At 44.9% G+C, this 72089-nt stretch overlaps 1 protein-coding gene across 1 annotated transcript; it reads right to left on the bottom strand.

Moving 5' to 3' along the window:
- Window positions 1-21902: 21902 nt before the first annotated feature.
- Window positions 21903-71172, bottom strand: LOC136578537 (zinc finger protein 271-like). The gene is made up of 9 exons (XM_066578673.1): window positions 71148-71172; window positions 59426-59585; window positions 55636-55809; window positions 55436-55559; window positions 48950-49047; window positions 48788-48860; window positions 48604-48701; window positions 48361-48469; window positions 21903-24145 (listed from the first exon to the last, which is right to left on the bottom strand). The coding sequence occupies exons 2-9, from the start codon at window positions 59501-59503 to the stop codon at window positions 22497-22499; spliced, it is 2403 nt and encodes an 800-aa protein (XP_066434770.1). The 5' UTR covers window positions 59504-59585; window positions 71148-71172; the 3' UTR covers window positions 21903-22496.
- Between the last annotated feature and the right edge of the window lie 917 nt (window positions 71173-72089).

The raw sequence follows: 72089 nt of genomic DNA, 5'->3' as shown, positions 1-72089 counted from the left end.
TTGATATTTGATTACGAGTGACATGATAAGACTCCTGTACTAGTGTCAGGCTTTATTCAATCTTGATCTAACCTAATATTTGTGAATTTTTTACATCTATAAAATCATTAAAGTTGGAAATGTTCAATTGGAGGGGGGTCAGGTTTAGGGAGCGCACACTGGCCCTTTAAGAGAGAGGGTGAGAGCATACATGAGCCTTATGGGCAGACACCAGAAACCCAGCAGAGGACTAAGTAAAGAGCAGCATGTGGATGACGGCAACACCCGATTGTGGCCTCAGCATTAGATAAGTCAGATGGCTAGTGGTGGTCCACCGTGACAATAGAGACTAGCCAGGCAGACCGACCAGAGGAATAGTGTGCCATCTTCGAAAATCAATCCACAATTACCTAGATGACTGGGTATGCTGCCAAAGGGGGTAGAAATAGATAAAACCTTTTAGGTAAATTGACAAAATTCAATTTACCAAACACAGAATACATGAAAAAAGTTTTCAGAGAGAAAAAAAAGGCACTTTATTAAAAGAAATTGAACATGATAAGAAGGTTACACATAATGTTCAGAGCAGAATAATAGGAAATCATTGCATAGCTGTAATCGGACATGTCGTTTACATAAAAGCCCCGTTCTGTGAATGGTAACACAACGATAACATTTTTTCATATGTGACGTAAAACATCAATGTCTTTAGGGTTTACTTACAATCATTCTTCCACCCTTCCACACTACACATCTATGGAGCCTGCAGTGTCTATGTCTCCGACTACAGGCACGGAAAATCATACGGACACTCAATGTAAACTTTTTTCATTCTTTCACATACGTGAACATATCAATATCTGATATTTATTCATAGAGTATATAAAGATAAATATGATGGAACAAAAAACACCAACAAACCGGCTCTAATCTATGAAAAGAAAAACTCACCAATCTCTTTTTCTGCCGAAGGAAATGCCCAAAGCATATTTATCACTACTACATAAAGACATAAACTCAGAATCGAGCGCTCCAGATTTGGTACAAATGGTTAGAAGACTCTTAGAAAATATTCTCACAATGCAGATTTGTAGCAGAAATTTCTGCAACTCCATACGCTGGATGGTGTTGTATCTGCAGTACGCATGTGGATTCTACAAGCCTCATTCAGAAGGTTAGGACACATGTAGACATTTCTGCCATGTGGGAAAATGCCCTTCGTGAGGATCTAGGAGGAAGACAACTTATTTACCCCTGAGATGTTTGGTTTACTCCTTGTTGTTGAAGTGTGTGGTATCACCATGACTAGATTAAGACCTTCAGAAAGCTTAAGGATGCCTAGGAGTCTGAAAGAGAAGATAGCCAAGTAATTGGACATCAGTCATTCCACCATCCAGAAAACCATCTACAAGTGGAGATTTCAGACAACTGGCCATTGGCCCAGAGCAGTAACACTTGCATATACTGGTCAGTACAGGGGCGTAACTATAGAGGATGCAGGGGATGCAATTGCACCCAGGCCCAGGAGCCTTAGGGGGCCCATAAGGCCTCTCTTCTCCATATAGGGAGCCCAGTACTATGAATAAAGCATTATAGTTGGGGGCCCCGTTCCAGGTTTTGCATTGGGGTCCAGGAGCTTCAAGTTACGCCTCTGGGTCAGTATCTTACACCAGTAACCCAAAACTGGGAGTGGAACATCAACAGAGAAAAGTATATAATGGACAGATTTGTGACTAATTATTCAAATTCTCGCTAGATTGATAGTCGATCAGTGTAAATGCTACCGGTGACTGAACATTAAAATCAAACGATGATCAACCTGTGTAAACAGGCAGCGACTCATCTATGAACGACTGCCTGTTTACTGTAAATGAATCGACCACCCGCTCCGCCTCATTCACTGAGCGATCCTTGCTCTTGTGTGAAAGCATAGGAGCGATTATTGTTGGGATGACCTGTTGGGAGTGTCTGACAGTCATACTGTGTAAAAGGGCCCTAATAAATACAAAAATACACAAATGTGAAGATTAAATAGTATGGACACATATGCTAAAGTTTTTATGGGATGTCCTTACTTTTTCTCTTTCACTCTGTATGCTCCGGCAGTGTGGGTGGAGTTATGAATACAGTATTATAAAGCGAGGTTCATGGTGACAATTCAGCATTACTGCTATGATAAAAAAGGTTTTGCTTTTCTTCCTTCTATACACAATAATTTTCCTCAAAGGATCCTGCTCAGTTGACCTCAGGGAAATTCACCACATGGGATCCCTGTTGACCAGCTGATCCTATGACCCACTGTCAGTGCAGTGGGGCTGGACATCGTCATCAAGTTGAAGCTGAAAGTGTAATTAACAGCTTCACTCCCACTGAAATCAATGGCAACAAAGCCGTCTATTACACCACCTCCAGCACTGACCAGCAAGGCTTGACGTTGACATTGATTCCCGCCAATCTGTTATTGACAACCAATCCTGAAGAGAGGTTCTCAATAATAAAAAGTTAAAAATCCATTTTAATGTCTGAAAAGAACCTGATGGGTGATTTCTTTTACTCTTAGTTAACTCTTAATTTCCCATATTCCAGACAAGCTTATTTCTCAACATGAATTCTCTGCATTTCAAAATTTGATTTCCTTGCAAAACATTTTTCACATACAAAACTTCAGAATAGTCTTGATATGATTAACCTGTAGAGCCTTTCCTACATTATGAACATGAAAACGACTTCTCTCCTGTATGAACTCTCATATGTTTACTAAGGCTTGATCTTTCTGTAAAGCATTTCCCACATTCTAAACAGGAGTATGGTTTCTCCCCTGTGTGAATTCTTTCATGAGCAAAAACACTTGATTTATTTGTAAAGCGTTTCCCACAAAGTGAACATGAATACGGCTTCTCTCCTGTGTGACTTCTCTTATGTGTAACAAGATTTGATTTAACTGTAAAACATTTCCCACATTCTGGACATGAATACGGCTTCTCTCCTGTGTGACTTCTCTCATGTCTCATGAGATGTGATTTTCCTGTAAAACCTTTCCCACATTGTGAACAGTAATATAGCTTCTCTCCTGTGTGGCATCTCTTATGTTTTGCAAGATCTGATTTACCTGTAAAGCATTTTCCACATTCTGAGCATGCATATGGCTTCTCTCCTGTGTGAACTCTCTCATGTATAATAAGATGGGCTTTTGCTGTAAAGCATTTTCCACACTCCGAGCAGGCATACGGCTTCTCTCCTGTGTGTCTTCTCTGATGTGTAATAAGATTTGATTTCTGACTAAAGCATTTCCCACATTCTGAACAAGAGTACGGCTTTTCTCCTGTATGAATTCTTTTATGTGTGAAAAGATGTAAACTTTTTGTAAACTGCTTCCCACATTCACCACATTGAAACCTTTTCCCCCCTTCCTGACCCACACTTGTGGTAACAATCTGTGATTGGTCAGGAGAAGGTTCTTCATGATTAGGGGGATTATATGAGAAGTCTGTACTGTGAAGTCCTGTCGAATGCTGTGGAATATCTTCAACTTCTACTTTATAACTCTGTGATAACATGAAGTTCCCATCAGAGTTCTTACTGGGATTCTCTGTTGGGATAAAAAAAAATTCAAGTTTACGATTTTTGTTTTTCAAACCACAAAGACAAATTTTTACTTTCTTATTAGGACATGTTCACTCATGTTTGCTACAAATTTGCAGCCATAAATCCGCACCAAAAAGTGGATTTTGGCAAGAATTTTGTCTGGATGCACTGCAAAATTCACCCCAAATTAAATCTGTGGCAGCACTATTAGGTGTGGATTTGATGCTTTGGATTTGCTGCAGAGACTCTGCACCAAATTCATCACATTTGAACATATCCTTAGGCTGGAAACATGGATTCACAAGGAATGCGAAACACTGAGATTAGAAAAACAGTTTTTTCTTTTTTTTTTGCATGAGTCCATGACAGCACCAGAAAGAGGGACCACCCCCATCTGGACAGGAAATAAATCTCTAAGATGTATTTTAAAACGGGGCACTTGAGGCATGTCCAAGACAGTGGAGAATGCAGCCATGTGAGTTCTATGCCCCAAGCCCACATTGCAAACATATAGGTCTGCTTAACCCTACCACCACTCTAGAGGGCAAAAAAGAAGCAAACAAAGACCACCCAGGGTGCCCCTATCACCTGATTCCTCTATCCATGGCACAATGGAAGACTTTCTACTCTGGCTGCCACACTTCACTGGTGGATCCCCGCCGCCTCAAGCCCACATCCCATCCCGGGTTCCACATCCACATTTCAGCAATGCGGCAATGTGACGCTATTTAAGATGCAGGAATGCAGATGCAGTTGTTCTCATGGGTCCCATTCAAGCTCCCCTGCTACCAAGGGAGCATTCTCCTCTAAGCAGAGGAACCTTGATGTAATGGTAGACTCAGATCATCCAATATATGGTGCCTATGTCTATATGGGAGAACACTATCATGGATGAGACTCCCACCACCCACCAACAGAGGTTAGTGTGAACAGAGCAGAGGGAGCCTAAATGACATCCAAGGCTTCTCACTCACCTTGCTCTCAGACCTCACCAGCTGTAACAAATAACAGAGAACCTGATCCGGAAATCATGCCACAGGTTCAGCCAAAGCAAGACCTTGTCGCTACCTCTCAATTCCACAGAACATCTGCTTAAGTAACCCCTGGGATTCATCATTAGGAGGATACTGATTCAGCGTTTCACCCTCAACCAACTCCAGATTGGAATCAATATTTTTACCTCTTCCCCGTTAAAAATGATTTCAAGGCACCCATTTCCGAATACAGATTTCCGCTGTAAGGTATGATCTCCAGAATATTGCATCACGAGTCATAACTTTAGAAGACCATGAAATGGTTTACTGCTGGGGCTTTGGCTTCTTTATTATAGCTCGTAAAGATGGACCCTCAGTTACACTCTGATCTTTGTTGTTGCTGTAAGGCTCTGGATATTCAGGTCCCAGACCTGCCTGATTGGAAAATGGATCTACCTCCTCCATCGCCTCCAACAACTTGGTAAGCTACATAACCCAAAGAAGACACCCATCTTCTCCACAATCTATTCCTTCACATTTTCGCCTAACGGTTCCTCCCCCATGACTCTACTTGTGATATATTCCCCTTATCGTGGGTGTACTTACCGTATATACCGGCGTATAAGGCGACGGGGCGTATAAGACGACCCCCCAACTGTCACCTTATACGCCGGTATACAGTGGAGAAAAAAAAAAAATTCATTACTCACCTCCCACGGCGTTCTGTCGCGCTCCGGCAGGATGTCGCTCGCTCCGGCAGGCTGTCACTCGCTCCTCGTCCCCGTCGCAGCATAGCTTTCTGAATGCGGGGCTTGAAATCCCCGCTTCCAGAAAGCTAATACACACGCCGGCAGCCATGACATCATTGAATGGCTGTGATTGGCTAAAGCACACGTGGCTTCAGCCAATCACACTATTCAATGACATCATTGAATGGGTGTGATTGCTAACACGTGCGCCTTCAGCCAATCACAGCCATTCAATGATGTCATTGAATAGTGTGATTGGCTGAAGCCACGTGTGCTTTAGCCAATCACAGCCATTCAATGCTGTCATGGCTGCCGGCGTGTGTATTAGCTTTCTGGAAGCGGGGATTTCAAGCCCGCATTCAGAAAGCTATGCTGCGCCGGGGACGAGGAGCGAGCGACAGCCTGCCGGGGCGAGCGACATCCTGCCGGAGCGCGACAGAACGCCGTGGGAGGTGAGTAAGAAATTTTTTTTTTTTACACTTTTTTTTTTTTTGTATTACCGGCGCATAAGACGACCCCCGACTGCAGAGCAGATTTTTCGGGGTTCAAAAGTCGTCTTATACGCCGGTATATACGGTATGTACATTGACCTGTAGGGACAGTTTACTATTTACTTGCTTAATAGGCTTTCTACTTGGCTGCTATTTGTACTTTTATTCTTGTTTGCTATGTGGGTGATAATGTCCAGAAATATACATATCATCTAGCTCTCTCCCACGCTTCCTAACATTATTAGCTCCTGGTCTCCCTCAAGACTTCAGGGGTTCTACCAGTTATGTTCCTCGTCAGGGAGTTTCAGTGGTTGTAAGCCTTCCCATCTACCTAGTATGTGTTGGCTTCCACTCAGTAGGTTCTTGTAACCTGCATTCTGACCGTTCTTTCTAAGGCCGCCTGCACATGAGTGGAAATTCCGCGGCGGGATTTCCCGTGGAATTTCCGCTGCTGGAAGCCTGCATAGGATTGCGTTAACAATATCGCGCGGCAAACAAATCGCGGCATGCTCTATTTAAATGTCACTCACCTGCCGCCGGCTCCGGTCTGCGCATGCGCCGGCTGCGTGGCAAGCCGGCACATCAAACAGACGGAGCCGGCGGGCGTGGGTGAGTATGCGCTGGTCCCTGCAGGCGGTCTGGTCCCGCGGCGAGAATCCTTGCTGCCGGATCCGACCCGCCCGTCTGCAGGCGGCCTAACTTATTTGTTTATTCATCAGAATTAATGTGTTGTTTTTGTTTCCTTTCCTTCCCTTTTTTGTTTCCCTCCCCCTTTTCAATCACAGGTGTACAACTTCAATATTGGCACAGTTCAGTAGACTCTGATCTCGTACATGCCTTTTAACAGTTCCCCTCCATTCTGTGAGCCTAGGACTTTGTGAGTATAATGTTAGCTAAAACTTCATTTGTATCCCCATGGTTAAATGCATCAAATCTAAATGTTAAAGGCCTTAACGCTAACACAAAACGACAACTTGCACTACGAGAACTTAAAACACACCTAAGTTTTCAACAAGTTTTCTAAAATACACCAAGTTCTCCTTACTTCCTCATTTGCTTCTGTTTGCACTCTGTTCCATGTCTGTAAATTCTGATTTTTAGGTGGTCTTCCCCATTATTCTCTTGCTCTGCTGTCTGCCTTCCACTTTCAGGGAATGGACGTGTAGCAAGCCTAGCGTTTTGCCAGTAGTTCATGTCCTGACTTCCTTACCCTTGCTTCCCATGCTCTGTTCCAATCAGCAGGATGGCATTATCTGAATGCCCAGCCCTCTGCTTTCCCATAATGATTCAGGCATTCAGAGATATTCTGGCCAAACAGTCAGTAAACCTATTAGAATGTATGTAATGTATGCACAAACCCACATGCTGTAACAGCGGGAGAGGCAGAGACTGTGCAGATCGTTATCAAAGTGTCTGCTGATTTGTCAGCTTGTGAGTGCTCGGAAATCGCCTGTGAAGATAGCCTCTCCCACTGTTACTATGCAAACATTCCTATATCTTGCTACTAAGGAAACACTGTACCTAACAACAGAGAGTGGATTGCAAAGAAGATGAAGGGAGACCCCCTAGTGGCTGCCACTTGAAATGTGTTTTAATGGTAAAACAACAATATTAATGCAAGTATATTACAGAAATTATGAGATTAACATAAACTAGTAGATGAGCAGAAGTTGTTTGAAAAGTTAGTGCCTGTTGCGTCCCACTGGGAGTGCAACCTCCAAAACAAAGAAAAAGGCACAACTGCGCAAAGGAACATAAAACTAAGGGGAGTTCTCTCCCTGTAAACCCCTAACGCGGGAGGGGGCCCTGCCTACTCGGCGGGCCAATCGCTCCGATAGGTGCGAGCCCGCACTCGTGCCTGGGCCACTGACAAGTCCCTACCCGGGAGCCCTAGCACCAAAGAAAGGGAAAAGAAATAACCAAATAAAGCAGAAAAGGACTTAGCTAGAATAGAGGAGCTCCAGCCAGGATGTGTTCCTCCGTCGCTGCCCAGCGGCAACTGAAGCATTGACTAGCACAGGGGTCAATGCAAGCACAGTTTAAATAGGAGCTGAGCTAGTCAGCACCAGGTGCTGACTGACGTCACTCCTGCAACTACCACACCCCTGAGCTCCAGGAGAAGCAAGGGCACACCCAAAACCTGGTCTGGCTTGCAAGCAAGGTGCAGGCCTCAGAACAGCTGCAACAGTGCCCCTTTAACCCCTTGAGTGGCGGGTTTCCTACCACCCTGTCAGACCCACCAGGGCAGGTTTTTTAAAATGGTCTAATCATTGAATTTCAACAAATTTTGCAGTTGCGTCTTAAGAGCCATAACTTTTTCATTTTTCCATTGACATGGCCATATAAGGGCTTGTTTTTTGCGGGACAAGTAGTGATTTTTTAAACAGGGGGGAGGAAAAAAAGTAATGGGGAAAAAAGAAAAAAAGGGGCCATGTCATTAAGGGGTTAAATAATGTATTAACTTCCTTCTCTGGGTCATTACGACGCAGGGATACCACATGTGTGATTTTATTTTTGATTTTTTACAAAGTAAAGGAAGGACAAGTGTTTTTATTATTTTTTTTTAATTTTTTTTACTTTTGTTTTTTTTTGTGTCCCTTTAGGGGACTTCCACAGGGACCCATCAGGACCCCCTGATCACATTCCGGGAGTCCGATGGTGACAGCCCTTTACATGCTGCAGTCACAGCCCTTTACATGCTGCAGTCACATAGACTGCAGCATGTAAAGGGTTAACACAGCAGAGATCGGAGGTTTTCTCTGATCTCTGCTGTAAGAGCTGGTACCTAGCTGTTCTCTGACAGCCAAGCACCAGCTCTCCCTGCCACAGAGACCCTTGGCTTGCTTCTGACAAGCCGATGGTCTCAATGGCAACCTGTAAACAAAGCAGGAGACTTAGAAGCAGGAGATTGCCGGCAGATCGACAATATCTTCTGCTGGTTTTTCAAAGCCCTTGCTTTGTTCTCTGTGGGTCTGTGCAGGCAGAGCACACTGTCACAGCTTGTGGCATTGTGCTCTGCAGCTCCCATAGTGATACATAGCCTGGAAATCTTCCGGGCTATATCACTATCGGCAGTGGAGCTCCTCCCGGAAAAGTTCTGGGCGTGCCACTCAAGGGGTTAAAACCCTTAGAGCTAAGGTAGCTTTTTGTTTTTTCTTTTTTTTTTGCAGGAGACCCACTTTGATCAGTCTGGTACTTTTAGTTTTCTTTTTTAACCCAACACTACTTGCCAATTATTCACACATGACCACCGTGAATCAGGAATAGATATTTTGCTATCTTTTATCTGCCCTATTGTAGTCTCTTCCTCTCAAATTTATCATCCAGAAGATACTATCCACGGTTGGCCCACTGTTTATGTAATATTCATGCGCCTAATACTTCTCAAATCTCCTTCCTTCGTCTACTAGCTCTTTCACAAGCAGCTTTGATAATTGGGAGCGACTTTAATATTATGTCCTTCATTACTTTATGCTGCCTACAGTTAGGGCAGCATAAAGACTATAACATGTTCACTTTAATAATGACTTTGCTATCTAAGATATTAGTATAAGGAAAGGGGGCAGAAATGCTGTAATTTTCTACACCCTCTTGACTAAAGTGACAACAATTATACAGGCAGTCTTACAGGATAAGATTTTAATCGAAATATCTTCTAGTGGCCCAAAGTGGAGTTCTTGAAGTCTATACAGGACCAGGTAACTCTAAGACAGGCCTCAACCTCCCTGATGCTTTGATAAACCACCCGACTCAGGTTTGTTCAAACCTTTAAAAATCAAAAAGGGCACTAAGTGCTGGAAGTAACAGTACTAGGCCTTAGGTTTTTGTTTAAATCTTCTGGAAGAAAGTCTAGGATTATTGAAAAGACTGTCCCCTTTGATATATCAACTAATTCCCCAATTTTTAATACTGTAAGGTGAACGCTATAAAAACAAAACTCAAAAACAATAGTTACATTTCTTCTATCCCCCCCACCCTACCAAAAATATATATATGTAACCCAAAATGATACAATTAAAAAAATTATAATTTCTCTTGCAAAAAAAACAAAACAACAAGGCCTCATCCGGCTTTATTGACGAAAAAATAGAAAAAAATGATGGCTCTTGGAATGTGACAAGAAAAAAAACACTGGAAAATAAGCTAGTTATTAAGGGGTTAATAAACCTCTGTGTTCGCATTTACCATTTATTATTACATACCTGGGGTAACATCTGGAATCTCTTCCTTCACGTCTCTCATAAATGTGTGATTGTCAATCATCCAATCCTCTTCTACCTCCACTTTAATAATGGTCAGATCTTCACCCTGATTTGTGATATGTAATAATTTAGTAAATTACAGCAGACAGGAGGAAAATCCAACAGATCACAAGAAAAGACCCAAAAATCTATGACTGCAAGGCACCCTCATATATAGATCTGGTATAGGGCTCGGTGTCATCTACCTGATGGTTCTCTTGGAAAATGGGAACTTCCTGTGGACAGTCCTGGAAATACAGAGAATGGGGACATCTCTCCGGAGGATTTCTCCTACCGGCTCCATCTGTGGAGACACAAGCACACAGTGATGACTACATGAGCTCCTGTATATCTATATATCACACACTGATCTCATCGCCTCCGCTTCTAGGTTCATCCAACAGGATTAAATAACAATATTCTGTTCCTCAACAATGTTCTGCTAAAATACCAAGTGAATACTGTATAAGTTGCCCTCATGCACTGAGCCGTCAAGGCCTGGACTCCACAAGAGCTGGTATCTGCATAAGATATTAGCAGAACCTATAGGTTCTGTAAGTTGCTCTGTGCAGCCTCCGTAGATCAAGCTTGGGCTGAGCATCCTTTGGTAACCTTGACTTCCACCTTTTGAGGTTCTTTGGGCATTTTTTGCAATGGACTTACTTATTCTTTAGAAGGACAGAATCACCAGCATGGAGGTTGGGTTTCGACATCTGCTATTTGTGACCACTTTGAAATATGTGCAAGGACGTTGTATTGCAGTGGTGCTAGAATGCATTAGAGAAGTGTGGGACATACTTGCATTGATGTATTTATTGCTATAGTCAAAGATCTTCGAACAGATTGCTACAGTCCCGATCTTCTGGAATCAGGATCCACCAGCTCTTAGGTGGTGTTGATAGGGGATAAACAGGACTCTGCAGTACCTTATGGACCTTGAGAATGTCTCTACTAAGCAGAAATAGGATCTCTGCATTCCTGTCAAGGGCTGGCCATTAGGCAACAGTGACGAAGAACAGTTTCTTGCATAGAAATCTCCTCTCTATTGGATGGTATCTGGTTACACTCAACAAGTGTGTGTAATGGTATCTCCAGATTGCCCTCTAGAGAAACTACTATGAGACTATTGGCTCTTCTTCCAGAGACTTCTGTAATGCCAGTACAAGTACCCAAGATGTTAGAGTAAGCATCCCTTTTTAGGTTAAACAGTTCTGATCTTGCAAATGACCTGTTGATCTGAACATCTAGAATGGTGTACAGCTTTAGAGTTATACATTGACTAAGCATATATTTGCTCAGGACTTATGGCAGAGGTCTACTGTGCAAACTTCCATGCATGAGGAAAGTATTATGGTAGGACTTGCTGCTTGATCTGCATTGTCTCCAGCATGATTTGTCACAGGAGGGGAATGTGTTGGCTGTGCAAGACTAAGTTAAGATGGATGGAGCACCCACACCACATTTTGTGCATTTAATAGCAGTTTTTCAGTCCTTAGCAAAGTGTTCAGTTGAAGCACAAAATTTAAACCATACTCCACATTTCTTTAGAAGTTCTTAGGAACTCCTGGAGTGGTTTCTTACTGAGGCCGATCCACTTTTAAGGGGATGTGGCTTCTTATAAATTGAACATAGTTTTCAATCTTTTGACCTTAATTGCTTTTCTCTGGAGCTGATATTGATGTAGGCAAGATGTCAGTCTGTTTCACTGATGGATGGACCTTTGTGGTTTCTGTAGTTAGAATGTGGGCTGTCATATTTAGGAGGAGGTGAATCGGAGCCACTAGACTCACCGCAGGAAAAGCTTGGGTAATTCTTGGACTCTGCAATGAAAATACAAGAAAGCAGACTTCATATTGTCTTTTGTATCCTGACCTCAGTGTAGTCCACATTTCTTGAATACTGTATGGCAGCTTGGAAACTATTGGGTTTACTCTACAAGCAATGTCTAGGTAATTGAGGCCTTAGCCAGCTGAAGTCTTAAGAGTAGGTCACTGAGCTCCTGAAATTCCATATTGTTCTTGCCTGATGTTTTTGGAAAACTTTGCAGACATTTGAAAAGAGCTTTCTCCATGGCTTCAGGACTGCCAAAACTTTGTTCAAGCCTCTCACAAACTGCAATGAGGTCTGCTGCTGCATTTACAATGCAGACAGATCTAAGTCTGCTGAAATGTTTTGTAGACTGTGGCTCGAGCCACCTGATTAGCAGATCTAGCTCCTCAGCAGCAGTGATGCCAAGGTCACTAATTGGAGTTCTAAAGGCATATTTCCAACCTCTGTAGTTCTCAACCTGGTTATCAAACCTTGTGAAGTCAGTCTTGGTAAGTTCCTGGTGAAACATGCACTTTGCAAACTCTGACATGTCTGTTTTCTCTTGTTTTGGACAGGGAATTGTTGGTTGAGCAGTGCTGATCATGTTGCTTACTATGTTCTGGCTAAAAGATGTAAGGAAATATGGTGCTGCACAGGTAGTCAACCCTGGAGCCAGTTTAAAGTTCATAAGCCTTAGCACTCATCGATCTTGAACTAAGGCGTAGCTGGGGGTTTGGTAACCTGATGACATATTAGTTTGAACTCGGACATCCATAAATTGAACTTGCTGAGGTGCAATGCTTTGGAACCCAGTGGTATGTGAAGAAAGATCAAGATGAGAAATAGGTAGGTTGTTGTACTGACCTTGGATGCAGGGTGCTAGAGAGGAATCTGCCCTGTTGCACTGGAGAAATGCCTGCACTTCCAGGAACAATTTTGGTAATCATAGGTCCAATGTTTGAACTCAACACACAGTCTGTATTGTGCTTCGGAGGATCCTCTGCATTGGCTTCACTTTTAAACTTATGCTGTCTTTCTCACTTCTAGTGGCAGCTATTTTTAAGTCCATTAATCTTGCTATGGCCATAGCATGCTCACATTGTTTGTCTAGTGATTTAAGTTCTGCTTTTTCATGTCCCCCTTCTGCTCCTTCGGCTGCTGCACTCCGTTACATCTCTGCTTTCTTTTGTGCCAGGGTGGCCTGTATTTTACTGGCCTCTACTTCTCATGTGCTCTTAAAAGCTGTTCACTAAATGTAGAGTATTTTGAAGATTGTGACTTAGATGAGTGTTTGGAACACATTGTGGACCTGGAAATGTGAGAAGTTTAAAGTACTTGAACGATTCTTGCTTCTCTTTCTAACTAAATTCTGCATACTAAGCTATCTTGTTCTGAATTAAGATGTTGGAAGCTTAGCAGTTCTTCAAACAAATCTTGAGTATTAGGTTTCTGCAAAATGCCAATGCATTACTAGTTTTTCATAGTATAGAGTCTATATACTCTATAAAGCTTTCCTAAGGACTCTTCTAGTGATGACCCATTAGAAGCAGTCTGAGACATGGTGGAGATATGAGGCAGAAATTTTTGCTTTAAGTTTGAAACATTAGAAGAGAGTTCATGTTTTAGATTTTCTCTAAACCTCCAAGTAGGCTTAGCAGAGCTTTCTCCTTCTCACTAGACTGTGGATTGTGAACCAGATCTTCACCTTGAAAAGACTGTGCTGTGTTCTCTTCAGACACTACACAGACAGAGTGGATGGGAGTGATACTGAAGTGGACTGCTAGCTTGCTATAAGGATCTATGCTGTGGTAGTCTGAGCTCTAGCTATTGATACCCAGATCGGATGACAGCCACGGCGAAGGAGTAGGCATCCTCCTGTCGCCGAACTATACCTTCCAGGTCATTCCCTTGGCTCCCTCGCTCTCCTTCCAGGCATTCAAAGTCCACACTCTACGATTCTTCCACCCACTGTCCCTGCGTGTCGCAGTTATTTACCGCCCCCCAGGTCCCGCCCGCCTGTTCCTAGACCACTTTGCTGCCTGGCTCCCCCACTTCCTATCCTGTGAAATCCCAACCCTCATCCTTGGCAATTTCAATATCCCTACTAACGACCCCAGCTGCTCATCTGCCTCCCGGCTTTTAACGCTTACCTCCTCCCTCAGCCTATCACAAATCCAGACTCCCCCACGCACAAAGACGGCAACACTCTCGATTTAATCTTCCTCCGTCTCTGCTCTGTATCTCACTTTACTAACTCCCCCCTTCCACTCTCAGATCACAACCTCCTCCCTTTCTCCATCAGGCACCCTAGCATCTCCCGTGACCCTCCTATCTATCGCACCTTTAGGAACTCCAGTCTGTCCGCAACCAACAGTTCGCCGAGACCATTCAGTCCTCCCTGCCCCCTTTCTCTCTCCTTCCCTGCCCTAACCTGGCAGCCAAACACTACCACACCACCCTCAGACATGTCCTGGACAAAGCAGCACCACCCGTGACCCAAGCCTTCAACCGCAGACCACGGCAACCTTGGCTCACGTCCCAGAGGCGCTTCATTTGGTGGTGCTATAGGTGCACCAAGCGGCTGTGGAAAAAATCAAAGCTGCCTGCAGATTTGCTGCACTTCAAATTCATGCTGAAAACTTATAATCTAGCCCTTCACCACAGTTCATTTCACCTCCCTTGTATCCTCACTATCCCACAACCCCAAATGACTCTTTGACACCTTCCACTCCCTCCTCAGAACCAAAGAACAGGCCCCTGTGACGGATCTCAGTACTGGAGAACTAGCCGCCTATTTCAAAGAAAAAAATCGGCAACATCCGAAAAGAAATCTCCAAAAACTGCACGGCTAGCCCCGATCCCAGTCTCCTCAGGACTGCATCCAGCACCCACTCACTTTCTATGTTAGAACCAGTGACAGAGGAAGAAGTCTCCAGGCTACTTTCCGCTGCTTGCCCCACCACCTGAGCTAGCGACCCTCTCCACCCCTCCGGTCCCTTTCCCCAGCTCTCATTACTCACCTCATCACCATCTGCAACCTCTACCTAACCTCTGGCACCTTCCCCTCCACATTTAAACACTCTATCATATCCCCTCTGCTGAAAAAAACAACCCTTCACCCAATTGATGCCACCAACTACCGACTCGTCTCAAACCTCCCCTTCATCTCCAAATTACTAGAACACCTCGTCTACTCCCGCTTCACACGCTTTCTCTCTGACAATTCTCCTCGACATCCTCCAGTCTGGTTTCCGCTCTCTATACTCGACCGAAACCGCCCTCACAAAAGTATCAAATAACCTGATGATGGCAAAGTCGAGAGGCAACTACTGCCTACTAATCCTTGTTGACCTCTCTGCTGCATTTGACACTGTTGACCATGACCTCCTTCTCACTATGCTCCGCTCTATCGGCTTGGTTCTTCTCCTACCTTTCTTTCGGCATCTCCTTCACTGGCTCTATCTCCTCTCCACTTCCTCTCGGGGTACCGCAGGGCTCGGTCCTTGGTCCCCTTCTCTATCTACACAGCCCCAATTGGACAAACCATCCTCATATTCGGACTCCAATACCATCTCCGCACTGACAACACCCAACTATACACTTCTTCCTGTGAGATCTCTGAACCTTTTCTCCAAAATATCACCGACTGTCTGTCCGCTGTCTCTAATACTATGTCCTCCCTTTTTCTCAAACTTAACCTCCCTAAAACTGACCTTTTCATCTTTCCGCCTTCCAACCGACCTCCCCTCAACATCTCCATTCCAGTGTCTGACACCATTATAACCCCAATACAGCATGCCTGCTGGCTTGTGGTCACACTGGACTCTGACCTCTCCTTTAACCCCCACATTCAATCTCTGACCCAAAGGTGCCACATGCACCTCAGAAATATTGCTAAAATCCTGCCGTTCCTCACCACGGACACGCTAAAGACACTCATTGTTGCCCTCATCCACTCCCGACTCGACTACTGCAACGCGCTATTCATTGCCCTTCTCCGCAGCAGACTCGCTCCAATCCAATATATACTAAATACGGCAGCTAGGCGCATTTTTCTATCCAGCCGTTACTCAGACGCCTCTGAACTATGCCAATCACTGCATTGGCTGCCCATCCACTGCAGAACTAAATTTAAACTCCTCACCCTCACCCACAAAGCTCTTCATGGCGCTACACCACCGTACAACGCCTCCCTCCTGTCAGTACATCACCCAGCCTGCACACTCCGATCCGCTAACACACTCAGACTAAACACCCCTGTAATACGAACCTCACACACTCGCCTACAGGACTTCACCAGAGCAGCACCCGCCCTCTGGAACGCTCTACCCCAAGGCATCCAGACAATTCCCAATGCACGAAATTTCAGATGCACCTTAAAAACTCAACTCTTCAGGGAGGCATACCAATTCTCCTGACCTAGTCCACCTGCCTCTTCCTATGGCACCCCACACCTTATCGCATTCCACACCATTTACTTTCTAATAACCGATTTCCACATGTAATTCCCATACTGCCTGTGTTCCCCCCATGCCTCACCCCGTACCTCCTGTACCACCCCTACCCGGTTTGTTTCAAACTGATTGTATATCACATGTAATTGTTGTATTGTCTGTGTTTCTCCTATGCCTGAAAGCGCTGTGGAATAAGTTGGCGCTTTACAAATAAAGATTATTATTATATACGCACACTGATGATTTCTTCAGGCAGGAAAACAAACTATATTTTTTGTGATTTTATCGCTGTAGAAGCTATAAATTGGCTTTAAAGCTTTATCTTGCAGCTCGTCGTCATCTTTTCACTATGCTGACTCAATGACTTGGGGCCCTTTTACACGGGCTGAGGGGGTGGTTTCACATCTGTGCTGGAACCTGTAGTTGGAGGTTCCGTTGCAGATCCGGCAGAAGATAGCAGAAGAAAAAGCACTGCATGCAGCATTTTTTCTTATGGCTAAAATCCAGGCAGCTGAGCAGAAAGCAAAAGGACTCCTAATAGTTAATGGGGTCCCATCGGTGCTGTTCAGGTAAGTCCTAAGACGGAGCCATTCAGCCATGGGAATTCCCCTTTCCTGCTCTCCAAACAGAGAAGGAACGCAGAACCCCGAGTGCAGATGCGAAACCATCCTGACAAATCGTTCAGATTCCCGCAATCAGATTAACGGTCAAAACAATTCATTGAACAATTTGAATTTGAACTATCGCTCAGTGTAAACATGGCCAACGAATGAACGATGAACAAGCATAAAAATCATTATTGGCTCATTCCCTAATCATTCAGATTAAACACGAATTGTTCAGTTGTTCTCATTGACTGGTATAGTGGATGATTATCGCTCCTGTGTTTTCACACAGAAAGAAAAATTGCTCAGTGAATGCAGTCAGAGCGCACCGGAGGTCTCTTCCGGCCACCCACCTCCATTCAGAGTATGAACGACTACCCATATACTCTAAATGGAGGTAGGTGGCCAGAGGAGACCTCTGATGCTCTCTGCCTCCATTCAGTCAGCAATTATCCTTCCCGCGTGAAAGCACAGGAGCAATAATTATTTGGACAACTGTTGGGTACTCGACAGTCATCCCGTGTAAAAATACCCTAGGATCTTCCAATTAGCTTAGTTTTTCTTCTTAATATATTTTTTCTGACCTTAAGATTATTTCTATGAACTGGTGCCTAGAGGGGAGCGGCGTATTTCGCATGACGCCGCACTAATCTTTATGCCTGTCTAAACCGGTTGATAGTACTTTGGTTTTTAGGTGAGCTAAAAACTAAGCAACTCCAACAAGTGAGCAGCTCTTACTCACTGGCCCTGTTGGGTCCCGTGTTTACAAGGCACAAGTCTAGTTGCTCTTTTGGCCCATGTAAAAGTACCCTTAATTATGAGGAAAAAGTAAAAGAATTTATTTAGTCTTGAGATGAGATATCCCTTATCAGGAATATATCAGGTTAATCACGGCGACATGGTGGAGCTGTATAAGTGTCCCATACAAAAAATATGGTAAAACACTGATCCATCCAAACCTCCCTCAGAAGACTAGGAGCTCCCTGCAATCTGCAGGAAAAAGGTCCATTCTCTAGAGGCAACAAGGCTTCTTTACCATAAGCTGTTAATCAGGAAAAGTCACCTAAGGTGCTGGTTCTTCACAGCAAGAGCTGTGAATCTATAGAGCAGTCACCTCAAGAGCTGGCTCCATGTAATAAGAGCTGAGAATTTCAAGAGTAGTTACCACAGGAGCTTGGTCTTTATAGGGGTTCTGTCAGCAAAATTAAAAAATTTATACTCACCTGCATCCCTGAACAGTCTAACTTGTGGAAAGTAAAGAGTTAAAAAAACAAAGTAAACTTACCTAATCGCGCTGTACTTATTCCCTCTGTTGTTTACCTGGCGCATGAGGGCTCATCTCCCAGTGGCTCCTGCACGTTCTCATCGACCTGGCCGCATCTAACCTCCGACGTCCTTGGAGAGTCGACGGCAAATGTGCAAGCGCGCCTGGAAGGGAGACGCATGCCCACTCGCCATCAACTCTTCAAGGATGTCAGAGGTTAGATGCGCCAGGTCAATCAGTAGGTGACGCGTTGACCACTGACTCGGGCGGCAGTGCTTGCTGTCCGGCATGGTCGAAGCAGGGGCGGAAGCTGGAACTTTTCCAGCTTCTGCCCTAAGATGGAAAGGCTGCCGGAGGGACAGGAGAAGACCAGCAGCTTCCTGGTGAACCGCTCCGTAAGGCACAGGTGAGTATAATTTTTTTTATTTTCCTGATAGAACCCCTTTAAAGTAACAGTTATTAATTTGCAGAATAGTCACCTCAATAGCTGGTTCTTTACAGTAAGACCTCAAAATTTGTAGAACAGTCATTTTAGGGTGTGATCATCAGTAACATATAGGCAGTTCAAAAAATTTTTTAGCAACAAAATAACATTAATTTACAGATTCCTTCTTTTAAAGGGCACTCCAGCAAAAACACATTTTCCCATGCCTGCCACCCTCACCTGATTGCCTGTCACACTCTGAAGGTCTCCTGTGTGTATTGCAGTCACTTCCATGCAGGACAGCCTCCCGTCTGATGCTTATCAGTCACCATCTTTAGGCTAAGATTTTTTATCTTCAAATCTATCCTATGATGCATTAGCTAGAGGCTGTACTATTTCTGCTGGGCTGCGGGGGGAGGGGGACCGCTTAATTTCACCGGACAACAAAAATGCACTTTAAAAATGTTTACTTTCTCAAAACAGTTAAACTACCTTAATTGTGGGTCGAGAAACATGAGTATGTTTATTAGCTCTGGTTTTTAAGATATACTAATCTCAAATCAAAATATTAAAAATAAGCTTTGAAGTTCTTTCTTTTCTCAAAATAACGAAACTAACCTAATTTTGGGTCAAGGAAAATTAATGTGACATTCTATTTTGTTTAGTAGGTCTAACTCTGGTTTTATAGATACATTAAAGGGGTTGTCCCGCGAAAGCAAGTGGGGGTATACACTTCTGTATGGCCATATTAATGCACTTTGTAATATACATTGTGCATTAATTATGAGCCATACAGAAGTTATTCACTTACCTGTTCCGTTGCTAGCGTCCTCGTCTTCATGGTACCGTCTAATTTCAGCGTCTAATCTCCCGATTAGACGCGCTTGCGCAGTCCGGTCTTCTCCCTTCTGAATGGGGCCGCTCGTGCTGGAGAGCTGCTCCTCGTAGCTCCGCCCCGTCACGTGTGCCGATTTCAGCCAATCAGGAGGCTGGATTCGGCAATGGAACGCACAGAGCCCACGGTGCACCATGGGAGAAGACCTGCGGTCCACCGTGGGTGAAGATCCCGGCGGCCATCTTCGCAAGGTAAGTAAGAAGTCACCGGAGCGCGGGGATTCAGGTAAGTACTATCCGTTTTTTTTTTTAACCCCTGCATCGGGTTTGTCTCGCGCCGGCTATTGAAAAAAAAAAAAACCCGTTTCGGCGCGGGACAACCCCTTTAACTTAAAAAAAGGGGAGTCATCATGTGAACAGATTGTTTTTGCTAGTCGCTTGCACTCCTTTCCTGGGGCGTCTCTTGTCACTCTCCAGCAGTAGTCCGCAAGCAGAGAAGCTTCCATCTTCCCAGATACCTTTCTTCCATTTTCGATATACCCTGATGGAATCGCTCTCCGTGTTCGTTACTCGCGGCACCGCAGTTGTCAGTGAAGAAATCCAGGTGAGAATGTAGGAAATGGATTTTGAGTAAAGATGAGCGAGTATACTCGCTAAAGGCAATTGCTCGAGCGAGCATTGCCTTTAGCGAGTATCTCCCCCGCTCGAGACTGCAAGTTCGGGTGCCGGCAGCGGGCATGGAGCTGCGGGGGAGAGCGGGGCGGAACGGAGGGGAGATCGCGCTCTCCCTCTCTCCCCCCTGCTCCCTCCTGCTTACAGCTGCTACTCACCGCTCCCCCGCGCCGGCAGCCGAACCTGCAGTCTCGAGCGGGGAGATACTCGCTAAAAGCAATGCTCGCTCGAGTATACTCGCTCATCTCTAATTTTGAGTGACGTGTTGCAACCTAATCAATGGTGCTTTTCTAGTTTATTCACAAACTCAACATAGTAGCCATGCACATCTTTAACCCTTTGCAATCCAATTTTGGATTCAGGGTTTCCTAGGGGGTTCACTCTTTCTGCCATTATACAATGACATTATCTGCTGGCTAGAGCCAGTACTGTGGTATCTGACATGTTGGAGAGGCCCCCGACAACAGAGCCACCAGTAATATACAGTAACAATACCCTGCCGGACGTCTTCCGACATCGGAGCTACACAAGCTTCAATCAGAATGTCTTTAGACATCAGACAGTGGATTGGAAAGGGTTAAATGCATCCCATGCTGCTTTCTCATGACCCTGAAGTAGTTAAACACTTAATTGCATTTTTTTATTGTAATATATACATATCAATTCTAAGATTTAAGCATTGCGGTATCTGCTTTACTTTTTAGTTAGTCAACTATTTTACTATATGTACACTTTTGTTTATTTAATGATTTCACTTATGTAACCCTGTGGATCTGAATAAAGGTACATATATTTAATTTAAATGGGCAAGAGTCAATCTCAAAGTTTTCAATCTCATTTTCGTTTCTTCCATGATGAAATGACTAAGAAATACCTATTTTTAAGTCGGAAAATGTTTCACTGTTGACCAGTGTTATCATTACCTTTTATATTCACCTGAATAAGCTACAGCCCAAAAGTATTCAAGGAGGATGAGCTGTGATCTCCTTTATTATAACAGGAGCAGTGTGATGATTATCAGTAACTGTCACAGGAGTGTCTGTGTTATGGTGTTATATGGACCTTACCATATTACCTGCCTAGACAGCAACACGGACTGTGAAACTAACTAGCTTCAGACAACATAACCCCAAGTAGATCTGAGCTGGTCAGAATTCAGATCCAATGACCATCTGAGGAGGAGGAGGCCAGGAGTTTCAGATAGAAGAGAATAAATAACCAAGGTAATATGAGCTCACATGTATATACTGAGGGAATAGCTACATAATGAATTAATTAAAAAATCACCAGAACAGCCCTTACGACTTATGTGGGAACAAATTTTAAATGCTGGTCTTATTATTTCCGTCGGTGCATAGTTCTCCTAATATCTGAAGAGGTGCATGAGCTCTTCGTGTATTAGGCACATCTTAGCTCCTCCATGCACCTAAGCAGAAGAGTACACCAGATCCAGTCTGGCATTCATCCCTGGTATAATTTACGGCAGTTTCTGGTATAAATTATGTATAAATGTGTGGATCCAGAGTGCTTACACCCCCCTTTTTAAAACAGTGGCAGAGGGTAGGCGCAGACAACAAAAAGTAACACTTTTTTTTACACAAATCCCCACTCGCACTAAAAATTATGACTTTTACACCAGAAACTGGCATAAAATGTTTTATGAATGTATCCCCCGTGTCTTGTGAGCAAAGCTGCCACTCTCCTCCAAGTGATATGACCTTATAAGAAAAAAGCTGAAAAATAAAGTCTTTTAGGTAACTCGACAGAACTCTATTCATGAAACGGCAAGTATATGAAAAAAAAGGATTTACATAGAGAAAGCCCAAAATAAAGCACTTTATTAAAAAAAAAAATTCTAACATCACAACAGTGTTATATGTAATGTTCAGAGCAGGATGATGGGAGATCGTTGAACAGCTCTGTCAGGAAAGGTAGTCCGTGTACCAACCCTATTCTGAGGATGATACCACAACGATAAAGTGATGTGTGTAAAGTAAAACATCAGTCATTTTAGGTTTATGTACAGTCACTCTACCACCTATCAATATTACATGTTTGTGCAGCCTGTAGTATCTAAGGCTCCAACTACAGTCAAAGAAAAATATTGGGCACTCCATGTAAACTTACATAGCCATATAAGACAGTTACATTTGCATATTTTGGTCTACATCTTGTTCCTCAATGGTTGTAAGTCACAATTGGGAGCACACAGAGAAAAGTATAATGCAAAGATTTGCACATCTTCCATGTTTTGGCCCTACTTCTAGTTGTGGCTTACAAATACTGGTACAGAAAACTGACCACAACATGCATGTGAATGAGGCCTTATAATGAACATGTGCTGGGGGTTGGTTTCCTCTGAACATGAAATCTCAAAAGTTGATTTCATTGTCAAAGATTTTCTATATATACACATCAAAAAGGCTTCTCTCCTGTGTGACTTCTCTCATGTTTAATGGCACTTGATTTATCTGTAAAACACTTCCCACATTCTGAACAAGAGTACGGTTTCTCCCCTGTGTGAATTCTCTCATGTGCAAAAACACTTGATTTATTTGTAAAGCACTTCCCACAAAGTGAACATGAATACGGCTTCTCCCCTGTGTGACTTCTCTTATGTCTGATAAGATCTGATTTAGTTGTACAACATTTCCCGCATTCTGAACAAGAATATGGCTTCTCTCCTGTGTGACTTCTTTCATGTATAACAAGCGTCGATTTATCTATAAAGCATTTTCCACATTCTGAACATGAATATGGCTTCTCTCCTGTATGAATTCTCTCATGTCTAATAAGTTGTGATTTTTGTGAGAAATTTTTCCCACATTCTGAACACGGATATCGATAATCTCTTGTGTGAATTCTCTCGTGTATCATAAGTTTTGATTTATCTGTAAAGCATTTCCCACATTCTGGACATGAATATGGTTTTTCTCCTGTGTGACTTCTCTCATGTGTTAAAAGCTGTGATTTTTGATGAAAATATTTCCCACATTTTGAACAGGAGTACGGCTTATTCCCTGTGTGAATTCTCTCATGTCGATCAAGGCCTGATTTATGTGTATAGCTTTTCCCACAAAGTGAGCATAAGTACAACTTCTCTCCTGTATGAATTTTCTTATGTCTAATAATATCTGATTTATTTGTAAAACATCTCCCGCATTCTGCACATGAAAAAGGTTTCTCTCCTGTGTGAATTCGCTTATGCCTATTAAGATGTGATTTATTTGTAAAGCATTTCCCACATTCGGAACATGAAAATGGCTTCTCCCCTGTGTGAATTCTCTTATGTATAACAAGACTTAATCTACTTTTCAAGCATTTTCCACACTCTGAACATGAATATGGTTTCTCTCCTGTGTGAATTCTCTCATGTATACCTAGTTTTGATTTTTCTGTAAAACATTTGCCACATTCTGAACATGAATATGGCTTTTCCCCTGTGTGAATTTTCTGATGTCTTATAAGTTGTGATTTTTCCGGAAAACATTTCTCACATTCTGAACAGTTATGCGGCTTCTTTCCTGTGTGACTTTTCTCATGTGTAAGAAGATTTGATTTACCTGTAAAACATTTCCCACATTCTAGACATGCAAATGGCTTCTCCCCTGTGTGAATTCTCTCATGTTGATCAAGACCTGATTTATGTGTAAAGCATTTCCCACAAAGTGAGCATGAATATGGCTTCTCCCCTGTGTGAATTCTTTCATGTGTATCTAGGATTGATTTACGGGTAAAACACTTCCCACAACATGAGCAGGAATAGCGCTTCTTCCCTTTGCGAATTCTTTGACGTTTAAAAAGACCTAAACTATTTGTAAATTGCTCACTACAGTGAGACTTTTTCTTTGCTTTCGGACCTGCCCTTTTGGTAACAATCTGTGATTGGTCAGGAGAAGATTCCTCATGATTTGGAGGATTATATGATAAATCTGTGCTGTGAAGTCCTGGATGTACATTAGGAGGAATGAGGTTTTCTCCTGAAGAGTGCTGCGGGATATCTTCATCTTCTACTTTATAACTTAGTGATAATAAGTTTCCCTCAGAGTTCTTACTGGGATTTTCTGTTGGGATTAAAATGGATTTTGTGATTTTTTTTTTCTATTTTATTATTAACCAAAAGCAAAATTTATAACATTCCTATTAAGCCAAAGGCACATGGCTGTACTGCAAATTGTACCAGAGAAAGTCAGCACTCTGTGTGCCGTTTAGTCTACACAGACACTGCACATTGCATGCCTTATTCTCGTCTGTGAAAAAAGCAACGAGAATAGAACATGGCAATTTTTTTCACATAGACCACTGATCTATGCAAAAAATTGTGCAAGTGAATAAACTTATAGACTATAATTGGGCTGTGTGCCATCTGTGGAATCAAAAACCGTAGTCACATGCCTTTGGCCTTAAGTTGAAAAACACATTTTTTTAAGTAGAAATCTGTCACCTCCGAACACCCAACTACACTACAGTAAGCAGCTTAAGAGGTGTTGAATCCAAATCCATAATTTTTGTTTCTTCTCCCTTCCTTTTCTCTGGTGTGAGCCCCCAAAAATGGGCCATGCATTGCATGCCGAATAAGGAGCCCTAGAGGTCTGCACTACTATCTTGTTTACCTTATGAGTCCAGGGGACACATCAGTATACAGCAAGTGGCCCGTGTGTGGGCTTTATGAGCACAGTCTGTGGACGACTGTGTCTCTTACCTCCTCTTGCCGTCAGCCATGACCAGCGTCATCCCAGTTGTCACCTCTGCCTGAAGGGTGCACATGCTTGCTTGGTCTGCCTCTTAAACAGGCAATGCGAGCACCCAGCTTTCCAGATGGCCTCCAGTCTATTTAAGGAACCTTCCCCCACTGAGCAATTAGTCTTCTACTGTGCAAAGCTGCTAAAATGTTTATGTCAGCCCTCCTGGTTTGGACCCGTGCCTTTCCTCCTTTGGTTTCTTGGTCTCTCCTCCTATGACTTTGGCTAGTTTTTGCTTTTTTAACCACGGTTCCTCTGTCTACTCCCTGCCCTAACTCACTTCTCAACTTTGTAATAAATCTGCTAGTCCTGACCTTGGTTCTATTTCTTGACTATTGTTGTTGCACTCTCTGCTACCATGCTTCTAAAAAACCTCAGTCAGTTTTGAACTTTGTTTTGTGCTTTGACTACAACTGACTACTCAGTCAGAAATACAATAACGCAGTAATGTAGGGTGTAAAATCAGCTGTTTCTTAACCAAGATTATTTCTGGGTAGCAGTCTGGAATTCCCTGCAGTGAAGACTACATCCTGATTTTGGTAAAGGGTGAAAACTGAGGTTTCTCAGGTGTTGTCTTCAGATCTAGTCCAAGTCAAATCACTATAGAGGCACAGTGGGCTCTATGCCTGCTGCTCAACAATTTGCTCAGGCCATGAATCCTTCTGATTCCCAGACAAAGCATGAGTCAGAGAAGCTGCATGTTAACATGAGCAACAAGCCAAAATGTTTCAGATCATACAACAGATCTCAAATCTTTTGGAGTCTTTAGATCCTGCTATTACAACCCAAAGCTGCGGCGCAAGGCATAGCTCAAACTATAGCTCAAAGTCTTTGCCCACATCTTAGCACAGCCAATTCCTTTACCAGGTCTAAAATTGTCATCAGGTTGGAACTGGTCCAGGTCTACCACGATTGCTACTTTATAAAGACAAGCCGAAGATTTGCCAGTGATCTGTGAATCAATGGTTGATACGCCTTGAATTACGAACCAAACAGGTTCCTACAGACAAGGCTAAGGTGGCCTTCTTTGTGTCACTCATATCTAAAGAGGCTTTGGGAACCAAGAGATCCAGTTACTGGAAATCTTCAACTCTTCCTGACTACAGTCGTCAAAGAGCCTGGAGAAGCCTCCTCTTCAGCATGCTCACTTCTGTGGATACGCCAGGATTCCATGTCAGTTGGTCAGTATGCTATCCAGTTTCAGACACTGGTATCTAAGCTGAAACAGAATAGCAAGGCCCTCAGGGTTAATTCTTGGGAAGATCCTTCATGCCAGATCAAGGAAGAATTAGCTAGCAGAGATCTACCTTCCAACTTGGACGATCTTTTCTCTCTCACCACCCGCATTAACAATCAGGAAGAGAGCATTCTTTCTCCTTGCACCAGTTTTCCAGGAAGCCACTTCAACCTCTTGCTTTAGGATTATCTGAGAAGCCCACAGAGCTAGAGAGAATAAGACTTGCTCCTGAAGAGCGAAAGGAGGTGTTCCCAGAAACTTGTGTATGTATTGTGGTGCCCATGGGCCTCACGTGCATGATGGTCCAGCGAAACAGGGAAAGGCCAATGCCTATGGTCAGTTGTAGAGGCTGCCGCGGGCAAAGAAGATTCCTTTTCAAGGTACTTTCTCCCATTAATGTGTCTTTCGGTGGCATCCAGTTCTTGGGCTAAGGTCCTGTAGGGAATTTCATTCTCCAGGCCTTAGTAGCAAAACACAAAATTCCTACTGTTAAATTGAAGCAGCCCTTGTCAATCACCTCAGTCAATGGAGAACTTTTTTCTGATGTGATCTACATTACAGACCCTCCAAATGGGTCTTTTACATACACACATTTTCTTTTTATGTACTGTTCAGGTCAATTAACCCTTTACTACTTGGTCTCCCTTCACTTCCTCTACACTCTCCAATGATCAACTGAGACACAAGTCAAATTGCTCACTGGGGTTTGTATTGTCCTACCCATTACGTAACTTCTGTTTCTGCTCAGTAGGTCCAGGTACTCCAGGAGTTACCCAGCCAGTCGGCACTGGGTGCCTTACACAGATGTGTTCAGCAAGATAGACAAATGTTGCCTTCTCTTCGACCACAAGATTGCCCCATCGATCTGCTTCCAGGGACAGTTCCACCTATGGGCTGGCTGTACCCCTTTGTTCTTACCAGCGACAAAGGCCATGTCAACCTAAATCAAGGAGAACCTGAAGAGGAGCTTCATATGAATCTTTATCTCCCGTTGGCGCAAGGTTCTTAACTAGAAGAATGTCTCCTAACGATCATGCAAGGGATTGCGGAGGCCTCAATACCGTGACAGTCAAAATCAAATATCTATTCCCTGTGATTACAGAATTATTTTGATTCAAATAAGTTTTATTGGTTACATTCAAACAGGTAGTGGTTGTGCTTCAATCATTGCATCAATAAAATAACATTTTCTAGTGGGAACTGTATAGAAAGAAGAACAAATGAGGAAATATGGGAGAGGGGAGGGTTTAGGGTAGAGGACGTGTCCGTCGCTACCCTCTTGTTCTGGTGATGGTTAACACTCACGATTTGCTCCGATATCCGTCCTCTACTTTTCCCCAACTTTAATCTAGAGTTCAAGACGCGGGACCTGCCCCGATCTCGAAAGCGTTTATGGGAGTATATATAACCATCTTCCCTTTCGAATTGTCTTTTCTAAAACTCAAAAACTCAGACGTAGACAAAGGGAAGTTAGGGGGGGAGGAAGAGAGGGTGGGGTGGGGGAACGAACATGGTGGGGAAGGGGAGGTATATGCCACTGTTCAACTCTGGGAGGGAGGTTCTCGATGAAACAACCCAGGTGCTGAATTAGTTTAGTGAGCCTCGTTCTACCCAGCGTTTAAGGGCATCCGACCCTCTAAACGCTACCCATGGCTGCCATGTCCTGTAATAGACTTCCCACGACTTAGGGTCTTCTGCCCCCAGTTCGTCAAACCTCATGAGGGTATGAAGTTCCTCTACCCACATACCCCTGGTTGGGGCCGTCGGTGAGCGCCAGAGCCTTGGGACGAGTCGTCTCATTGCAATTATGAAATGTTTTAGAAGACTAGCTTTTGCAGCTTTCTTGCTGCCCTGGAACAGTGAGAGCAGAGCTAGTTTCGGGGTCATTCTCACCCCTGCGTGGTTGATGTGGTTATATAGGGTTGTCACCTCGTCCCATAAGTCAGCGACTGGCCGGCAGCCCCACCAAATGTGGATCATAGTGCCTCGGCTCCCGCTGCATCTCCAGCACTCGGGGGGGGGGGGGGGGGACTGGGGGAAAATCTTCTGTAGTTGGTCGGGGGTCCTGTACCACCTTGAGACTATCTTATAGTTGAGGTCTTGTATTTTACCAGCTGTAGAAAGCTTGTGGGTTAAGTCCCAGATTTTACGCCAGTCCTCCTTCGTGATGTCCTCCCCTAGTTCCCGGGCCCACGCCTCCCTATAGTTCGGGGTCTCTTCCCCCGTCTCCCGATCAAGTAATAGCTTGTACAATGTAGAGATCATGTGCCTCTGGCTTTGGTCTGATATGCAGAGTTGCTAGAACTCCGCCAGGGGTGCTGTAAGGTTCTCTTTTGGGGTCAGCGTGCTCACAACCCCTCTCAGTTGTAGATATTTGAGCCACGAGCCTGGCTGGGGAGAAGCTTGGCCTAGAATCTCAGTCATGGGTTTAAGGCCCGTCTGCGTCACCACTTCCCTCAGTCTAGGAGTTGGATCCTCTGTAGTGGGCAGCAGACCCTTCTGTCTTATCGTGGCTTCAAATTGGGTGTTTGCTGTGAGCGGGGTTAGGGGGCCTGGCACCGAAACTAGCCTATACTGGGGGGCGAAATTCGCCCAAGTCTTGAGGAGTTGTAGGCCAAAGGGGGATATGTTGGGTATCGATTTCAGCCATTTAGGCGGTATCCAGGGGGCTCCGTAGAGGCCATCTATTTCGCCTGTGTGCTCTATGTCTACCCAGAGCGTTGTACTTCTGTTTTTGAGAATGTCTAGGATGCAGTTAGTAATGTTGGCCTTATGGTATAGGGCAAAGTCCGGGAGGCCCAGGCCCCCCTTCTCCTTTCCTTTTTTTAGTAGTGATTGACGCAAACGCGATTTTTGGCCTTTCCATACGAAGTTAGAGATTAGTGATCTAATTTTTTTCAAGAATGTTCTCGGGAGGCCAATTGGGATTGTTTGGCAAAGATATAGGAAACGGGGTAGAATGTCCATTTTAATTGCATTGACTCGTCCATTCCACGATAGGCATAGGGGGCTCCATTTACTAAGGTCTCTTTCGAGTTTCTCGATAAAGGGCACGAAGTTTAGTTTAAAGATTAATTGCGCCTCTGCAGAGATTGTGACTCCCAGGTATTTTAGACCCAACCCAACGGAAGGGGAAAACTGATTCTAGGTGGGATACCTCGGCCTGCGGAAGTGAAATGTTTAGTGCCTCTGATTTCTGTGTATTAACTTTGTAATTGTTAATTCTTCCAAACCTATCAAATTCTTTTAGGAGAACGGGCATGCTGACTCGGGGGTTGGATAAGTACAGCAACAAGTCATCTGCGAATAGAGCGATTTTATGTTCTGAGGCACCCACTCTCACGCCTCTTATCGAGTTGTTGCTTCGGATGGCGTTGGCTAGGGTCTCCATGGTCAGGATGTATAGAAAGGGGGAGAGGGGGCACCCCTGTCTTGTGCCATTACTTACTCTGAAAGGGTCGGAGAGGGTTCCATTTACCCGGATCCTGGCCGTGGGGTCCTGGTAAAGGGCCATGATCCACTGGAGCATCCGGGGTCCCATACCTATTGTCCTCAGAGTGGCAGAGAGGAAGGGCCAACCAACCCTATCGAACGCTTTTTCCGCGTCAATTGATAGGAGGCATAGAGGGGTTTTGGTTGCCTTGGCCCTGGCAATTAAGGACATCGTCTTGATTGTGTTGTCCCTTGCCTCCCTGCCTGGGACAAAACCAACCTGCTCCAAGTGGATCAGGCCAGGGATCAAATCCTGGAGTCTATTTGCAATCAGTTTGGCAAACATCTTAATGTCTACATTTATTAGCGAGATCGGTCTATAGCTCCCGCAGGCCGAGGGGTCCTTTCCCTGTTTTAGGATGATGGTGATGTGGGCTTGTAACGCCTGTTTAGGGACTGGGCATCCTCTGTTTACTGAATTGAATGCTTCTAGGGCTATTGGGGACAATTCTTCGGCAAATAGCTTATAGAATCTGGCCGTGTAGCCGTCCGGGCCTGGGCTCTTGTTTATTTTTAGGTTTTGGATTATGTTTGAAAGTTCTTGGGGTGAGAAGTCTAAATCTAATTCCTCTGCCTCTGCATGTGTCAGACTCTTAGGTGCGTGTCTGGATAGGTAGGAGTTTATTTCTTTGTCTAGCTGTGGGGTTGTGAGTTGAGTGTCTAAGTTAATGTTGTATAGTTTATCGTAGTAGGCTTTGAATTCCTCCAGAATGTCTTTTGTACTATGGACCAGACGGCCGCTGTTAGACTGTATTTTAGGTATGTAGGTTAGTGGGGCCCTGGGGTGGAGGGTTCTAGCGAGTCTGCTCCCACATTTGTCCCCATACTCAAAAGACCCCTTCCTAAGTTTGTCTCTTAAGGCTAGCGAGCGCTGGTCTAAGATTTCCAGGATCTGCTGTCTGATTGATGAGATTTCTGATCTTAGAGCTTCACTCTGTTTGTGTTTGTTAGTGGTTTCCTTAGCTCTCAAGGAGGCTAGCAGGCCAGATAGTGTGGCGGATCTATCTTTTTTGATCCTGGAGCCGTGTGAAATTAACACGCCTCTCAGGATGCACTTAAGTGCTTCCCACTTTATTGGCGCATTTGATCTGTTTGATGTGTCTCTTTAAATGTTTCTATTTCCTGTCTGATTGCTGCGACACATGAGGAGTCTTTTAGCAAGTTGTCATTTAGTCTCCAGGACTGGTATCTAGGGATAGATCCCCAGCCTGCGAGACCTCCAAAAACCGGGGCGTGGTCGGACCAAAGTAGGTCTCCGTTAGAACAGGTCGGGTCGCTGTCGAGGAGACTATGTGAAATCAAGAGATAGTCGATCCTACTGTAGGAGTTGTGAGGGGCTGAATGGAAGGTGTAGTCCCGTGTGTCTGGGTGGAGAATTCTCCACAGGTCTACAAGCTGGAGTGAGTCCAGCTTTTTCTTAAGGGCCCCGATTGCTGATCGGGAGACGGAGGACTTACCCGAAGAGGAGTCCACGGTGGGGTCCAGCACCATGTTCAGGTCTCCGCCCAGGATTATTTTCGTTCCGTCAGCGAAGTCGGTCAGGGCCTTCAGAACTCTTGTCGCGAAAGACACTTGGTTTTGGTTCGGTAGATAAACATTTGAAAAGGTTATTATGCAGCCTGTTATTTCTAGCTTGAGAAAGATATACCTTCCTCCTGGGTCGATCACTGAATCAATTTGTTGATTCTGTAGGGTTCTGTGGAGGGCAATGGAGACTCCCCCGGCCTTTCTCAGGGGGTCAGGACCATGTAGCCATTGTGGGTAATACGAGGAGGAGCATGCTGGCACGCACCCCTCTCTGAAATGGGTCTCTTGCAGCATAGCCACCATCACCTTTTTTCTATGGAGGTGGTAGAGAAGCTGTCTTCTTTTCTGCGGACTATTTAGCCCTTTGGTGTTAAATGAGCAGAAACTTAGGTTCGCCATTCTGGATTCGGTTTGGAGAGGAGTGTGTGCCTTCGGGCTCCCCTGGGGGGGTGGGGCGGGGGGGGGGGGGGCGCGGTAAGAGGAAAAACACATGGGGGAAGGGGGGTAGGAAGGTTACACAGGGTCACAACGTATAACATAAAACATGAACTTTGGGGTGCCACGGGGGCGCCCCTAAGGCTAGAAGCCTGCCTAAAATTGGCAGAAGATAACAGCAACATCTAGCTGTCAGCCCTAAGTGGGAGCGTGGAGGCCAAGGAGGGGTGAGCTCTGCCCGCCACCCAACCCCCCACCAAAAATGTTTCCCAGGTTTTAGACCTGGAAAAAACGAATATGCATGGGGATGTTTCCAGACCCGGCTAGGTCACGATTCCCTCTCCCGCCCATCTATCCAGCAGGCCCACCTTTAGGAATGGGGGGATGCCACAGCAGAGTGGGAGGGAGGAGATAGGAATAAAGTGAGAATAGAGTAACAGGTACGAGTGGTCACGAAGGGGGGAGGTATGAGTTTCCCACTGAATGCGGGTTTAACTGCGTCAGTCATCTGCAGCTCTTCCTGTAGTGGTCTGTCCTTTACGGGGCTCTTTGCGCCGGCGTCTGGATCTGTTGCTCGATGTCTGCCAGGTATTTCTGGGGGGCATCACCGGGAGTGCCCCTGACGACGGCCAGTCCGGGAGTTGGACCGATGGCAGCTCTAGGGCACCTAGGAAGTTTGGCAGATCTCCCAGGCCTCTGAATGTAGTTGATCTGCCGTTCTTGGTGGCGTGGAGCTGGAAAGGGAAGCCCCAGCGATATGGGATCCCCCTTTCCTGGAGCAGTGTCAATAGGGGTTTCAGGGCACTGCGCAATTGTAGGGTTCAGCGTGAGAGGTCCGGGAGGATTAGAATCGGGAAGCCTTTGTAGGATAGGTCTTTAACGGCACGCAATTTCTGCAGAATCAGGTCCTTATCTTTGTAAAAGTGGATTCAGCAGACCACGTCTCTGGGTCTGCCCGGGTCTGTCGATTTCGGGCCCAGCGATCTGTGGATTCTATCGATTTCCAAATTGGAGGTCTCGGGTCTTTTTAGGATATTGTTGAAGAAGGTCTGCGCCCAAGTTTCTAGTTGAGATGACTCGATTTCTTCTGGTAGCCCTCTAATTCGTAGGTTGTTCCTCCGATATCGGTTTTCTAGGTCATCTATATGGGTTTGGAGCTCCATTATCTGTTGCGAATGTAGATGTAATTCTTGACTGTGGGCTTCAAGCGTTTCGGTGGTCTTCTCCTGTAACTCTTCTACTGCCTCTACTCTCTGGCCTATTTGTCGGATCTCGTATTGCAGCGAGGCCATGTCTTCTTTACGGGCGTCTTCTAGTTGTTGGAATAGGGCATCAATATGGTTCTGAGTCGGCAGCGCCTTGAGGTGTTTCTTCCAGTCCCAGTCCTCATCCTCTTCCCTCATGTACGGGGGATTATGGGTTGGCGTCTGGGGCGGTTGACTGGAAATGGCTGTTCTCCTCTCTCTGACACTGGGTTCCCCCTGTTTGTTTGGACCCTGGGTCGCTTTGGGTCTTGTTGCTCCCTGTAGGTCGGTCTTATTGGTTCTTTTCTGAACCGCATTTCTCTGTGGTAGCGGGTCATGTTGCGGCTGTTGGGGAGATGTTGTGTCCCCCTTGTTGGAGTTGGGATGGGGGCGCAGTATAGGGCTCATGGTGTGGTCACTCTGCACTCTGTTTAGTTCTGTGGCACTGCGTGGGGGTGGAGGGCTGCTTGACAGCGCGGTACCATATGGTGGTGTGGGCCAGGCACAGGTCTGGGGAGTGCTTTGCTGAGGGGGTTCACCCCTTTTTTCTGGGTGTTGTGCGGGTCTCTCTTTTGGGCTCTCGTCTGGCCACATCTTGCCGATCATGGGAGTTACCCCCTTCTCTTTCCATGCCTTTGGGGACCTCATGTTTGGGGGGGGGCTGCTGCGTGCCACCAACCCTTGGTGCTATGGGGGTGGAATCCCTCTCTTGTGCTGTCATGTGGGGGAGGGTTAATTGTGGCCCTGGGGGCCCTGGCTCTGGGCCAATTATACTGTCCCACATTTCTGGCGCTGGGCCGCTGGTTTCGCTCCCAGCTCTTGCTGCCTCCTGGTCTGAGCCTCTCTCATGGCTCGCAGCCTCTCCCCTCCCCCCCTCCTCCTCGCTGCTGTCGGCGGGTACCTGCGGCTCCTTGCTGCCTGGGCTGATGGCTGCGCTCCGTTCCTGGCTCGCCGCTCCTCCTCCCCCTCTTCTCCCGCGGTCTCTGGCAGGAACTGAGGACTCACTTCTCTCTGGCTCGGGTGCAGAGTCGCTGTCCTGGCATGCCGCCTCTTCTCTCTCCCCGGCGCATCTGTCGGCGAGCTCCTCAGAGCTGTCCCCGCTGCAGACGCGGCTGGTGGGTCCCGTGTCTATCCTCTGTGCCTCCTTGGCTCTCGCTCCGGGCTGCCGGTCGGGGCTTGATTGCCGCTCTGGACGTGCTGCGGCCGCCATCTTGTGAGCGATCGTGTGGGACTCCGCTCCTGCCGCGCTCCGCAGGTAAGCTGTGATGTTCCTTCTTGGGTCTTCCAGGGGTGTCTGAGTGGGTCCCCTCTTCTTTCCTCTCACCATTTGTATGGATAGCCGGGTTTGTTTCATCCACATCGGTGTTTTCTAGGGCTGGGTGCGGGAGACGAGCAGAAGTGCTTCCTACTCCTCCATTAGCTGGCCACGCCCCCCTGATTACAGAATTATTTGATAGGCTTCATGCAGCCAAAATTTTCTTGAGACATGACTTGCAAGCAGATTACATTTGATCTGGATTTGGCAAGGTGATGAATGCACACAACATCAAGTACAGATGATGGGCACTATGAATACCTAGTCATGCCTTTTATAAACACAGGAAGCTAATGGTAGAAAATTACTATATGGTCTATGTAGTCTGCCTTTAGATTACTTTTGTCTTATGATAGATCTATGCTTAGCACAGGCAGCTTGAAACCATTCATTGTTCATTTTCCAACCACATCTGCTGGAAGTTTGCTCAAAGCATCTACTACTCTTTCAATTAAAAAAAAAAAAAATAACACTGCTTCTAATTTTCTCCCAACTAAATCTAATGCCCCTTTTAGACAAGCCGATTCTCGTTTGAACAAGTAAACGAGCGAGTGATGTCACCACTAACTCGTTCACACGTGCAAACTGTTTAGACAGCAAGATCATCGTTGAGAATCATTCACTTCTTGGTCAGTGTTCTGCATTCCTCGTGACACACTGAGCAGGAGTGTTTAAACGCAATGAGAAGTGAACAATACAGCGATGATTTTTAGTCCTGCTACAAAACTTAATGATGAAAAGTGCACAATTCTCGTTCGTCGGCTTGTGATTAAACCAAAGGATTATCCTTCACTTTCGCTTATTTTAACAAGTTTGTGAATGATAATCGTTATGTTTAAACACATTAGATTGAGACTGAAACATATTTAGGTTTTTACGAAGTTTGCCGATTCAGTGTTTTCAGATCTTTTAGTCAGAGGTTTCTATGGTTACTGAAGTTCAGTTATGAGCATTTCATACGTTTTTAAACTTTTATTCACAAATGCATCAAGTTTAGGTAAAGACTCAATACTTCCAGTGTTGACCCTTTTTATTTCAACACTCCAGCAATTCACCCTGGCAGGTTGGATACCAGCTTCTTGCTAATCAGTGCTTGGGGTTTATCACAATTTGTTTTTATTTGTGCAACTGCTTTTTGAGGATTGATCACAGGTTCTCTCTGGGGAGTTTTGTGGTCATGGACCGAGTTGAGTTGGGTTCATTGTATTTATCTTACATTATATTTACTGTGGTTATTCACCTAATTTTAATTAATATAGTTATGTTAGATTTTATGCTTAAGATGTATCGAGGGGCAGTTTATTTATATTGGAAATGTGTGTCCTTGAGCAGGTCAGCTTACTCTTTCTAGGACACATCATATCCGATACTGGTCTCCGGTTGGATCATAGGAAGTGGTCCTTAAATGACCAAAGCCACACCGTCTGAAGAGAATTCAACATTTCCTAAGATTTGCGAACTTTTATTGTTAATTTATCCCACTCTTGTTGCACCTATTTCAGTGCTTACCAAGAAAGGTATGAATGCTAGACAATGAACTCCTGAAGCAGCAGGAAAAAAGGCAAACCCAATACTGGGATGTATTAACCCTTTCCAATCCAATTTTGGATTCAGGTTTTCCTAAAAAGCTCTCTCTTTTTGCTGTTATACAATGGTGTCATCTGCTGGCTAAAGCCAGTGTGTGTGTGCCAGAGAGGCTCCGACAGTGGAGTGGCTGGCAATAGCCGGTAGGAATACCTTGTCGGACGTCTTCCGACATTGGAGCTGTACAAGCTTCAATCAGAATGTAGGAAGATGTCAGACAGTGGATTGGAAAGGGTTAAGAGAAGCATAAAGTCTAGATCACATGAGGTCATTATCCCCCTCTACTCTTCCTTAGTCAGACCTCATCTGGAATAATGTGTCCAGTTCTGGGCACCCCGATTAAAAAAATAAAAAAAAAAAAAAAAGACAAAACTGGAGCAAGTTCAGGGAAGAGTTACCACGACGGTGAGCGGTCTGCAAATCATGTCCTATGAGAAACAGTTAAAGGATCTGGGAATGTTTAGCTTGCAAAAAAGAAGGCTGAGAGGAGACTTAATAGCTGTCTACAAATATCTGAAGGGCTGTCACAGTGCAGAGGGAATGGCCCTATTCTCATCTGCTCAAGGAGAGGCTAGAAGCAATGGGATGAAACTGAAAGGGAGGAGACACAAATTAGATATTAGACAGGGAGGGGGATCAATGAGTGGAACAGGCTGCCATGGGAGGTGGTGAGTTCTCCTTCAATGGAAGTCTTCAGAGGCTGGACAGACATCTGTCTGGGATGATTTAGTAAATCCTGCATTGAGCAGAGGGGGTTGGATCCGATGATCATGAAGGTCGCTCCCAAATCTACGATTCTATGCAGTGAGAGCCTTTCAGCAGTTCAATTAAGCTTTCACCTCTGTGCTAGAGTTTTCCATCGACCAAACATTGTAAAATCATTTTTTCCTGAAGGCAATGCTGCCTCCGTTGGGGCAGAAGTAGTCCTCTTCTATTTTAGAAGAGTCCCATGGTTAAGTACCTGACATGTGGTTTCTTTTCCAGAGCCTTTTGCATTGTCCAGAAGAACTACTTTCCTAGGGACAGAGAACTTCTGGCAATAAAGTTGTCACTCGAATAGCGGAGGCATCCGCTTGAAGGAGCTTGCCATCTAATCACAAATACAAACCATTTTCAGACTGTGTAACAGCTGAATTCTCAGCAAGCTTCATCAACTTCAGTCTGCATTTCAGGCCTGCCGACAAAAACATTAGGGTAGACACCCTATTGTGTTCATTTGATGCCACTGATCTCTCCACAGGGCCTTAACACATTTTAGATCCTACCCGATTCATTACTGTGGCTCCTGTATGTCTGCAAGATATTCCTCTAGGGGAAAACCTTTGTTCCATCTGCCAAGTGGCATCAAATCCTGTCATGACTCCAGAGTGGTGGGGAATCCTGGTATGAAGAAGACACTGCATCTCATCTTTCACCAATTCTGGTGGCTATTCTTGTTCAAAGACATACAAGATTATGTGGCAGTATGTCCGACCTGTTCAATACGATAGTCCTTATGCCAGCAACCAAGCTGGACTTACTTGTTCTGGAGCCCTGATGGCAACATATTGCTTTTGACCTCATTAAAGACCTCCCTTTGCTCCTCTAATTGCACTGTGAACTAGATAGTAGTTATTCTGCTTTGGGTTGACTTTTGTTAGAATAACCTGGACAGTAATTCCACAGGGATCTCTCGATTCTTTATAGTCTATGGCCATCATCCTGGAGTTCCTCCTCCCATGGCTACAACTTCAGTAGTGCCAGTGACCAACACTACACACCAGTTCTTGAAGATCTGGAAAGGGGACAAGAAGTCCTTGTCCTATGCAACCAAGAAAATGAAACCGTGCCAGCAAGAAACGAAGACTTCTCCCAAGTTTCTCTCCTGGAGACTGTGTTTTGGCTGTTTTATAAAAACATTAATCTGAGGATGTTCTCTAAGTATATGGAGCAATTTTAAAGCAGTTGAATTTGGCTTCCTACATGCTTGTCTCCCTTTTGTCTAATCCCCAATTCTTTCCAAATCTCACTTATCAAACCTCTGATTTTAAATAGTTTCTACATGTTTGCAGCCTTGACTCTTAACTTCAGACTTTACTGCAGCTACAGTCCAAGAAAAGGAATTTGAAGTAAAGGATATTCTAGGTACTCAGAGGGTGAAACGAAAATGGTTTTATCTTGTGGACTAGGAGAACGATAGTTCAGGAGAAGATTCCTGGGAGACCGCTTAAACTATTGACACGCTGGTTCTTCTGAAGAACTTTCACCAGCTGACTGTCCCTTGAAGACATGGGGGGGGGGGGAGGTGTTTCTGCCTGATCTACTCAGCTTTTCCAGCTTTACCTCTCCTGACTTTGGCAAGTTTGTTGACAACAGTTGTTCTGTCTGCTGCCTGTCCTGACCCTCAGCCTATTTCTCGACTTTGAATGATATTTACCAGTTCTGACATCGGTTCAGTTTTCTAATGGCTGCACAATCACAAGATCTCAATATTATATAGAGTGTCTATGGGATGTTCCCTGGTCATTAATGAGGTTATGGCCATTAGTGCAATTTTTCATCACAGTTGGTCTGCCCCATTAATCTGATGTTAAGCTTACTGCAGAACAATAGTCATAGAACACCTTGGAGAGAATTTTTATGTGCATTCACCGCAGACTGACCTATTTTGGTCCTCGAGGCAATTTTTTTAGTCTTTTTATCAACACCTTCCAAGAACCATTATTTGTGTTTCACAAGAGGAGTAGTACTTTTTGATTACACCATTTGTAGTACTCATAAAGCACCAAATTGTCCTTATTCCAAGAGTCACTATAATTTCTTTGCGCAAACTTTTTCTAAAAGTTTAAAGGGCCACGCTGGTAATTTATTTTCATTCATTATGTAACCAATTCTCAGTAATAATAAGTCAGCCATTACCTTGGTTAGTTATTCCTTTCTATATGAAAATCTCTGACTCCTCCTCTTGGGTAATGTGATCTCATTGTGGCTACCTGGTAATTACTTGTCTCTCTGTTCTCTACAGGAGTCACTAAGTCACCAGAAATTCTGTACGATGAAAGTGTATGGACTTTACCACAGAGGCTCTTCACAGGAGGAACTGAAACTCCCATCACCGTTAATTAAAGTCACAGTAGTAGTGAAGGAGATGATTGTTTATGCTCATGGCTGTATACTTTTGTATTTAGCTTATTCAGCTGGATATAGAGGGAGATGATAATTATGGTGTCTTCCCAACAGGCAGAGATGGTACAGGCTCTAGCTGTACTGATGCATCATGGGACTACTATCACAGCATGCAGGCAAAGAAAGCAGGGAGAAATCTTAAATCAGGATGGTGTCTTGTAAGAATTATACCGTAAGCTGCACTGCATGGAAGTGAGTGCAATATAGAGTGGATATAGAAAGTCTATACACCCCTGGCAAAATGCAATGTTTTCGTCATGTTAAAAAAAAAAACCAAAAAAAAAACCGAGGGCTCTTATCTACTTGCGTTTTTTTAAACTCTGCGATATCGCTGCATTTTTTAACACGATTGTCAGTGGGACTTTCTAATGTTTCGCAGCGTTAAAAAAAACGCAAGTGGGTAAGAGCCATGACGATGAAAAACTTCAGATTCATTTCAACCTGCCGTGTGACCAGTTAGCTGTACAATTCCATTGAAAAACAAACTGAAATCATTTAGGGTGCAAAAGCTGCCCCTCCCTCCACCTCCCTAAAATAACATGGTTGCATAAGTATGCACATCCTAAAACTAATTCTTTCTTGATGTACTCTGACTTTATAACAGACACCTACCAAAAAAGACTGAATACTCTCATACCCCCAAAAGCCTCTCTTGTACTGTGAGGATAAATTCTACGTAGTCATCAGCTTTTCGCTGTACGTGGTTTCTTCATATCGTGGTATTTGTTGCATCTTGAAATCGAATGGTTAACACTGTATACTCTCTCCCTTCCCTCTCCCCTCCCCTTCACCCAAAATACAGTTCCCCATTAAGCACATATCATCCTCTGAGCAAATATCTTGTAGTACCTCTGTGCAGTTTTCCTTTTACAATAAATTTACTCTTGAGTTTGCCCAGATTGGGAGGGGTCTCATCTACTTTCTCACAAAGGAAATGGCAGCATCCAGGGCGTAGTGCAAAACGATAGTTTATTCCTCCAAAAGATTTTGGAGGAATAAACTATCGTTTTGCACTACGCCCTGGATGCTACCATTTCCTTTATGAGAAAGTGGAATATATCTTTGCTGGGGTCCTTGCAGGCTCTGACCCCTAAACCCTTGGCGTGCATCCTATGGACTTATTAGTCATCTCTCCATAGGTTTAAAAATCCCGAGGTGTGCTGTAAGTTAATCTAAGTGAATTTAGGGGTCTCATCCAGCCATTGCTGCGATAATCAATTTTCTAGCTAAGTACAGGAGTCTACTACTGCTAGTTTCTCATTTTCCTCTAAGGGTCAGTCATTTACATATCCCAAAACGCACACCAGTGGGGTAAACTCTAAAGTAATTCTGTACACATCATAGATCAGACTGCTTACCTCGGTCCAATATCTCTTTAGCTTCGGACAGCGCCACATCATATGTATACGGTCCGCTGTATGAATCTTACATCTAGTGCACAGAGAGGTACCTCTCAGACCTATATTGTATAAAACCACTGGAGTATGATACCGTCTGTGCAATAGATATATTTGTGATAATCTGTGAGATTCACTCAGGGACAACTTGTGTGTCATCTGCAAGATTTCCTCCCACAGTGACTCCTCAATGGGGCCGATATCCTCCTCCTATCTAGAGATGAGCGAGTATACTCGCTAAGGCAAATGAGCGAGTAGTGCCTTAGCTGAGTATCTCCCCGCTCGTCTCTAAAGATTCGGGGGCCGGTGCGGGTGACAGGTGAGTTGCGGCAGGGAGCGGGGGGAGGGGTTGAGCAGGTGAGAGATCTCCCCTCCGTTCCTCCCCGCACCCCCTGCTGCTCCCCGCCCCCCGCCGGCCCCCGAATCTTTAGAGACGAGCGGGGAGATACTCGGCTAAGGTACTACTTGCTCGAGTAATGTGCCTTCGCGAGTATACTTGCTCATCTCTAGATAGCACATATTTACCCCACCTTGTATACATGCATACTTTTGTGATATTTTCCCCTTGGTACATGTGGAGCCACCTATAATTTCTGCTGGTGGGAATCTCTTAAATTCTAAATCACCAAATCCCTTTTCCATCTGAAAAGCATACCTATGTTGCAAATATTTGTAAAACGGCAGGTCAAACTCCGTACGCAACTGTTCAAATGATTTTATCTTCTGATCCCCATCCCCTAAAGTGCTGCATCTGTGATGCTAAGAAGAACCACATAGGGTTGGGTAGTGCAGGTCCTCCCTACTCCTTTGGATTACTCAGTACCTCCAGTTTAAAGCTGGGACTCTTGCCCCTCCAAATCAAATCTCTAAATAGCCTGTTAATCTTGTAAAAGAAACCCTGCGTAATCCAATGGGGCGAGTTATGGAATAAATAAAGCAGCTGCGGCATCCATACCATCTTAATTGGGTTTACTCTCCCTACAATCGATAGAGGAAGTTTGCCCCAGACATCATGCTTCTTTCTAAATCTCAACATCAAAAGGGTCTAGATTCAATTTTCCATATTCTAGAGCATTCTTGGATACCCTGACTCCCACGTATGTAATAACTGATCTGCATTGCATAGTGGTCCTGCTCTCCTCTACGACCAGGTCAGGTTCCTCTACCGGTAGTATGTCAGATTTACTCCAGTTAATAGTAAGGCCGGAGAACGCTCCATATTGTCTAATCAAAGATATTGCCACATCTAGTGATTCTCCAGCGTCTACCAGAAATAGTAATACTGTATATATTCGAGTATAAGCCGACCCGGATGTAAGGCGAGGCACCTAATTTTACCACAAAAGACTGGGAAAACATATTGACTCGAGTATAAGCCAAAGGTGGGAAATGCAGCAGCTACTGGGAAATTTCAAAAATAAAAATATTGATTTCAAAGAAAAACAGTAAACTAGCTCTAAGTGGAAAAGAGGGTCAACAAAATAATATGGTAACAATAACTTTAAAAGTACAAAAACCTTAGCTCAATCAGCAACTAAGCTAAAACACAAGACTTAAATTCCCCCGCATCATCTGTATGTCCAAACAGAGCTTCAGCGTTAGCTGGTGTGAGATTATCAGCATAGACATGGTCCTCATCACTGAGGTCGCAGTCATCGCCATCACTGCTGTCTTTCTCATACAACGCGCCGTCTTCACTGCCATCCATAGCATTATTAATGCCACATTTCTTGAAGGCACATTGCACCATGTCCTCTGGAATCCCTTCCTATGCATCACAAACCCACTTTGCTATCAATTCTATGTCGGGCGTCATCAGATTTCCAACTTTTGTCAGTCGGGCTTGACCAGATGACATCCATTCACGCCACATCTTTCGCACACTGTCTTTGAAAGGTTTATTTAAACTCACATCTAGGGGCTGCAAGACAGATGTAAGCCCACCTGGGATAACGGCCAAAGTAACTTGAGAAGGCTTTGCCAATCTTTCTAGGTCATCAGATGTGTGGACTCTGAACATATCCCAAACTAGCAGTGATGGTTTTTTCGTTAAGGCCGCTCCTGGTCGTCTGTTCCAACTTTCTTCCAGCCGGTTTTTTTGTTCCGTCTTTGTCCATCCAGCCTTTAACATGTGTGTGTACTGTAATTCGTGGTGGGAATTTGACCTTTTTAGGCAAGGTCTTTCTTTTAAAAAAAATGACAGGCCGCAGCTTAGTTCCATTAGCTAAGCATGACAGAACGACTGTGAAATGTTTTTTTCATTTCCTGTGGTTCTGAGTAAAATAGTTTTGTCTGCCAAACTTGCCGCAGCTCTGTTGCTTGGAAGATCAAAAGGTCATAGGCGTTTCATCCGTATTCCCAATATCTCCCAGGTCATAGTTATGGATCCTTCTTTGTTTTATGAGGAATGAATGGAATGACATCACTTTTTCATCAAGGTCTTTCGGCAACTTTGGTGAAATCTTTGTTCTTTGCCGCAAACATAGGGCAAACCTATTCATGAAGCGGGTACACCATCCTGCTGACGCAACAAAATTTTCAATGCCTGGTGCTTTTAATTTGTCATCTTTAGCCATTTGAAGGGCACGTAAGCGAATTCCCATGCGTGTTACGCAGTAACCATTTTGGCGACACTCCATAACCCATTTATGCAATTCCGTCTCTAGAGCCCCATATGAAGTCGTTAAACCACGTCGAGCTTTTTTTGCCTTTGGAATCTTTTCCAAGTCAGCCTTCATTCTCCGCCACTCCCTCACTTGTTTTTCGTCAACACAAAATTCCCTACTTGCAATACTGTTATTGCTTTCTTCTGCTCTTGACACAACCTTAAGTTTGAAACCAGCTTTGTATGACCTGCGTTTTTGTTTTGGTCCAGGATTAGAAGTATTGGGATCCATTTCTAACAGGATAAAAAAAAAAAAAAGACTTTGAAAAAGAATGCCGTACCATAGCGAGTGAATTCTCAAAATATACCGTAAGCCCTACTCTAAATATAACACAGGCTGATGATATTCCAGAATGTGATGACATGACTGTTTGCATAGAGCAGCATGTGTTAGGGCTCATAATATATACGCTACGTTACTGCATGTGTATGGTAAGTGCTAACGCAACACATGCAGTAACAGTGCGTACACAACGCAGCGTGTATATTATGAGCCCTAACACAGGCTGCTCTATGCAAGCCTAGTCAACACTGGGTCAAGATAGGGGTTAATAAGAAAATGAAATATAGCAGACTGGGAACTTTAAATAAACGTACTGTATATCCCAGACCAGAGATATACCGGTACTTGTATTCAGCAATGCTCAAGCGGAGCAAGGGGGCGTGACCACGCACAGGTAAGACTGTAAAGGCTACGTCATTGGTCACAGCCCTAGAGAAGAGCGGGAGAAGAAGAGCGGCTACATCCGACAAGGATGCGGTGCGCCCTGAATACTGGCACACAGAAGCGGGCAGGTTCTTGCCCAGTACGGCACAAACAACACAGAGGTGGTCGGCGTGGAGGAGAAAAGAAGAGCGGTGCCATTAGCAGTCATCGGACCACCCACAGAGACTGCAGGCGCCCACAGATGAGCGGGAGAGACCGGAGAACACCTGTACTGCACCGGAGAACAGGTAAGTGGGACTCTCACTTGAGTATAAGCCGAGGGGGGCTTTTTCAGCATTAAAAAAAATGTGCTGAAAAAGTCGGCTTATACACGAGTATATACGGTAAACCATCTGCATACAGTGCTACTTTTGCCTCCACCCGTCCTCTTTTAAACCCCACTACCTCTGGGCAAGATCTCAATATACTGGCAAGAGGTTCAATTACTAGTGCAAATAGGAGCGTAGAAAGTGGACAACCCTGCCTCGTTCCCCTAGTAAGAAAGTCTCCGAAGAATTGCCATTTACCGTAACGCCGTTACGTCAACATTTAGTAATGAAATAAGCCTATATCATTCTGGCACCAGCGGGTCTTTCCCCGGTTTTGGAATAATCGTTATCACCGTGTTTCGCATGGATGGTGGTAATCCTGCCTGTTGTATTGCCTTTGAGTGCACCTCTAACAACTTTGGTGATAGTATACCCGCATACTGTTTATATATCGTATTTTTCCGTGTATAAGACGTGTTTGACAAATATTTTGCTCAAAAATCGCACCGCGTTTTATACACGGGATGTAAGTTTTCGTTGGAAACGATCCAATGAAAATTTACATGAATGTCGGCTGCAAGGTACTGCTCACAGGTGTGCGGGGGCCCTTAGGGCTCCGTCACTCTACCAGAGCGGGGAGGCAGAGCAGCGGAGAAGCAGGTGAGTATGCCTGCACCCTCACACATACACATTACACACACAGCACATATACAGTACATACAACACAGTCTACTCACAAGCCATCTCCTCTCAGAGCCGCCCAGCCAGTCTTCTGTCTCCTGTGCTTGGTCCACATAGCAACCTGTAAACAGCAACCCCTTGCGAAACAGTGGAGGTGCTGTGAAGAGCTACAGAGACCCGTCGGGCAGCGCTTAGAGGACGGTCTGGTGAATACAACAGGGACATATAGTGGGATTTAAACATAGAACAGTACTATGTACTGTTTTATGTTTAAAATCTTTTTTTTCTTAATTTTGGGACTTACACACGGAAAAATACGGTAACTCAACTGGGAGTCCATAGTCTCCCGGCGCCCTATTATATTGCATTGATTCAAAAGCTTCCTCCAACTCCCCCAGCTTCACCGGGGCGTCCAGAAATTCCTTTTGCTGGGCGTTCAGGCTCGGTAAGGCTATATCTGCCAGATATTGCGCGATCTGCTCTTCTGTTTTACAAAGACTGAAGGAGTACAAGGAAGTATAGTACAATCTTACTATTTCTCTAATTGTAGCGGAATCCATTTCTAATGCGCCTGGACTATTCCTCATCCCTATGATGTATGTGGAACCTTCTGCGCCCAAGAGACTACGGCTAACATATATACAGCTCATTCACCTTCCTCAAAATAGGCCTGTTTTCTGAATTTGCATTAATGTGCAGCAGTTTCTAAGGTATATGAGGTCAAGTCCCCCTGAGCCCTCTTCCATTGCCCAAGCGCTTCTGCTGTGCCTAACTCCACATACTCAGCCTCTCTGTTAGTTGTATTCGCAATTCCTGTTCTCATTCTCCATGTCTTCTTAGTCTGCGTCACCCGCTGTAATAGAATACCCCGCAAATAGGCCTTCATCGCTTCCCACTGCATAGCACTGGTCGCAGTTCCCATCTTTAGCTGAAAATATTCTTTCAGGGTTTCTCCTAAGTCTTGGTGTCCTATGATATTAAGCTAATATGCATTAAACTTCCACAGGGGACACCTAGGTGTATCACCTCCGGAGTGTTGTATAACAACCTGCATATGCGACTGGTCAGATAATAGTCAGATAGCAAGGTATTACTGGTTGCCAGATCAATACGCGACAGGGTTCAGTATGTACTGGAGTGGCATGAGTAATATCGAACACTCGGATTCTTGGCAAGTAGGAGTGTCTCAGTCCCAGAGGGGTTAAGCCTGCTCTGTCGGGTGATCCTTGCAAGCGTAGCCTGCCCAAAGCAGGATCAATTACTGAAAATCCCGCAGCATTAGAACTGGGACATCTGGTATTTCTGCAATAAAGCCCAGTATCTGTTTCAGTACCGTACTACTATAAGGAGGTGGAAGGTATACAGAAATAAGCAGACAGACAATTAAAGAGTTTACAGTGGAGGCTAATAAAGCGGCCCTCTGTATCTATCCTCTGCGCAAAAGTGACGAATGGAATAGAGCTGAAGCTGATTTAGGATTATCGAAGAACTGCGTCTCTCCCAATGCTACTACCCTAAGTCTGGCAGGATACAGCATGGCATAAGGTGCTCGCAGATCTCATAGCCGCTTCTTAATATCTGTGAGTTCCTCTTTTCTTTTGTACTTTCGCAGAGAAGTCAAGAAAAGAAAAACACTCTGGCATCGTTAATTTAATATCGCCTCTCTCCCTGGCTCCGTGCAATATGGTGACTTGATCTTTAAAATGTCGAAGCTTCATAAGAACCTGTCTTGGAGGAGTCCCTGGGGAGAGGGGGGTCTTGTGGGAAAACGGTGAGCTCGTTCTATTGCAAATATTGACGAGAAAACCCTTTCTACCAAACAGATCCAGTGACCAATTTTCTAAACATTCAGACGGGTTATTGCATTGTTTTCTCTGGCAGACCCACTATGCGTACATTATTTCCACAAGAGCGGTTTTCTAGAGCGTCTATTTTGGCAAACAGAGATGCTACGTTTTGCATTGTATTGGTCACCTTACGTTGCATAGTGACAGCTCCAAATATGCCACGTGGGCTCTGCTACACCAGGATTGGCTTCTCTCCACTTTGTGCTTGATCCGCCTCCTGCAGAGTACTGTGTGCAGGTGGGCTTACCGGTATCACAGGCATTCCGTCTGTCTCCTGGCATTCCCTTGTCCCTGCAGCAGGTAGCCGTTCTTCTCTGGCATACTGAGCCAGTTTAGCAGCGGTGTCCCTGCTCCAGTCAGAGTGGGGAGTCTGGTCTCCTCGTGGTGTCTGTTCCTGCTCTGCGCACGTGCCAGCGCCATTTTGATCACTCCGGCGGCTCACCTCCCCGATTCCCTCCTTATCTTTCCTGCAGGACATGGTCTCCTGGGGTGTCCCGATGGTTCCCACAGTTTCCTGGTCACGAGAGGAGTTCACACCGCGGTAGCACTCTTAGATAATTCCGGTTGCAGGATGATTTTCAAGATGGTGAAAGCAGAGGTCTGGTCACTTGCACCTGCTCACATCCCAGGCTTGGCTCCGCCCCTTGACTTTGCGATTTTTGACAACTCTTCCTTGCAAAAGCACTCCAAATCTGTCAGATTACAAGGACATCTTGTGTGTAGCGCCCTCCTCAGCTCAACCACAGATTTTAAATGGGAATCTGGTCTGGCTGGGCCATTCCAAAACTTGAATCTTCTGGCGAAGCCATTCTTTGTCTTGATTTGGAGGTCTGCTTTGTGTCGTTGTCGTGCTGAAAGGTGAAATTCCTCTTCAGCTTTTTAGCAGAGAAGGTATTGTGCCAACATGGACTGATATTTGGAACTGTTCATAATTCCCTCCATCTCGAATAAAGCCCCAGTTCCAGCAGCAGAAAAACAGCCCCACACATGATGCTCCCTCCACCATCTTTAATGTGGGTTTGTGGTTCTTTTGGAATTATGGTCAAAAAGTTTCCCCTTAGTCTCATCAGACATAACAAGCTCTCACACATACTTCTGGCAGACTTGATGTAGGTTTTGGCAAAATATATCTGGGCTTGGCTGTCTTTCTTTGTTAGAAAAGGCTTCCGTCTTACCCCCACCCTCACCTCACAGCCCAGACATATGAAGACTATGGGAGATGGCTGTGGGCCTCTTGGCCTCCCGAACCAAGTTTCTTCTGGTCATTTCATCAATTCTTGATGGCTGTCCAGTTCTTGGTAAGGTCACCGTTGTGCCAAATTTAGTCCACGTCTTGCCGACGCCTTCACTGGCTTCCATGGTATATATAAGGTCTTGGACATGTTTTGGCCCCCTTCTCCTGACACCTTCCAACAATCAGCTTCCTTGGATGTTCTATAAGATCTTTACAGCTTTTGCTGAAAAATGCAACTAAGAAAAGGTCAGGAAAATCCTCCTAGAAAAGCCGAACTTGATATGGGGAAAATCAGAATCCCTGTAAATAATGGCAGCGGAGTGCTGACTACTCTTTATTAAAATGTGATTGGCTAATACCGACTATAACACCCTCGAATATAAGAGTGTGTTCACACTTATGCAACCACATTATTTCTTATTTTTTCCCCCTAAAAGATTTCAGTTTGTTTTCCAATGGAATTGTGCAGATAATGGGTCACAAAATGTGGCATTTTAACAGGGGTGTGTAGATTTTTTATATCCCCTGTATGTAAGAGACACTGAGGTGAGGGGTACAGGGATGAAAAAATGTGTTTTCATTGGAGTGGTCCTTTGACATAATGTTACCCTACAAAACAGTTTCTAGACCCACATGCCTAATATATGTAAGGGTACAGAATAATGTATATACACTTTATATTACAAGGTATATTTAACCTTTTTAACATACTAATAGGTGAATATAGATTATTACATACCTGTGGTAACATTTACTGGAATCTCCTCCTTCACGTCTCTCATACACGGGTGATCGTCCGTCATCCACTCTTCTTCTACCTTCACTTTAATAGCAGTCAGATCTTCCCCCTGATTTGTCATATAATAATTGAGTACAATAGAGCAGACAGGAGGAAAACTTAACAGATCACCAGAAGAGACCCCCAAAATCTATAACTGCAGGACTCCTATATAGATCTGGTATATGGCTCCTCATCATCTACCTGAGGGTCCTCTGGAACATCGGGGTCTTCCTCTGGACAGTCCTGCGAATACAGAGGACGGGGACATCTCGCCGGGGGATTTCTCCTACTGGCTCCATCTGTGGAGACACATGGTGAGGATCAGATGATGGGAGTAGTATCCAAGTGACCCCCACTTACACCCAATGAAGTCTCCTCTGCTTACATTGCTGATCAGTCCTTATATCCATGTCCTCTTCATTTATATCCTCACTCTTAATATCAATCAGATTTACACCCTAAACAGACAAGAAAAAAAATGATGTAAAATGATCCTTGGATCCATCACTTTATGGTGGCATTCTGGTGAGACTTCAGCGTCATCTACCTGATGATCCTCTGGGACATTGGGGACCTCCTCTGGACAGTTCTGGGAATACAGGGGACGGGGACATCTCTGCGGGGGATTTCTCCTACTGGCTCCATCTGTGGGGACACAAGCACACAGTGATGACTACATGAGCTCCTGTATATCTATATATCATATGATACTCTCAGCACTAAATTCTAGTCCTGAATTTTCTCCATTTGCAGATAATATATCTTACTGTGAAACAGAGATTTCAAATCCCCAAGTGCCAGGTTTCTACCCCCCTTATTGATCGATGAAGGCAAAAAAACGCAATGAGGCAGAAGCCAATTGAGCCCAACTCCATAATGGCAGCCAGAATAATCCCTGGATCAATGTTTGAAAGTTCCTACCCGACTCCAAGACCCAGATCAACAACCCTGCTTGTTATTTAAGGTCTATATCCTGTAATATCATAGAACTCTAAAAGGACGTCTAGTGCCCTCTTAAAGTCATCTATCGATTTTGCTATCACCACGTCCTCAGGCAGAGAGTTCCACAGTCTGACTGCTCTTACAGTAAAGAACCCTTTTCTGTGTTGGTGATGAAACCTTCTTTCCTCTAGACGTAGGGGATGCCCTCTTGTTACAGTCACAGTCCTGGGTATAAACAGATCATGGGAGATATTCCTTGTATTGTCTCCTAATGTATTTATACATAGTTATTTGGTCGCCCCTTAACCGTCTTTTCCAGGGTAAATAATTCCAATTTTGATAGCTTTCTATCTCCGAGCCAGATCTTTACCTAGCTAAACACGTTTTCGTCTAGACCGAGCTGTCTCATTTTATATATAAGCTTATTATGCGGCACAATGTCAAATGCTTTAGAAAAATCCAGATATACAAGATCAATAGACTCTCCCAGGTCCAGCCTAGAACTTACTTGATTGTAAAAGCTGATCAAATTGGTCTGACATGATTGACCCCTCATGAACCCATGTCAAAGAGGAGTTATACCGTTCTCCTTGAGGTATTCCAGGATGGCGTCTCTCAGAAACCCCTCAAATATTTTTCCAATTATTGAAGGGAGACTTACCGGCCTGTAGTTACCAGGCTCCCTTCTTGACCCCTTTCTGTGCCCCTTTTAATTAACATCAATCGGGTGCAGCCCCCGTAGTTTTTTGGTGGCATGTAAAATTCTTTGGCTAGTCATGAGTTCTGTTAATTCAATGATCTGTGTTATAATATAACCGGTTTTGAATTTGTTCATGAGGTTCACTGGCTCTAGCTATTGCATGCCAGGACATATGTACGGTTATCCAGTAAATTTAAGAATTTATTTTGCTACTGTAGAATACTTCTATAGTTTAGGAACTATATTTGGGCCGGTGAGCGTTACAAAAATATGAAAGTTTAAAAAAAAAAAATCAATATAATATAATTTGCAATGAGATATTTAACACTGTCGTCATACATGTTACGAGGTATCTAGCAACAAGAGTCTGACCTCAGTACGACATCATCGGGTGAAGTACAAAAAGTCTAAAAATCATTAATGTCGAATGTCAAGAGGCTTATCAGCAGCATCTTAAAGGCTCAGGTGGCGGAGCGTCGTGAGGAGAGTTTGGCGCTACTGGAGCCCCAGCGATATGGCCGGAGTTGGAAAACCAATTTGAACTCATGGATGTGGATACTAATCATCCTGGTAAAGATGAAGAGGCTCTGGTTCAGTTATCATGAACATACAAGAGAATCATTACAAGAAGGGATTACAGATTAGTCTTGGGCTGTGTGTAGATTCATCCCAATGTCTTCATCTCAGTTTGGAAATACTGCTGTTTGGGGAAATGATGGCTTACTCAGACTACAAAGGAAATCAGTGAAAACATGATAATCGATACACAAGTGGCCATCATACTAGTAGGGGACGTCAATAATGATGACAAACTGAATTTATACACTTGAAGTTTCATAAAAGCGCATTTTAATCTACATTATTTGCCCATCGAAAGTCCCTTGACTCTGGGTGCTACAAATATACATTTAACTTTCGCCCGTAACATTGATCTTGATCTCTTACCATATGTATGCTACTTCGAGAATTAGGAAATGAAGTTTGAAAAATAAAATTTCAAACCTGTACTGACGAGATAATTTCAGCAATATCCATCATGCAGTTTGTATTCTACACCACTAAAGACTTGCGGCCGTGATCTTGACACAGCCCCATATTTTTCTCCCCTTGGAGTATCTATCCCTAGGATTTACCTTATCTCTCCATGGACGATAGCTAGTTTTACCCCATTGCCGTGGAATGTGAGAGGGATGGAAAGTCTAGAAAACGGACCGTGATTTTTTCATACATTCGGACAAATAATCCACATATTGTGTGCATCCAGAAAACCCATTAGATACCTGATAAGATTGTAGAGCTACAGAAACCATGGAACTAGTGGACAATACACATCTTATTCCTTCTATTCTAGAGGGGTTTCTTTTCTGGTATATAAAAGATTTAGATGGGAACTGAAAGGACGTTTTGTTTTTGTACAAGCATTGATCGAATCACAGCGATATATTATTTTGGGACTTTATCTCTACCCTCCGCGATGGTTTTGTACCAGGTAGCACAGTTCGCTATACAATTCCCGAATGCAACTATGATATGCATTGGTGATGTTAATCTGATACTCAATACTTCCTTAGATAGGTTTTATATTACACCATCGCCTTGCATATCTGCACATCCTACTGCGTTAGCTCAGTTTCTTCAGGAGATGGGATGTCAGGACATTAGGAAAATTAGACACCCAGAAAGTCACGTATTTTCTTATTCTATTGGTAATAATTCCCTACCCCCGTATTGACTGGTAATGCTCGAGCCCGTACTGCTCCAATTAATGTTACTATCTCCCGAGGGCAGTGTTTGACCATTCCCCACTTTTGGCTGAATTAAAAACCGGTAGCAGCTGGGTGGCTCAAAGTGGCTGGAGGGTCCATCCTTTTTGCCGAAAACTTTTATATCCACATGACAGAATCCAAGATCAACTCGACTTATTCCTAGAACAGAATGGCCTCCATACTCATTTCTCTTGTATTTTGGGATGCATTCAAGGAGTTTCTTCGGGGCGGCTTAAAATCAGCAATTTCCTTTGTCAAACGGGCCTCCTCCCAAAAAAAGAGACAAAAAGGCCTCTTGTTATTCTGCTTCAGAATGAATATATATTAATGACCCCTCTGATGAAGATAGAACACTATGGCACCAACAAGGCAGACAATATCTTTTGCTGCTACAGGAAAAGGCTTGTAAGATCTTCCTTTTATCACTATTACAAGTTGGGTAACCAACCAAATAGCCTTTTAGCCCATTTAGTTCATCAAAACTCAACCTCCCCTGCTTTTTTACAAATTCGCTCTGATGTGGGAGAGGTCCTCACAGATAGCGATTCCATAAGGGAGAGAGTCCAACAGTTTTACAGCCATCTTTATCATACTAGATTTGACTATATCCCATAAGAATTGACCACGTATGTTGATAGATGCACCTTCCCAAATTGGACTCTAGACCAGCGAAGATTTATTGACGCTCCTTTTACTTTTGACGAACTCACTGACGCACTCTGTGATATAGCAAGGGGTAGGTCACCAGGCCCAGTTGAGGTATATGCAAAGTATCAAGAAATAATACTCCCCCACTTTCCAGCTGTATATAATACGGCATATCAGGGGGGCTCCCTGACGGAATCCTTCTATGAAGCAAACAATGTATTTAGATTAAAACCAGATAACGACAGTCCTTGACTGCAGTTTTTACCGACCAGTTTCATTACTGAACATTGATTACAAAGCTGCTAACCAAAATGATGGCAAACCGCCTTAACTCTGTCACTTTATACTTAATTCACCCAGATCAAGACCAGAGAAATCCACCAGGGACAATCTCAGAAGAGTCCAGCTAATAGCCCAGATTGGGGCAGTTATGAAAGAACACTGGGCCAGAGCCTTCCTTGGTGCTATAAAGGCGCTTGATTCTATAGAATGGCCTATTCTACCTTATACCCTTCAGTGATTTGGTTTAGGTGACACCTTCATTAAGTGGGTCTTTTCAGTAAGTTTTAGAATCACTTAGCTGCTGTTTTAGTAAACGCCTGTCACTCCCCTAACTTTTGACTACACAGAGGTACTAGACAGGGTTTCCCCCAGTCCCCTTTAGGGTTCACCTTGGCGATTGAACCCATAGTAATTATTCTAAAGGGAAAGTACAAGGTATGAAGGTCTAACTATAAAAAAAGCGAGAAGACCGTGTTGTGGTATACGCGAATGATCTCATGCTATTTATGTCTAATCCTGTAACATTTCTCCTGTGTGCGATCGATCATATTAACAGATTTGGGGAATTCTCTGGTCTCCGTATTAACTGGACTAAGTCAGTGCTTATGCCTACATCATGAGATAACCCTACATCGAACCAAGACTCACTCTGTGGTCTTCCTAGAACTAGTACATTTAAATACCTTGGTATTCAGATTTCTAATGACTATAAACGCTCCCTGGATCGTTGGTATAATCACTTTCCCGCTTTCAGTTACTGGGCACATACATCTTATTAAAAGGATAGTGCTACCTAAGTGCCTATGTTTTACAACACACTTCGGTTCTTGTTCCTGGCAGATTTTTTGTGCAATGGATTCTTTTAGGTCGGCATTTATTTGGGGAAACTCTCCACCCAAATTACGACTTTCCACACTTCAGCGTTCAAAGCAAGAAGTGGGTGCTTCGACCCTGGGTGAAAACCGATCCTCTCCCCAAGTCAGAGGGGCACCTATCATATTTCATACGAATTAATACCCTCTGGCCTGTACTTCAACCGCCTTCAACACACCTGGGTAACCTTTTGCCTATACATAATTTGGCTTTGAGTGTATGGAGGAATTGTAAGTCAATTACTTTAGGAATACTTTAGCTGATATGACCATGTGGTGCAACTAAGGTCTCCCTAAACTATGTTCTTTACCAATTGCTCATGTATGGGAACAGTGTGGCATATATAATCTAGGAGATATGTGCGTATAAAACACCATGGCCTCTTTTGACCAATTACAAACAAAGTACAGTCTCCCTCATACTCCGTTTTTCCGTTACATACAGATCAAACTTGCTCTGAACACACAATTCCCTTCCCCTGGGTCATGTATCAAACGGCTAACAACCTTTTTTTTTAGTAGGTCTGAGTGCTTCTTATGCTCCACCCCTGGTGACATCATGAAAAATGACGAAATGAGAATGCAACTAAGCCGTTATTATCTCAGACACAAGTCAGCAGTTCTGACAGAAGACACCGGCCTACCGCCACCACAGAGATCCGGTGAGCTAAAGGACCTGTAGTGACGTCACTGCAGTGGGAGGAGTCAAGCTGGTAGAAAGTACTGTATGTGGGTTCTTCTCATGCTACACCCCCTGGTGACATCATCACAGGTCCTACAGGATATATAAAACACAGTGCCTGACCAACAGAAGAACAAAACCGTTAGGGCTCTTGGAAGGGGAGGACAAAAATAACAAAGTGAGAATACAACTAAGTTGTTATTATCTCAGACACAACTCAGCGGTCCTGACAGAACACGGTCTCTAACCGACCTACCGACACCATAGAGATCCAGTGAGCTAAAGGACCCGCGGTGACGGCACAAGCTGTGGGAGGAGCCAAGCTGTGTTTCTCTTGTGCAGGAATCAAGATGGATGTAGTACAGCTGTATGTGTGTGATGTGTGGGGATCATAATGCATGTACCATGTAGCAGGGCTGTGTGTGTAATGTGTGGGAATCAGGATGGATGTAGTAGAGCTGTGTGTGAGATCTGTGGGGATCATAATGGATGTACCATGTAGCACAGCTGTGTGGCACATTATACACCCACACTGGTACTGTAATTTCCTAATAATTACTAGTAACCTACTATCCATTGATTGGTAGATTATGGTGGATGGATCGTAAGCACCCCTCTTTATCCATGTGGAAAAAATTGGTTATTTCTGTGGTTGAATTTAATCAAATTGTATATCCTGATAAATTTGACAAAGTCTGAGGAGTGTAGCGTAACTCACCTTCTACTCTGTATTCCCCAAGGGCGCTAACCTCTCTTCTACCTGCCCCCAGGAGAGGATTTCAGAAGCAGTTGACCCCTCTATAGTAACCCCCAGCAACCTTCTCATTTCTCACTGGCATGATGTATTATGACGGTTATAGTCTGAAACATCAATTTTGTACTTATCTGGTTCCTAACTATACAGAGATGACACTCCATGTTCTGCTCATTTTCCAATAAAACGAGTATACATTTTTTTGTGTTAGATATATATATCTATCTGATAACTACTACATGTGTCCTAAGGAAAATGAGCCTTAGTGAGCGGAGCCTGGAGAGTCATTTTAAAGGTTTCAAAACAGCTGCTAGTGCCAGCCTGTACCCACAGTAATGGACAACAAGGAATATAAGACATAGTATATATATAGGTGTCTCTCCTTACCCTTTGATGTAAGAGGCCGGTGATCCTCGATCATGATGTCCTCGTACAGATCCTTGTGTCCTCCTATATACTCCCACTCCTCCATGGTGAAATAGACAGCCACATCCTGACACCTTATAGGAACCTGACAACACAATATCCAGTCATCACCCAGACCCCTCCTGTTACTGTATAATGTCCCCCATCCCCCGCAGCATCACCTCTCCTGTCAGCAGCTCTATCATCTTGTTGGTGAGCTCTAGGATCTTCTGCTCATGTATCGGGGAGGGAGGCTCTGTGATGGGGAAATGACTCCTGCTCCATCCTCCTGACTCCTGGAGATGGATGATGGGAGTCACACCGTACCCCGATGTCTTCTTCGCTATTGTGTAATCCTGTGTATGGAGAGACACTGAGAAATATCATCATGTACACAATAATAAGTGACCTCACATCCCCCTTTGTATCTAAGCCTCAATTACAGACACATAGAATATAACTAACTGACTGTTGTACCATTCATGTCTTTTATTGATTTCCTTAGTGCAGGGAGAAAGAAAAATACATGAAGCCTTGTAATTAAAAAACCTGCAGATCCCCCTATAGCAGCAATCACCCATACAAAACATTTCTTGTAGCTGCATAGAAGATTTTCATAGCATTGAGGAGGAATTCGGGGCCTTTTTCCCCAGCAATTGTCCTTCAGTTTACCAATATTTCTGGGATGCCCTGTGTGTACAGCCCCTTTCAGGTTACGCCAAAAGCATCTACAAAAGGGTTAAGGTCAAGACTATAACCTACTCATTCTAGAACACAAACACTCTTCTCCGCCATTCTTCAATTGATTTACTTGTGTCTTTGGATCATGGCCTTGTTGCATCACTAAACGTCTCCTCAGCTTGAGGTCATGGACAGCTGCCTTTACATTTTCCTAGATGTTCTGATTCACCCTAGAATTTATTTTTCTCTCTAATCACAGGGCGTCCAGGCTCTGGAGGAGCAAAGCCCTGACGCCCCCTCCACCACGGCCCCAAGCCCTGACGCCCCCTCCACCACGGCCCCAAGCCCTGACGCCCCCTCCACCACGGCCCCAAGCCCTGACGCCCCCTCCACCACGGCCCCAAGCCCTGACGCCCCCTCCACCACGGCCCCAAGCCCTGACGCCCCCTCCACCACGGCCCCAAGCCCTGACGCCCCCTCCACCACGGCCCCAAGCCCTGACGCCCCCTCCACCACGGCCCCAAGCCCTGACGCCCCCTCCACCACGGCCCCAAGCCCTGACGCCCCCTCCACCACGGCCCCAAGCCCTGACGCCCCCTCCACCACGGCCCCAAGCCCTGACGCCCCCTCCACCACGGCCCCAAGCCATGACGCCCCCTCCACCACGGCCCCAAGCCATGACGCCCCCTCCACCACGGCCCCAAGCCATGACGCCCCCTCCACCACGGCCCCAAGCCATGACGCCCCCTCCACCACGGCCCCAAGCCATGACGCCCCCTCCACCACGGCCCCAAGCCATGACGCCCCCTCCACCACGGCCCCAAGCCATGACGCTCCCTCCACCACGGCCCCAAGCCATGACGCTCCCTCCACCACGGCCCCAAGCCATGACGCTCCCTCCACCACGGCCCCAAGCCATGACGCCCCCTCCACCACGGCCCCAAGCCATGACGCCCCCTCCACCACGGCCCCAAGCCATGACGCCCCCTCCACCATAGCCCCAAGCCATGATGCCCCCTCCACCATAGCCCCAAGCCATGACGCCCCCTCCACCATAGCCCCAAGCCATGACGCCCCCTCCACCATAGCCCCAAGCCATGACGCCCCCTCCACCATAGCCCCAAACTATGACGCCCCCTCCACCATAGCCCCAAACTATGACGCCCTCCTCCAACATAGCCCCAAACTATGACGCTCCCTCCAACATAGCCCCAAACTAAGATGATCCCTCCAACATAGCCCCAAACTAAGATGATCCCTCCAACATAGCCCCAAACTAAGATGATCCCTCCAACATAGCCCCAAACTAAGATGATCCCTCCAACATAGCCCCAAACTAAGATGATCCCTCCAACATAGCCCCAAACTAAGATGATCCCTCCAACATCTTCACAGTTGGATGAGTCGGTGTTGGTGTCTTGTGCTCTTCCTCCTAACATAGCATTCTGCATTTGTGCTAAAAAATTTCTACTTAACGGTCCATAAAATATTTCCAAGAAGCAATGTGGGACATCCAGGTGGTCTTGGGTAAACGTAAACTTGCCTGTAAAGTTATATTTTTGAATAGCAGCAGCTTACTTCGTGGTGTCCTTCCATGATCACCATTATTGGTCAGAGTGTCTCTAGCAGTGGATCAGGAGGGGTGTCGTCTCTCCTTAAGGAGAGCCCCCAAAAAGTGTGTGGAGACACTTAGGGAGCAAGTGGGTCAGGGGATGGTATAGTCTCTCCCCAAGGAGAGGTGTAGGGTCACCTAATAGGTAAGTAGACATAAGGCCATGCCAGCTTCTCTGGGTAATTTATGCAAAAAAGGAAGATGCCAAAATACCTCTGCAGTGCCACCTATTGGATGGCAGCATTACTTCAAATCAAAGCTACTTTATAACAAGACTTGTTATGAAGTCACTTTGATTTTTTTAAAAAGGCTGCCATCCAATAGGTGGCGCTGCAGAGGTATTCTAACAGTGGACATGTGGACAGAGGTTTCTATGATTTGTAGAGTCTTCTGTAGGTCTTTTGCTGTTCCCCTTGCCTTCTCACTTCTTTCAGGATAGCCCGTTGTACTCTTGAAGTACATGCAGGACTGTTCCACTCTCACTACAACTGAACTGCTGAACCATCTCCTGGTAGAAGAAGAAAGACGAGTACTGCTGCTTCTTTGGTTATTTTATGGCATGGCCAGGTTCTTAAAAAAAAGGTTCAAGTAAAACACCACCTTTAATGGAAACACCTTTTGGCATTTAGCTGTAGAAGTCATTAAAGTGGTTTTCCAAGTTATTTATTTTAAATAGTTCTCCTCCACCTCCCTACCAGACTACACTCTGGCCTCTGATCATCTTGTTCTAGGCCCTCTCCCTCTCCCCCCCCCCCTCCAGCCTCTGATCTTCTTGTTCCTGGCCCTCTCCTCCTCTCCAGACTACACTGCAGCCTCTGATCCTCTTTCTCCTGGCCACTCCTCCTCTCCAGCCTCTGATCCTCTTGTTCCTGGCCCTCTCCTCCTCTTCCCTATCAGACTACACTCCATTCTCTGATCCTCGTTTCGGTCCTCTTCTTCTCCACCTCCTCCTCCCAACCAGCCTCTGATCCTCTCCCCCTCTCCAGACTACACTGCAGCCTCTGATCCTCTTTCTCCTGGTACTCTCCTCATCCTCCATTCCAGCCTCTGATCCTCTTGTTCCTGGTCCTTTCCTCCTCCTCCCCTCCAGCCTTTGATACTCTTTCTCCTGGCCCTCTCCTTCTCCTCCAAACTACACTTCAGCCTTGGATCCTCTTGTTCCCAAGCCTCTCCTCCAGACTACACTCCGGCCTCTGATCCTCTGGTTCGCTTTACAAATCTCCTCCCCCCCCAGACTACACTTTAGCCTCTGATCCTTTTGTTCCCAGCCCAAACCTCCTACCCCCAAGATTACACTCTGGCCTCTGATCCTCTTGTTCCTGGCTCTCTCCTCCTCTTTCCCTTTCGGCTACACTCCGGCCTCTGACTCTCTTGTTCCCGGCCTTCTCCTCCTCCGAGTCTACACTTCAGCCTCTGATCCTCTTGCCCCGGTGCTCCTCTCCTGGTTACAACCTGCCTACTTACCATTCTCATTACTCCTATAACATTACTATCAGTACATTGATTACATGATACATAACTGGCCATATTAGTGGCTAATCTTCATGTTTTCTGCTGGTGACTTGGAAGCCTTTTATAAAGTTCACTGAATTCTTTCTATTTCTCCCCATTATGGCTTTCCCTTCCTGATGACTTGGTAAATACTACAATAAAGATGATACAAATGTAGAAAAGTTCACCTCTCCGGTCAGCAGGTAGAGGATCTCCAAGGTGAAGTCTAATATTCTTCTGGTGATCTCCTTCCTGTTCTTATCCATCCTTGGTGGATCATTCAGAAGGAGCGTATTGGATAAGAAGATAAGAAAACGAATGAACTGGAGGTTGTAGAACTGCAGGAACCTTTATGAAGAAAGGAGCAGCTGTAAATCCTACAGGGACATCATTATATGTAATATACAGAACCTCACTTATAGAGCATCCAGACAAAAGCTTCTCAGAGCCGTCACCACATGGATTATAGGGGGATTCTCTGAGGAGCTATAGGAGGAAGCAGTCCAGAATGGAAGTTATGCAAATGTATGAGAACTAGTGAAGGCAGCAGCATCCTGGACACACAGACCTCTCATCCAGCATGTATTACTGGGAAGGGACACAGTTTAGGGCCATCTGAATCCAAAATAATGGAGATAGATGAATTTTAGTGTAAGTTTCTTTGACAAATATTTTATTGGGTTTTTATTAAAGGAGAGTACAATTATAAAGCATAGAGATCACAATTCACAATCCAAGTAATAAAATGCAAGTAAGGGGTACTAATATGACCACAAGATAGACATTCAGGCTGGCTGCACTCGACCGGGTCGGATTCCACATGCGGTAGCCTGCAGCGGAATCTGAGCCTGTGCCAAGCCGGCATCAGTGTGTACCTGTCATTTTTTTTTTCCTTTCTGTACTGTGGATCGTCGGTCCGCACGGCGAGACATCGGACATGCACAATGCAGTTTTTTCTTTCTTAAATCTATTCTTTTCCCGCGACCTTTCCACAATATCATTGCGGAAGGGCCGCAGGTCGGACGGCTTCATTGACTTCAACTCTGCGAGTGGAAATCACAACTGATTTCCATTCGTGTACAGGGAAAAAAAACAAAAAAAAAACAAAAACTTTTCCATGCATGCTATGGGCGATATTTGCTGCGGAATCCAGAGGCATATGCCTGTTTCAGATTCTGCAATGTAAATCCAGCCGTGTGCAGTCGGCCTAAATGCAGGGCCATTATAGCACACAGTAGTCGTAAGGTCATTTAGGTAGTATGTACATTATATTTTGCATTTATGTCTATAGAAACCAAATGAATAAATAGAGCTCTAGAGGTCAAGATATACAATGACAGAGCTAGGTCCGGAATCCTTCATAATGGTCATCTCATACATATTGTGGTTGTGAAATAGGTAGGAAACAACAAGGAAAAGAACAACTAAAAGCAACAGTAGAAAACTGGTCAACAGTGAGCTTTAATAAAATAGATTGGTTGCGCTGATATGATTAGTTAAGGTACTTTTATAAAGTCAAAAAGTTATATTAATCTACGTGTATACCCAATGTTTAATGAATACTGGGAGAAAATATCTTGTGTATCCAGAGAATTGAGCCACTTCATCCAATGAAAAATCTAAATTTTTCTAGTGGGCCCATTCTAGGAGCGATCAAATGTTCCATTAACCAGTTATAGTGGACCATCAAAAATACTTCAGTCAAAGAAGGGATGTCAGAGCTGCTCCATCTTCTATCTTTGGATGTTCTGGTTGCCGTTACCACATGAGATAATAAATAAGTCGGAGGTGGTATAGCTATCTATACCGAAATGATAAACGGGCTATACTTGAACACCAATTGAGATTGGCTTGTAAAATCAAACATAGTACTTGATGCACCTGATCCCATAGTGGATTAAGAGGTTCAGATGACCATCATGATGTGTATCAATGAGCCAAAAAGTTTATGGCATCTCCAACAAATGAAATTTCAGCTAGACGATAAGGGGTTAGGTACCATCTATACAGGAGTTTCCTGTCGGCTTCCAGACAATTTATACAATAGGAAGTTTTAAGGTTAAGCTTAAAACTCATTGAAGGACTCTTGGAGATCCTTTTTCCATTGGGATTGGAAAGGAAGAGCAGATAAGTGGGGATGGTGTGATAATGCCATATATGCCTTGAGGCCCATTTAGACAACGATTATCGCTCAAAAGCCATCTTTTGAGCGATAATCGTTGTGTCTCAACACGCGGCCATAATGCACTATTCGTTCATCACTAACTTTTAGCAAGCTTAAAGTCAGTAATGACCCTTATCAGTGGGATACCATTGATAGTATTCTTTCAGCTTGTATCCCACTCGGAGCTCTCAGCTGGATACCAGCTGATAGCTCCGAGAACAAAGCAGCTGTATGCAGATGACAGCGCTCCCGCTGTCTTCTGCATACAGTGTCCACCTTCATTTACACGTTGATAAACTCTTTAGATAATTAGCTACTTAAAAGCTTATGCAAAATGATCGCTCAAAACGGTCACTCAAACTGCCATTTGAGCGATTTTTGAGCAATCATCTTTCCGTGTAAGTGGGCCCTTAGAAATGTCCCAGTTCATTTCCTCTGATTGTATAAAAAGAATTCATACTTTGTAAAGGGGGTAATAATCAGGTGGCCAGGTGAGGCTCAGAAATGTTGTAGGTGAAAATATTTTTAAACATTTTTTATATGGCAATTGGAACGATTTCATGCAGATGTGTGAAAGACTTTACATTTCTGTCCTTAAAGTAAGTTCTTCAGTTTAGAAATACCCCTGCCATACCAGGCATCAAAATTTATATCTGGAATTAGTCATTGAATCACTACTAAGGGTATTTTAGAAGTTTGAAAAGGGGAGGAAGTTTGGTAATAAGGACATTTTGTTCCAAATGAATAAAGTGGCCAATATTGTAGGGGATATTTTAGTTAGTATCGAGAGCCATAAAAAAATATTCAAAAGTTTTTGAGAATCCAGTGCATAGAAGGGTCATCCACCCACCAGCTTTTTAACTCATCAAGTAGTGAGGCATAGTAAAAATCTTGTATACCCAAGCCGCCATGTGAGGGGTGGAGATTTAGAACTTTTGATCATAATCACAATTTTTCGTTATGCCATATGAAGCGCATCAATAGACTTAGTATTCTATTTAGGATGCTATTGGGTACAATCATAGGAAGAAGCAAAATATAAGATTTTGGGGAGTAATACCATTTTAACTATAGCAATATGACCTATCCAAGAAACCAATAGAAGAGTATAGTTTTTAATATATTTTTCCAAAATTGTGAGTCAAGCTTTAAAGTTATTGGTTCCTAGTTGAGAGATAGAAAATGTTAAAGTGATGCCTTGATAAGGAATTTGTCCATCTGATCATTTATATAGATAGAGATTTTGTAACTGTGCTCGTGTTTCCCCCCCCCCCAGCAATTATACTTTAATACAGCTGTGGGTAACAATAGATGGGGACACATAAGAAGCTTTGGTTGATGCACACGATACAAAAAATATTAGCCTGTATTGCCCCAAACCAGAGATAAACCTTAAAAGCTGTGCAAACTGCTAAACCTTTAAATACTCTTCAACCAAACAGTAGAGAATGCAAAGGGGAAGAAAGTACAGCCAAAACTTCCATTGATCAGTCTCCATAGATGCCTGTGATAAGAAGGACCTTTTAGAGGGAACAAAATTGTTTTTCACACCACCAATGAAGGATCAGCGGTTTGAGAGTTTGTAGCAAGATCGACGGAAATAGTTACTTTGTGTCATTAAAGGGGTTGTCCCGCGAAACAAAGTTGGGGTATACACTTCTGTATGGCCATATTAATGCACTTTGTAATGTACATTGTGCATTAATTATGAGCCATACAGAAGTTATTCACTTACCTGTTCCGTTGCTAGCGTCCCCGTCTCCATGGTGCCGTCTAATTTTCAGCGTCTAATCGCCCTATTAGACGCGCTTGCGCAGTCCGGTCTTCTCCATGTTGAATGGGGCTGCTCGTGCTGGAGAGCTGCTCCTCGTAGCTCCGCCCCATCACGTGTGCCAATTCCAGCCAATCAGGAGGCTGGAATCGGCAATGGACCGCACAGAAGACCTGCGGTCCACCGAGGGTGAAGATCCCGGCGGCCATCTTCGCAAGGTAAGTAAGAAGTCACCGGAGCGCGGGGATTCGGGTAAGTACTATCCGGTTTTTTTTTTCAACACATGCATCGGGTTTGTCTCGCGCCGAACGGGGGGGCTATTGAAAAAAAAAAACCCGTTTCGGCGCGGGACAACCCCTTTAATCTTTTCATACAATTACAACGAATATTTGTTCAGAAGCAAGTAATCTACCACAACAATTGTCCATTGTAAATGGGCCAACATGATCTGATGTAACGTGTTTAAAACAAAAATTCTCCTTGTTTTAAAGAAAATGGTATAAGGTATGATTGAAAGGGAATCCATCACCCCCAAAATAACAAATGATCACGTCATGCTCCTGGGGCTTGTAGTACTATGTAATAATAATAATAATAATACACTTTATTTGTATAGCGCCAACATATTCCGCAGCGCTTACATAGACAGGGGGGATACAGAAAGACAAAATACAAACATTACAGAACCACGGTTACATATAGTAATCAATTGATGGAAACAATAGGGGTGAGGATCCTGCTCCAACGAGCTTACATACTACGAATAGTGGGGTGATACAGAAGGTAAAGGGCTGGAGATGTGCACGGTATGGCAAGGTGGAGAGTGAGCGATGTTATACACAGACAATGGTCAGACATTTAGACGTGTGACGACAGAAACCGTATGACTGCAGGAGCGGTTTATGATGGCTAGCAGGGATTGCAGTCAGTAGGTCAGGGAGCATGTTATCAGGTGGAGTACAGAGGGCTTTATTTAGGGAATGCGGTATGCCTCCCTGAAGAGGTGCGTTTTTAGAGCACGCCTGAAGTTCTGCGAGTCCTGGATTGCTCGGGTAGCCTTTGTACTCGGGTACTATGTACTTCCAGGAGCACACTGCTGCAGGGGTGGTTGATTTGGCTGGCTGATTCTGTGGATTTCTTGAGGCAGCCAATCACTGCCAGTCTGTGCATATAAATACAGGCCCTTCCTTGCTAGAGGGTGCTGGTCATTATACTTGCCTCATCTTATCCTTGCAGAACCCTGGTGATTGCATGCATGATGTTCTGTTTGTTGTTCCTTCCATCTGTAGGTGTGCAGACACCTCGTGTGAACTATATTCTGTCTGAACTCCCCTCTGCCCGTATGTGTGCGGACGCCGAAGTCTGAACTACATCCTATGTCTGCAGACACCTGGTGTGAACTATGTCCCGTCTGTGGTTTGCTGTGTCTGTAGTTGCTCCGTCCCTGTTTGATATTCCCTGACTCTTTCCCCATTTCTATCTAGAGACAGTCAGGTTCTCTAGGTTCCTGTGTCGGGCCGTCCTTATTGGGACGATCACCCGACTTGTAGGCAGGGTTCTCTTTTTCCGTGGTTTTTAGTTACATTAGTGTAGAGACTCACAAGTGGTTTTAGGAATACCCTTATTGAGAATTACGAATTTAGAGGTGTTAATCTTACAGTAACTTACCAAGCTAACTTTTTCAATAAGTCCTTAGATTGTACTTAGTCAAGCTAAGGATTACATCATCCGCAAAAAGGCCAATACAATGTTCGATATTCCCTATGGTGACACCAAACACACTAAAAGGCTTTCGTTACGTCCACTCGGCGCACTAAAGCGCCAGTCCTCTGAACGGACGCAAGCGTGTCCATTTAAAAACTGCAAACACTCACTCGGCATTGGCACTAACAAATTGCACGTCTCCAGGCTGAGATGGAAGGACTGCTGTCCCTTACTAATTAGGGAAAGTGGGGAATGCCTGCCTAAAAGCGGGGTGATTGTCCCGATAAGGTCTGCCCCACTGTCTTCATCTAGGACCTGGCTATCCCTGATTAGGAACCTGGAGAAGATGCACAAAACACACAGGACACGACACTGTTCACACACTGAACATAGAACAGGACTGTACATATAACACATGTGTGGCCACTTGCACAGACATAACACATGTCACTGTTCACACCATTAGACATGGTTGTGCATACAACATATAACAGGAGCCCTACCCAGAGCTCACATGCATACAAATAGTCAACCAGTCCAAGTGTCCCCATACCAGGGGAATATAAAGTCAGCCACCATGCTAACATAGGGAACAGTGCCAAGCATCACCCATCTGACACACACATAGGACATCAGACATCTGGGGGCCGCAACTAACCAGGGATAGGGAGAAACCTGCGGGTCGCCTGCACCTGTGTGGTCACTGTACCACACACTACACAATGCACGCACCCCAAAACGCAAGGAGGGAAGGGACAGCAGGTGTCCAGACCGTCATCAGGGAAGGAGAGAGGGACACTACAGACAAAGCATGCAAACACCAGCTCTGAGTGGGATTAACAGTGAAACACTAAAATGACCAGCAATCTCTCCCAAGAGTTTGCTGGCATTTATCTGCCGCAAACAAGGGGGATTGGCTGCTGGAGAATACCACACCCAGCCAGCTCAATTAACCACTACCTGTGAAGGTGTGCACAAGGAAACTTGTAGAACCACAGGTCCCAGAAGCACAACCTTAACAGCTTCATTGCTAAAACAAATATTATCAGTGATAACGGGCAGCCTGGACATGTCCCATTTGAAATATTAAAGGGGTTGTTTCGCGAAAGCAAGTGGGGTTAAGCACTTCTGTATGGCCATATTAATGCACTTTGTAATATACATCGTGCATTAAATATGAGCCATACAGAAGTTATTCACTTACCTTCCCTGCGCTGGCGTCCTTGTCTCCATGGCTCCATCTAACTTCAGCGTCTAATCGCCCGATTAGACGCACTTGCGCAGAAGGGTCTTCTGCCTTCGGGTCTGTCCGGCAGCAGCGGCGTTCTGGCTCCGCCCCCTTCTACGCATCATCACGTAGCTCCGCCCCATCACGTGTGCCGATTCCAGCCTCCTGATTGGCTGGAATCGGCACACGTGGCGGGGCGGAGCTACGCGATGATGCGTAGAAGGGGGCGGAGCCAGAACGCCGCTGCTGCCGGACAGACCCGAAGGCAGAAGACCCTTCTGCGCAAGCGCGTCTAATCGGGCGATTAGACGCTGAAGTTAGACGGAGCCATGGAGACGGGGACGCCAGCGCAGGGAAGGTAAGTGAATAACTTCTGTATGGCTCATATTTAATGCACGATGTATATTACAAAGTGCATTAATATGGCCATACAGAAGTGCTTAACCCCACTTGCTTTCGCGAGACAACCCCTTTAAGTGATTGTGAGACTGAACCAGATGAGTACACCTCAACTGAAGGGCAAGAGTACAAGGCTATTACAGAAGAAACCAAGGGGCCCCCAAGCTGAATTTTAATAATACCTTTCTGGGATAGCCCCAATCTACACTGTAGAACGCCTTCTCCACATCCAAGGTGGGAAACATAGAAGGCATTCCCCAAGACAACACTACATAAATAACATATAATTCGGCGTGTGCCATCGGTGGTCTGGCGTCCCCTAATGAATCCTACCTGATCTGTGGGAACTAAATTTGGCATAACCTCCGAGACCCTGTTTACTAGTATTCTAGCATCAAGTTTTAGGTCTGTATTTAAAAAGGGAGATGGGTCTAAAATTAGATGGATCGTCCCGGGTGCTGCCCGGTTTAGGTAGGGTGATAATGAGTGCTTTCAGTATCTCCGGTGGGGCGCATTCCTTGCCTGACTAGAATATTTAACAAAATAGTTGCCAAGGGGCTAAAGTGAATTTATGGGTCTTGTAATACTCATTTGTAAGACCACCAGGGCCAGAAAATGTGTTCGATTAAGAGCTTTGATAGCTTTTTAAATCTCGGCAGAGTCAAATCCTTGCGACAGAACATTCAACTTGGTTGAAGATAACGTGGGTAAAGTTTAAGTGGTTCAAAAAGGGGGAAAATGTCATTGTGTGTGGGTTGGTAAATAGAACTATCATCAAACCTTGAGGGGCGAATAGTTTGTTATTCGTGGCATCATGAATAAAAAGGTATATGAAATTTAGCTTTTTCCTCTAGTGTAGCTCCTGGTTTATTACCGTGCCAGTAATAGGTTATTTTCAGTTTCATTAAAGCTAAATCGTGGTCATAGATATCAGGCTCTGGGAGTGGTTGGTGAGGAGCAGATATTTCGTTGGCTCTATCTGAAGAGTAAGAGGCTTTGTTCAGTCTATCTAATGTACAAAGTTGTGTTTGCAACGATAGCAATAAAACATTTCAGTTTTATCATAAGAGGCTTGTTTTATAAAATGGCCTCCAACAAGCGCTTTGTTGGCGCAGCACAAGGTAGAGTCAGAAAGCCCACGATGATCGCCGAGCTCAAAATAATCAAGAAGTGATTGTGACCATTGAGGAGCGTCTTTGGGGTTTTGTAATATAGAATTATTAAGCTGGCAAATTTAGTTGTTGGTTGGTTACATTGTTCTTGGACTGACAGATATAGGAGCGTGGTCTGACCAAGATGGAGGACCTACCTACTATATACCCTACGAGGGTGCGAAAAGAAGGTATATTCACGTTCAGTTTGAGGTTATGGACACCAAATATCCAATAAGTCGTATTAAAAAGGGAGACAACAGAGTTGGTTGATCGGTGGCTCTGGTACCAGAAGAGTCCACTGAGGGCCAGAGAGTCTTGTTAAAGTCGCCTAATAGTAATAAAGAGCCTACTTTAGATTGGTGTATGATTTTAAGGATCTTTTTAGTAAATGTTCTACTGATTGCAATCAACCGCCCCCTGCAGTTATACCAATTCGGCCACCATAAGGATCAATTTGACCATTGTCTATGTGTATAGCATCCCTCACTCTCCACCTCGCCATACCGTGCCCATCTCCAGCCCCTTTACCTTCTGTATCCCCCCATTACTTGTAGTATGTATGCTCGTTGGAGCAGGACCCTCACCCCTATTGTTTCCATCAATCGATTACTACATGTAACCGTGGTTTTGTCTTTGTTCCCTCTGTTCTGTAAGCACTGCAGAATACATGGGCGCTGTATAAATAAAGATTATTATTAAATGTATGTTATTTAGAGTTGGGAGCGTACACTGCAGATATGGTACACTTGGCAGTATTGATGGAGCAAACCAAAATGACATATCGACCAATTTCAGCCACAATTTCCTTTTGAAGAAATGCAACAGTATCTTTGACAGCGATGGATGCTCCGCTGGAAGAGATATTGGGGAATAGTTCATGAGCGGACCTGAAGAGATCTACTTTATTGAAGTGTGTTTGTGAACACATATGATATCAGCACCAGTTGTGTGGGCTTCCTTCCATACCACTGACCTCTTAGAGGGAAGGTTGAGGTCTTCAGCATTAATGGACATTACTTTAAATACCAAAACGGGAACAAATAAATCTGTTTAGATTGGAGGGCCCAGGAGGGATCGTCTCCTTTTTAGAGGGCCCCGCAGATCCCCTCCACCCACAGCACAGCCAAGAAGTAATTATATGTAAATGCAGCTCTATCCAGTTTAGAAAAGACAATGGTGTAATAAACTGCACCATGGGCCCTAAAACATGGAGGATCAATAAAGAATAAAATAAATTGTTTCCATGTTACCGCAGTCCTGGCAGGAAACTGGATTTATCAGTTACCGGTAGATTACGCGCTAGGTATGGCCAAGTAGGAAAGGGTCCTCCGAAATGGAAAGAAGTCCTCAGTTTTATATGAATGTGGTTCATTCCAGCGTGTTTTGTCATGCGAGCAGTGATCACCTGGAGCGGCGATCACCAAGGAGTTTCTTTCTCCAGTTGACCCATGGAAGTATTTTGGAAGGAGACTCCTGTCTTGCGGAGCTGTAGGGCTTCCTCCGGTGACTGACCAAGGAATCTTGTAACATTTTTCGTATAAAGCTTTACCAGGAAGCCCCATTTCTATGCCCTGCCATGTTCATGTAATATTGGGTGCTCGCTGCTCTCCTCCTCAGGAGCGCTGCTGTGGAGACGTCTACAAGCAGTGAGATATTTTCTAAGCAGTCTGGAATTGCAGGCGAGATCCCAGCGGCTCCCAGTCATTTTTCTTTTAGGTGGAAAGAATGTCTCCGGGTGCTGACGTCCCTCGGTCCGGGTGCTGACGTCCCTCGGTGCGGGTGCTGACGTCCCTCGGTGCGGGTGCTGACGTCCCTCGGTGCGGGTGCTGACGTCCCTCGGTGCGGGTGCTGACGTCCCTCGGTGCGGGTGCTGACGTCCCTCGGTGCGGGTGCTGACGTCCCTCGGTCCGGGTGCTGACGTCCCTCGGTCCGGGTGCTGACGTCCCTCGGTGCGGGTGCAAGGACAGATTTAGGCTCCGGGAGTCTGTATGCTCAGGCAATGGTTGAGTCGTGCTGGGTGGCATCAGAAGGAAACCTCTTTAGACCTCCTCTTTGACCTCCGAGTCTCACATTGTTCCGTCTGGATCCATCTCCGATATCAGCGACTTAACTTCATGGTTATCAGTTCGCCTTCCATAAAGTAACACAACAGCAACGAGCAGACGTTAATTCCGCCATTTTATTCTTATCATAGGAAGCGCGGTCGCCAAGTGATGTCATTTCTGGAGGAACATGCTTGCTGAAGGTCTTCGAAAACAAAGTTGGAGGGCCGTCAGCGAGGAACGCACCAACGCTTCAGTAACAGGAGCGGCGCACCCATGTGCTGTACGGGGGGATTGTCCTAGAAGATCCCAGGAGTGTGGAGGAGGAGGGGAAGGGGTTAACGCAGCGACAGCAGAAGACTCTCCACCAGCTTTATTCATGGATACATCAGGGGATGCCTTTACGGACCCAGTGCGGCCGCGGGGACGTCTGTATTAGCAGAGTCTTGTGGCCCATTTACACGTGACCATTGTTGCGCAAGATTTGAATGAAAACACACGACGATCGTTACGTGTAAACGAGAGCCGCTGCGCACTTTTCATTCGTTGCTCAGTTTCAGCTGGCATAAGAATCATTGTCGGATCGCTCCCTCCTCGCTGCGTCTGAACGCTGCCGCTCCGTGTCTCACATACAACGTCAAGCGCTGAGCGACAAGTTAGCGGTGATCTGCCCTCCGAACATCCTGCGCAAACAATTAGCGGTGACATCAGGCGCTGGTGCACTCATACAGACGCCTGTCGCCCCGTGTAGATGGGGCATTAGGCAATAGCGATAGATCCCTCACTTCCGCTGGGCGTTTACAGGAGGCATTGGAGAAGCGGCACGGTGTGGCTGATGGCCGGCACCATCCTTAGAGGAAGAATTTGGCGGGTTCCAGCGCCTCCATTTGTTCTTTCCGCAGAGCATCGCGCCGGTCAGCGCTGTCAGAAGGCCTGAGTATTGGAGTAGGTACGGCGGGTGGCGATGTGCCGGCGGTGAGGGTTACACGTCCTCCGCCGCTGGCCACACCCCTTTACTGTAAATGTCTAATTAATCATTATGTGCAACTTTTTTAAAACAGTCTGCGCCCAAAACACGTAAACTGATTATAAACATGGCCGTCCTTGCTGGGCAGGAAGTTCGTGTTTTAGACATTTCGCACTTTCTTTGACAGTTTCGAAAAGAGTCTAGAAAATGGGCGTGGCCAAGGAACAAATCGCACTAAATCTGTGACCCCCAACCACGAGTAAGAGCACGGAAGAGGAATGCGTCTAACATACCGTATCGCTCCGCGTGCGCCATTGTGATAAATGTGTCCCAATCTGCGCCTCCTCTCATCATACCCCAATACTGACCCCCAATCCAGGAGATGTGAGCGGCGGGGAGGAACCTCCACATGTAACATGTATGACCCCAGCAGACGGTATCACAGCGTCACTACAAGCACAGAAACGTGATGGAAGCTTACCTTACAGCTGGGAGAATGGCTGATAACAGAGAGAACACCAGGGACTACCAGCAGGACCTGACCTGCAGCTGGAAGGACCTGGGATGACGTCACCGGCGTATTACTAGCACGTAAGGGGGCGGGGCTCAAATATGGAAAGAATAAAAGACTGTGGCTAAAGGACCTGTGTGACGTCACCGCAGTTCATCAGTCACGTGAGTGGGCGGGACTCAGCATTGGCGAGGATAAGTAGAGGCTGAAGGACAAGCGATAATGATGGTCATGTGACACGAGGGGGCGGAGCTCCTGTGTGGTGATGGATTCATGGTCTCCTCTTCTATAGACTGTCAGCCATTGTGTGAGAGCTGGGAGCCCGGGGGATGCTGGGAGTTGTAGTTCTCTCTTATACCACCTCCTTACAATATCTACTGATATCACATAATAGGCTAAGCATGCTGGGAATTGTAGTTCTCTTTTTGTATAATCCCTTCCTGTAATGTCTTTTGGCATCACAGACTGCTTGGACAATCTGGGACTTGTAGTTCTCTCCTCCTAAAGCTACCTAGGAGGAGATGATGAGTGTGGGCTGTACCTCCTCCTGGTTGTGCCCCGACCAGTCCCCTCTCCTAGTCCTGGGCCATCTGGGCAGTAGGGGCCCCTGAGACATTGTAGCTCATTATCGCCTCCTCTGCCCTAACGCTGATGGCATCCACAATCCTTCTCCAATAATTCTAGGGGGGCTGCAAGGGAGGACTGACCCCCAGATACGGGACGGAGCGGCTCCAGACAGACTCAATGCTCAGCAGTGCAATGAGTGATTATTATGGCTGCCAGCAGCTGATGACGCAACCATCTAGTCCTCTCTGGGTTGGATTCCCCTTAAAGGGGTTGTCCCGCGCCGAAACGGGTTTTGGTTTTTTTTCAATAGCCCCCCCCCCCCCCCCCCCCCCGTTCGGCGCGAGA

The sequence above is a fragment of the Eleutherodactylus coqui genome, chromosome 9, assembly GCF_035609145.1.
Source record: "Eleutherodactylus coqui strain aEleCoq1 chromosome 9, aEleCoq1.hap1, whole genome shotgun sequence".
NCBI lineage: Eukaryota > Metazoa > Chordata > Amphibia > Anura > Eleutherodactylidae > Eleutherodactylus > Eleutherodactylus coqui.
This window is presented reverse-complemented; position numbering and strand designations above follow the sequence as displayed.

Coding starts and splice junctions, on each gene's coding strand:
- LOC136578537 (XM_066578673.1), bottom strand. CDS start 59,503: ATGGATAAGAACAGGAAGGAGATCACCAGAAGAATATTAGACTTCACC. Junction 55,560..55,635: donor TAGAGCTGCTGACAGGAGAG/GTGATGCTGCGG, acceptor TTGTGTTGTCAG/GTTCCTATAAGGTGTCAGGA. Junction 48,861..48,949: donor ATGTCCCAGAGGATCATCAG/GTAGATGACGCT, acceptor TTGTCTGTTTAG/GGTGTAAATCTGATTGATAT.